The 72,089-nt window shown below is 35.7% G+C and overlaps 2 protein-coding genes across 3 annotated transcripts in view; one reads left to right on the top strand and one right to left on the bottom strand.

Annotated features, from left to right (window-relative positions):
- LOC109059662 (SH2 domain-containing protein 4A-like) overlaps positions 1 to 10,775 on the bottom strand; it is a 15,015-nt gene extending 4,240 nt beyond the window's left edge. The window contains exons 1-4 of the mRNA XM_042738032.1: positions 10,638 to 10,775; positions 8,228 to 8,608; positions 1,755 to 1,902; positions 791 to 881 (exon numbers count right to left, since the gene is read on the bottom strand). Of these exons, the coding sequence (XP_042593966.1) occupies positions 791 to 881; positions 1,755 to 1,902; positions 8,228 to 8,408 (420 nt within the window). The 5' untranslated portion in view covers positions 8,409 to 8,608; positions 10,638 to 10,775. The remainder of the gene's footprint in view (positions 1 to 790; positions 882 to 1,754; positions 1,903 to 8,227; positions 8,609 to 10,637) is intronic.
- Positions 10,776 to 26,609: 15,834 nt separating this feature from the next.
- psd2 (pleckstrin and Sec7 domain containing 2) lies at positions 26,610 to 64,901 on the top strand. Of its 2 annotated transcripts, none has more exons than XM_019086978.2 (15): positions 26,610 to 26,919; positions 36,286 to 36,749; positions 38,185 to 38,904; positions 54,714 to 54,908; positions 55,016 to 55,096; positions 56,259 to 56,371; positions 56,730 to 56,788; positions 59,215 to 59,304; positions 59,669 to 59,712; positions 59,847 to 60,037; positions 61,202 to 61,272; positions 62,492 to 62,649; positions 62,807 to 62,951; positions 63,608 to 63,751; positions 64,137 to 64,901. In XM_019086978.2, the coding sequence occupies exons 2-15, from the start codon at positions 36,370 to 36,372 to the stop codon at positions 64,341 to 64,343; spliced, it is 2,598 nt and encodes an 865-aa protein (XP_018942523.2). In that variant the 5' UTR covers positions 26,610 to 26,919; positions 36,286 to 36,369; the 3' UTR covers positions 64,344 to 64,901. The 2 variants fall into 2 exon arrangements, with proteins under 2 accessions (XP_018942523.2, XP_042593965.1); XM_042738031.1 differs by lacking the exon at positions 26,610 to 26,919 and adding an exon at positions 32,864 to 33,101 and having other exon boundaries at positions 56,730 to 56,790; positions 59,214 to 59,304.
- The last annotated feature ends 7,188 nt before the right edge of the window (positions 64,902 to 72,089 follow it).

The raw sequence follows: 72,089 nt of genomic DNA, 5'->3' as shown, positions 1-72,089 counted from the left end.
ATTATTGCTGCTCTTATTATTAAAGTTACACACTTATAAATGTGCGTCTTCTCACACATATGCACATTCATATGTCAGATCACACAAAAGCACACTCATTTAAACACGTGCACACTCACTCACACGTTCTATCATAGTGGACTTTCCATTGAGATCTGTTTTTATACCAAGCTAATGATATTCTTTATCCTCCAACCCTATGAATCTCATCTCATGCTTAGTGACCCAAAATTGTGCAACCTTTTTTTTTTTTTTAATTTAAACGCTTTGTTCTGATTTGGTCACACAATCTTTATGTACTGTAAATTCATAGAAGTGAGTCATATTATATATCAACATGCAGAAGTTATGTGACTGCCTTATCCTGAAAAAATAATAATAAATAAAACCCACCAAAGGTAAAAGGCAAATATCATTCACAAAGTTCTTACTATTCAGCCTATGCCTCCTTGATGAATTGTGTATTGTATTCCTCATTTGTAATTTGCTTTAGTTAAAAACATCTGCTAAATTAATTAATGTAAAATTAAATGTAACAATTTCATCTTTTTCTTGGGCCTATGTGCCTTCATGGCCATTTTAGTTATTTTTATTATTTTTTAATGACATTTTTGTATGATAGTTTGGAACTGTGCCAGGTTGCAACTTCTCATCTCTGAAGCAGAACCATAAGAAGAAGTGCTATAACTGTCCCAACTAACCTTCTTTCTTTCTTTCTTTCTTTCTTTCTTTCTTTCTTTTAATAGATCTTTCTTAATTTGATTAAGATATTATTTAGTACCCCACACACCTTGAGCAGTAGCTGGATCCCTGGTTCAGGGCTGGTTTGTTGTGCTTTGCTGGGTTTGGTCAGGCTGCTCTTTACAGGTTCTGCTTTTGTTCTGTGAACAAAGAAAAATGCATTAAGCTCTGTGGTTTGAGAATAGTTAGATTGCTATTAATTCCAATATTGTTTGTATTTGAGGTATAGTGTGAGTGGATCTTTCTGCTGTAAGTTAGTATGTATTTTCCTGCTGTTATTGAGATTTATTATATGACTGTCTGGAATATTTAATTCCAAGTCTATTGCACTATTCCGATATTTTAGCGCAATGACCAAAGGCAACTAGATGTTCAAGTATGCACAAAAGTTTAGGGTTGGTAATTTTTTGTAGGTTTTTAAAAGTCTTTTATGCTCACCAAAGCTGCATTTATTTGTTCAAAATAAAGAAAACCGTAATAGTATGAATATTATTACAAATTAAAATAACATTTGTCTGTTTTAAGGTATTTGAAATATAATTTATTGCTGTTTTTTTTTTTTTGAAGTAGTGATGAATATAAACTTTACAAATGTCACTTTGTCACTTTTGAGCAATCAAATATGTCCATTTTAAAAACATATAAACTTAAATCAATATTATATGTCCATAATGTGTAGCAACAATAATCCCTTCCATAGTTTTTTTGGTCACACTTTATTTTAAGGTACAATTCTTAACAATACAATTCACTACAACTTTTGCCTCGATAAACTTAATATTTAAACTAAATATATAAACTTAATAACTTAATAGTTAGGTATTAAATTTAGGTATTGGGTAGGATCAAGGATGAAGAATATGATCATGCAGAATATGTGCTTTATATTATAAGCACTAATAAAACAGCAAATATGTTAATAATAGGCATGCTGATAAGCAGCTAGTTAATAGTGAGAATTGGTCCCTATACTATATTGTTACCATGCATTTTTATTATTGAGGGTGTTGTACCTGTTGATAGTATTAGGGTTGGCCGCTGTCTTGTTTCTCAGCTCGGACAGGATGAGTTTTGGAGATCTGAGCTCATCTGATTCTCCGATAATACACACATGCACATCACCATCACTGCCCAGCAACCAGCTCACACTTTTACAAGGGCCTGAGGACAAAACAATAAACATGCCAAGAAAATCAATATCTGAGAAACAATAAATAAATGAGCAACACAGAAACAATTAAGTTACAAAGACAAAGAGGCACAACAGATGCAACAGCTTATGATTAGCCCTTTTACTTGCATTCTGAACCAAGATAATGGGTATTTTTGTAGTTTAATAGTCTGTAATTTCTTGTTATTTAAATCTTCTTTACTCAACCCAAGGGGTTGAGGTTTGGCAGTTTGGCATAAAGCATAATTTGCTAATGACAGCCTTTTAAAATTGTATTCTGCCGCATATTTTTTTGGTTACAGACCTCTTTGAGAAGTTAACCAGCCAAATCTGAATCCTTGATTTCCAATATTACGCTCTTTAATGTGTCCTTTTCACAGACAGATGGCGCTGTGACATTGAGTGAAATTGATCTTATACTGTAGGTCGCCTGTTCTGGTTTAGAAGTGTGTAAATGTCATCCAGTCTAGATGTCAATGCCAGCGTTCATCAGGTTTGTATTATCACCTTACAGACACTTGCACTGGCCCACAAAACCTGTGAATCCTTCCCAGTCACCCTCATCATTATTTCAGTGTGATTTAACCTTCTCAGATTACACCAAATATTTGAAGGCATGAAATGAAGTGTGATCAACTGATATGTGGGGCTTACGTAAGAGGCGACAAAGAGGATCCTTGTGCGGATTGTAGGGGATTGCAGTTCACCTCAGCTAAATAATCTAAAAGTACATCATAATGCCATGTGGGAATTATGGGGAAAAATGTTAAGAATTTCCCAACGTGAAACCGTTTGTTCCAGCAGGGGTTGATCTGTTTTTTCTTTTGCTTGCACGTAAGGGAAAACCTAACACCCCTCAGTTCCAGCAGAAAAGGTTACGTAAAGAACCGGTTCTCCAGGTCGACAGAAGCCACGCTACGACTAAGAGCGAGGCAGATCAAATGGCTTCATTTCCAGTCAGGAATGAATTTAGGGTTTCTGTTAGAAATCTCAGAAATGTTCAGTATGTTGCTGAAACTACAAAAGTTACATAATATAAAACTGGCACACGTCTTTATGAGGTATTTTTTCACGCTTATGGTTAGATCTGTGTGTTTGTGTAGTGCTTGTTGCCAAGGACACATGGTTCACCCACATGTGCTGCTTAAGACATGGTGTGTGTTTGAAAGGTGATATAACTGCATGGTGATGAATGTGTTTTTTAAAGAGTGTTTCTTAAAGCGTTATGACCCCACTTGAGCAGCCCAGGGCTGAATCCGGCCAGCTGCACCTTATATAGTAACACAGCTTATCAATGGTTGAGCTTCTCCCTCCTTTCATGTAATAAAACAACAAACAAAAGACAACAAGCCCTCAAAAATCTGTGTTCATACCATCCCATTGGAGACTTTTATAGCTTGGAAGTAGCTCCTTGTTTCTCCTTAAAGGTACAGTTCACCCAAAATGAAATTTCTGGCATCGTTTACTCGCCCTTATGTTGTTCCAACCCAGAATTTACATTTTTGGGTGAACTATGCATTTAAGCTCTTTAAAATAAGTACAAATGAGATGATTGTTGAGATACATTAAGAGAACAAGCCTCAGCAAACTTCTATTAGTATTCTTAAAAATCTGTTTTCTCTTGAAGAACCAGTCTTGAAAAACCTGGATGTGTAAGGAAGCCTTATTATAGAAGTGTGATTTCTACATCTGAAACAGTCGTACAAATTAATAAAATCTTGTAATCCATGAGAATTTGGATGCATTTCACGAACATACATTTTTTATATGCCAAGCTCTACAAAATAATTCAAGTATATCAGGTAGTGTAACGACTAGGACTTGAACGCAGATTGTGTTGTTGGAAGATATGAGCGCTAACCACTTTATGCTATGGAGCAGGATGAGGAAAACAAATGGTCTTAAAGTCCTTCTTGAATAAGCATAACAAATCAAGCATCAAAAGCTGGCTTGAGGAAGGTACAGATCCACAGTGAGGCAAAATGTCCAAAAACAAAGAATAGTTCCCAAATATGCAGGTCAAAAAGATCTGGGTGAAAGTCTTTCTAAATAATCCAAGCATGGGTCCCAAGAGAACATTCATTCACCAAAATTTGCCTAGACAGAAGAACTGTAAGACTGAGCAAAGACACAAACAAATGCAGGTCTTATACACTCACACTCACTCTAACAAGCCAGGCACAGGTAATAATGAGCAGGAAATCAGGAGGATGTTGTGGAAGGCCTTGTGTTATGTTGAGATCTTTGACTTTAAAGTATGTAAACGAGTTTAAGACAAGCTGCATGCTTTAATTTGTCAGTAGTGTAGATTGTAAATGTTGATATTTTAAATATAATCCATTATGTATCAAAAACTAGGGATACAGTGTTGTGCTTTAAAAAGAAAAAGATGAACGTTAGCCTATGTTATTTACATTAGATAATGCATTTGAAATCATAAATGCAGATATTTATCCAACTTGTTAAATGTCAAAAATTTTGTTCATTGTTAGTTCATAATACCTTAACAAATGTTACCAGGACTTATTGTAAAGTGTTTAATTTAGTCGGTTTAGCTCCCAGACTCATTCCTTTGGCTGAGGATTTGCTGTACTAATGTGTGCTACTAAATGATTTGCACCTTTAGAGGATGCATCCGGGAAAAATAGGATGGGTCATGCTACGAAGACAGTGAGTGTGACATCACATCCTGTTGCTCATTTTCATTGACGCATATTAGGTGTCTATAGTAATTCCCCAGGCTTATGTCTAGTCTGACCACACCTCGAAGTCTCCATTTGCTATCCATTTAATCTGATTGCTGTCAAAGAGAAACAAGTGACATATTACAAAGTTCTCATTGGTGATTTTTCTCTTCAGTGGGCAGCAAAAGAGTCTCGGGTACAAAGTTCCAGCGATAGCTCATAGTTTTGTTTGTCTGTGTACAAAAAGAACTGCCAACAGAAACTTCAACAGTATTTATCTGGACTTCCCCTGACGCAGAGCTGACACACAGTATCAGCTGAGGCGACTGAAACCGGCCACAAAGTGCTGAGCGAGAGAAAGACGGACAGCTGCGTTTCACAATGCTGCCATTGATATGAGCTGTGAACCCTGTCAGTTGTGTGTCCGTGGAGAGAAAAATCAAAAGAGATTTGACTACGTTCGTGTCAAACTGAAGTAAATGAATAAGAGTCAAACTGCATGACTGACACAGCAGCTCTCTTTTGTGCCCATTTGTGCAACAGCTAAACATACTTCACAAAGTCCCTGTGTTACATGTGGCTCATGTGACGACACTTTGATGAGAAACAGAAGCCCGGGGAGAATACCAGCACTAATGATTGGAACACTGTCCTTAAGCAAATGCTGTTGTAAACATAAATTCCTGTTCGGTTGGATTCCATCGTCATCATCACATGAACTGAATGTTTTTTCCCAGCCAGGGAACATATATTTATGCTCTGTTACACAACTCTTGTTCTCAGTTTTTTCCTCATACTGTCATTTGCAAACCACATGATAGAGTTTTTTATATATATATATATATATATATATATATATATATATATATATATAATATATATATATAATATATATATATATAGATATATATATATATATATTTTTTTTTTTTTTTTTCTATATTTTTAAAGAGCTTTCATTTTTGAAGGAATAGTTCACCCAAAATGTACTCACCTTTAGGCTATCCAAGATGAGTTTGTTTCTTCATTGGAACAGATTTGAAGAAATTTTGCATTGCATCACTTGCTTAGTCAGAATTTCAGTTGATAAAAACATCACAATAATCCATAAATAATCCATGCGACTCCAGTCCATCATTTAAGAGTGATTACTTGTGAAGAGAAAAGCTGTGTTTGTAAGAAACAAATCCATCATTAAGGCATTTTGACTTTTATCCATTGCTACTGGCCAAAATAGTTAATAATTCATAATAATGCTTTCTTCAGTAGAAAAAGTCCATCCATCTTTTCCCATCAAAATTCACAGATATGTTTACAACCATTTTGGACTGTTTTCAGTTGTAAACACTGCCTGGTCTGTGCATATTTTTCTTCTGATTTAAATGAGATATGCTTTTTCACTGGAGAAAGCAATATTATGGATAGAGGACTGTTGTTGTAACCGGAAGCAATAATTAAAGTTAAAAACATCTTAATGATGAAAACATACAGCTTTTCACTTCAAATATTTTAATTGATGGACTGGAGTCGTGTTAATTATTTGTGGATTATGGTGATGTTTTTATCAGCTGTTTGAACTCTCATTCTGACGGCACCCATTCACTGCAGAGCAAGGGATGTAATGCTAAATTTCTCCAAATCTGTTCTGATGAAGAAACTAACTCATCTACATCTTGGAAGGCCTAAGGGTGAATAAGTTTTCAGAATTTTCATTTAAAAATAAAGGCATTGATGCTTCCAGGAAGAAACTTTAAAATCAAGGCAAAACAAAATGTTTTAAATGTTTAAAATGCTGTTTACACTAAGGAACATTTAGTGTACAAAATTTCTTTTAAGGACTGTTCACTGAAAGGTTCTTTGGGCAACCAAAAATGGCTCTTTTATGGTTGTTTTGTTTTTGCATGTTGTGCTTCCTGAGAACATTCCATGCCCGAATTTCTGGCAAAGCACATCCTCAGGCATTAGTGTAAGAAAGCCCTGAAGTGTTTAGAGGAATTTACAGCAGCAGGGACCCTACGCATTACAGGGGTTAGATTTCAAACAAGGCTCAATTCCTTACAAATGCTGATGCTATGGAGATAAACAGTAATCTACTGCAAGGTGATTTGCATGTGAGTATTGGGTGGTGTTGCAAGGTCAGTGTTGAAAAGCTGGAATATGACTCTGGTTTCGCCCTTGGAGCTGTAGCATGTCACTGCAGTATTGTTATGTGACTCTTTCACACTTTCAGGTCACTTCATTTCCTTTGGCCTCAAAAATATGTGCTCACCTTGAAATGACGTTAGAACATTTCGCACAGGTATTGATTTTCTTGTTACATCAGTGAGGGCGTGTTAAAAGATTTATTTTGAGTTCCTTGTAACACGCTGCGTTCATATAGTTTGCTAGAACTGTGTAAAAGGATCTGCACAGACATTCAGTAAAAGCGAATCATTCTCTGATTGGCTACGTTCACACAGCAAGGGGTGAATTTAATTAATCAGGCTCTAAATGGGTTGAAATGGAACTAAAGGTATGTAAATTACACTACAGTTTAAAATTTGTGGTCGGTAAGATTTAGTTTTTGAAAGACATCGATATTCAGTGACAATAAAGGCATTTATAATGTTACAATGTTACATCAAATAAACACTGCTCTGTTGGACTTTCTTTTCATTATATAATCTTAAAGTATCACATTTCCACAAAAAAAAAAAAAAGTTTCTTGAGCAGGAAATCAGCATATTAGAATGATTTGTGACTTTGAAGACTGGAGTAATGATGCTGAAAATTCTGCATTATTTCACAATATTATTACTGTTTTTACTGTATTTTTTAAAATTAAATCAATGAAGCCTCTGTGAGCATAAGAGAAAAGAAAAATGTATACTGGGGTTATACTGACCCCAAAATTTGTAAGTGTAAATCGTTGTCATTCTCTTCAACTCCATTTATGTAAATTAGTCTCTATATTAACTGAAATTAAAATTTCAATATTATTGACAGAGCCTCAAGGAAACTAGATGGTAATTTTTTTCTATATAAAAAAATAAATGTTTTTTTCCAGTAGAAAAAACACTTTACATAGACTATTATACAAAATATTGAAAAATCTAAATGTACCCACATCAGTAATAAAATGGAAAAACTAAAATGCAGATGTAATTGAAACAGGAAGATTGGGAAGTTATTATTGGTATTATTTAGAACAAAAATACAAATATCTAAAAAAAAAAAAAAAAAGTGTCCTTTGAAACTTGTAGTTATTTAGATTATATTAAATGATTTTCATGCTCTTTAATGGCTGAAGTGTGTGAACACAATTTTTCTCTCTTCTAACAGAACTGAATTATATTTAGCACTGCTGCTGTGTGAATGTAGCTGACTGTATTCACTGCGCGGCTCACTACAATCACTATTCACAAGCTTCTCCATTGGGTGAACTACTGAAATGCGTCATCTGTATTCAGTTTATACCGAATGGGCCTGTGAGGTTCAATAATGATGTCCCACATTTAAGAATGTGCAAAAACACAGTGGCGTGTCAGAGACACAAAAGCATTTGACTGTTCTGTAAATAGTTTTTGTCTCCTGTTGATGCTAACAGAATGACAGACGTGGCTGTATTTTTAGAAAGGGTGTGAGTTCATACCTTTCTTTTGCCAGCGCTTTTCTTTTTTGATTCCTTCCTTGCCCTCCTTCTCTTCCCGCTCCTTCCAGCGCCTGACTTGTTCCTCTCTCATTTTGAAGAACAGGATCTTCTTCTGTTCCTCATTCAAGGCCTCTAGTACATCAGGGTCGATGTACATGTCAGCTAGGATTTGCTGCAGCATGTTGAGTCTGTTTGTGTGTTGTAGTATTTTTTTTAATTGTTGTGGTGTTAAAAAAATCTCTCTGAAGAGTCCAACTCCTTTTTTGGAATTGTTATCGTCCTTTCCTCAAACAAAAGCTTCCTCTATCTTCCAGAGATTGGCATTTTAGATCCTGCTGTTGAGTTCGTTCCTGTCCCACACTCTGGCCATGTGATTCCAGTCTGAAAGAGAGAGAAATGGGAGGAGGGAAAAAGAAAGAAAGAACCATTTAAGCATCTGTTGCCGTTTTTGTGCAGCCCCTCTTTATGGGCGGCTCCTTTATATCTCTGCATTAATTAATCCTGATTTCACTCATAAAACAACAAAACCTTCCCACTCCAATTTCCTCTTTCTGAAGAGCGCAGAGCAGTTTTATTGTTCTTTCAGAAGGCTTAATGAAGCTCTTAGATGTTTTTGAGATTTTTTTTTGTGGAATATCTAACACACACACACACACACACACACTTTCTGAAGCATATTGGGAAGAGGGTTTTTTTTTTTTGTTTTTTGAAATTTTGAATTTATTATTTTTTTATTTATTTTGTTGGTTTCTTGGATTTAACAGTCATTTTATATTTATCATATACAGTACATGTGAAAAAACATGACATGTGCCTATTCATAAAAAAGATTAAATACGTAATACGCTTTAAATAATTGTTCGGTTTTCACAAATGTTAATAGCATTTTACTTTTTAAAAAAAAACTGATTCAGAGTTTATATTATTATTATTTTTTTTGTAAATAATAAAAGGCACTTATTTTTTCAAGAATGTTTGCCTTTTAATGATACTTTGTCTCATTTTCTCTAAAGTTACACCACCTAAACATTTGTCTTTAAACATTTGCCCCCCCATTCACATTCTCCAAAAAAGATCATATAAGTAATTTTTATTGCATAATGGAATTGTAATGTACTGCCCCATTAACTTAATAGTTTTGGATCTTTAGGTGCATATACAGTATACGTGTAAAAACTTGTCCCACTGAGTCATTTTTATATATTTACCATTTCATAGGACAAGCAGAAGTCAATGAGTGTTGTGATAGAATGTCTGTTTATGAACATCATAATTGAGCTGTGAACCCATTCAGGTATAAAATGAATGCATGAAGCGAAAAAATCCCTTTTTTCCCTCAGATGACATTTCAGTAGTTGAACTGAACCCTAGGAGAGGCTTTTGAACACTGATTCAAGTAAGAAGTACAGTTTGAGATACTGTTGAGATCTTATCTGAAGCTTTTAAGGAGACACACTTGAGATAATCACACTCTCATTGCTGTCTAGAAGAAGCAGTTGTTATATTACAGTGATTCTCATTGTTATTGTCTCTCCTGTGGACAAACGTTGCTCTGAGCAGCTGTAAGTTTTGATGTTTTATGGTTTGATCCAGACTGCTGGTTTAGTTGTGTTGACAATAGCAGTCTGTTTTATTCCAGAGCTCTGTGTGTGATTTTTCCTCTCTCTGTTGACTTTGGCTAAATGAGCATCTATATTTCTCTCCCCCATTCAATTTATTTAGTTGTTTCTCATTCAGTAGCTCCATCCCTGTTGCTGTTTACACAGATTATAGCATTTCAGTTCCTAACTCTCTGTTTTTCTTATTTCTCTCCACCAGAAAATTAATCCTACTCCACTACCATTTCTCAAACAAAGAGCCTTTCTAGTCAAAACCAATCATGCACCAGGTCAGACATGTTTCTTTACCAAACAACTAACAAAGCCATTCAAAACAAACAAAGAAGCAATCAATTCATAAACATCTGTGGTTTTTAATTAGAGTTAAAAAAAGGAACAAACACAATAACTGAGTTTATCCAATGAAAACTAACAACCTGAGCATAAAACTAGTTCAAATGTAGCTGAAATAGCATGCTAAAACTGTGATGATACACTTTAGAGAAGACTTTGAATTTGGGTATGTTAAGGATGGACAATAGAGACGTTTACACAAAGACTCACAACACAAAAGACTCTGGAAGTTGGCAAAAGAGCAGCTATAAGAAACAAAGCAGCAGACAAGGCAGCCGTTGGATAGATCAGGAGCTGTAACTCTAACCAAAACAGTCTCAGTTGTTCAGCACATGAGAGAGAGAGGATACAGAGAGATCGAGAGAAAGAGAGAATGAAAAGCTGTAAAGATGAGGACAAAGACACTGCTAAGTGCTGATGAAGTGTGCTGAGAGAGAGAAGAGTGAACTAGTACTCACATTCAGAAGCTGGAGAAGTGTGCTGTGGAGTTGTGTTAGTGAAACAGGCAGCAGTGTGCGTGCGTGTGTGTATGTGTGTCTTTTTCTCAGCTGCTTTTGTATTTGAGCACACTACTGGTGTGACATCATAGCATTCTTTCTCCCTCCCTCCCTCCCTCCCCCTCCTTCTTTGTCTCCTCCCTCTTCCTCTCTGTGTTTCAATGTGTTTCATTGGCATAACAAAACAGCTACATTTGAATAACCAAATCAGCAGGTAAGACTGATGTTGATATATTGAAAATGGTAATGATTTACAATATACACTGTAAAAAATTATAAAACAAAGATTATTGTAGGATGTTTTACAATAATATTTCAGTCTTTCTCCTTCAAAATATGTAATTGTTTGTAAAATTTGCAAGTAATTTTGGAGTGAAAATTGTTTCTACACCATTTTTTTGTGTAGTTCAGCCTATGCATTTAATATCATAAACTAACTGTGAAAAACAGTCTTTAATGTTTGTAATTGTTTGTTATTGATTCACATTTGTTCATAAAGTTTAAGTTTAAATTAAGTATATTCATATAGTATAAATTATAATTAAGTATTATCATTAAATTCAAAAATAATTTATACATTTGTAATATTAACCAAAATCAACAAGTGCTGTTAAAAAGTTATTTATTTATTGTTTGTTTGTTTGTTTGTTAATGTCTGCTATAGCGTTAACTGATATTAACATAAAACTATTAAGGTAATGGTACAGTACATTAAAATTCAATTAATTATGTAATTATGCATTTTGTTGTGGGGCTATAAGACAAAAATGTCTAGGTGGTCAAACTTCAGAAAAATGAGACAAAGTATCATTCAAAGGCAGAATTTCATGAGAAAATAAGTGCCATTTAATAAAAATAAGCACTGAGTCAGTTTTAAAAAGTTAAAATGCCATTAACATTTACAAGAAACCAAACAAGTGTATCAGATATTTGGGCCTTTTTATGAATAGGCACATTTCTTCATTGACATATAAAAAGTGTCTTAATATTTATGACTTATGAATTAATTTATTTTCATTTTAAGTTCATCGTGTTTTATGTATATCTGTTTGAATTTTTTTTTTTTTTAAGAAATCTGTCATTTTGAGGTCATTAGCAGAAGTATGAGTATACCGAACAGCCAAATGCTTTTGTGTTTCTCCGACAGGTCACTGTCAGACTTGTCCTTAATTCCACATTCTTTTGTTTGTGACATCATAAATAAACTCTAAGCACACAGACCTATTCAACTATAAATTAAGCATATGACGCAAAAAAAAACAAAAAAACAAAAAAAACTTCCCCCATGACGCTTATTTCAAAGAATTGAACCCTACGGACAGGCTTTTGAACACTGACTGTCATCAGCAATGCAAACTAAGATACTGTTGAGATCTTATCTGAAGCTCTGGAGACACACTTAAGATTTACTACACTATCTATAAAATTTTACTGCTGTCTAGGAAAAATGATTCACATTATTATTTGTCTTTCCTGTTTGGATTTTGGGACAGTTTTCATTCAGTTTTGGAGAATATATATATATATATATATATATATATTAATAAAAAATCATTATATTTATAAAGAAACATTTTTAAATTCCTATTTTTAAATAATTTCATCAAAATAATAAATTATTGGTTACACTAGATACTAAAAAAAGTATAAATGTTTTTCACATATGTGTGAAATGTATCACGGTGTCTTCTATGCCAAAAACAATAGAGATGCAATAAATGAGTTGGAGAACAAAGATGTCCACACATCACAAAACCCATTGACTAGCATCTCTATAGAGCTCTGACTGAATAGAGCTGTGAAAGCCACAGGGGTTGAGCTGTGAGTGTGTGTTGGGCAGAACTGAAGTGTAAAAATGTGAATTAAAGGCTATTCAGTTAGTACAGGAGGGAATCTCCACTACAGATGCTTAAAGTGTTTGTAGGTATGTGTTTCTGCATGGATAAGAGGAAACCAGAAACAACAACAATATATACTTTGAGCTGTAGTGCAAACAGAATACATCATTACATATTTAGGCCTAGAAAATAATGGTGCTTAACAGGTGATTTTCCCAGCAAGCCTCGCAAGACAAGGTTAATTCAACAAGGAAATGAACCTGTTTTACTACAAGCCTCAGATTCAATTTAAAAGGCCCATCTCATTTGTTCTGTAAACAACCTCCTCCTTTTCTACAATCACCTGACTTTTGTTTTTTTAACAAAGTCATGACTTAAACATGTTACACACCCACTATGAAGGGAGTCATCTGGTAATGGAATGGTTCATCCAAAAAAGGAAATCTCATAATTTCCTCACCCCAGTATGTCTGGAACAAAAAAGATATCTTGAGAAACGTCTTGTTTTTTGTTCATACAGTGGAAGTCAATGGGGAACAGTGTTGTTTATTTTGCAATTTATTTTTAAAAAGTGAGTAAATGATCACAGAATTTTCATTTATGTGTGATCTATCATTTTAAACACAGATAACTTTTTGCTATGAATCTGAATAAGTACAAAATTAATTTTCACTGAGATTCAAATAGGAGTCACATGATGTTTTGTTTTCCTACAAGTGTGCTTTATAAATTTCCCTAGAAATTTCCTTTGAAATGACTTGACTCATGAAATGCGGGTGTGTCCATTCTGAAAAACAGGAAGTGTCTGATTAAGTGTTCTGACCTGCGGTCATGTGACTTTCACCACTTTTTTTAAATGGACCACATGGGTTCATGTGAGTACCGTTTTCTCCATGTGAGCCTGCATAGACAACAATGGAGCGCAGTGCAGGTTAGGGTTCATGCGGTATATGTAAACACACACACACACACACACACACACACACACACACACACACACACACACACACACACACACAATCAAACACAGCATATTTGACTTTCAAAGCAATCCTGCAGACTGGGAATGTTTGAACACAAGAGATTTCCATAGAGTCTGTGTTTGTGATCAGCTGTGTTTGTGATCAGCTTAAAAAATACACTTGAGGGGTCTCATATCAATAAAGCTATCTCTGATCAAGCTTGTTCACCCACACTGGAAAAAATGGTGTAGTCTTTTCACAGTTTCCCTTCGATTTAGTATATCACAAATGATAGCAAAGTAAAAGCAAGAAACAAATTGAATTAGACTGAGTCTGAAATAGTATTTTCTTGTATAACATACTCCAAATATCTGTATTTACAACTAAAATCTTTGTAAATCCTATGAGATTCTACAGCAGTCACTTGAACCCAGTAGTGTTAATGTAAAATGTTGCATCTCTTTTGGCATCTTCCCTGTGTATTTACATAAATGGAAATGTTTTTTAACTTTTGTCCAAATTAAACATAGTGGCCGTGCAACTCTTTTTGTTTTAAGAAAAATAATCTCACAAAACCTTCAAGGTCATATTTCACTCAAATAAAAATTAAGTAAAAAGAAATTCTATTTTGCTTTTGAAATGGTATATTTTGCTTAAAAAATTAATAATATTTTTTATTACAATTAAGCAGTGTTTTCTTTAAATATATATTGCTATAATAGAAAAAAAGTCCTCTGCACTGTAATTCTAAAAACAATTAAATATTTTATATTTATAAATATGTATAAATATTTACACTGTGAGTATTTGTTGTACTGCTTTTAATGTATGCTGATGTAGATTAAAAAAAACAACAACATTAAATTGCAGTATTTTTACTGCAGTTTAAACATGCTAATGTGAATCTAATGAGTATCACCACTGAGAATAATTACTGCAAATGATTTAGGTAATTAACATTTTAAAAAAATCCAGATTCATTATGGTATTGAAATTTTACATAGCCGCGTATCCACCGAAATTACCCGGAACAAGGAACTTTTCTTCCCAGGAACTTCCCCCACTCCAGACCTGTTGCTTTCTGCGTTTGCATCGCGCTCTAAAGTACCGAGAAGATTAGGCAAATAGTCTGATGACCAGTGGGGAGGCAGAATTTTGAGATGAAAATGGGAGGAGGACGATTTAATGTTAATAAAATTCACAGTTCATTTCAGGTCATGTCTCAGAATGTGTATTTTTGTTTGCAATTTCACAGCTGTAATACCACAACATATTACTGATGCTGGAAAGCGCTGCTTTTGTATGGCGAATGTGCCGAATCTGCTGAAGTAATTACAACCGCTAATATTAGAGAAGGGGAGGAAGAGCTGAGCTCTCGTGCCTCAGTTGGTAAAAAACATTAGCCAATCAGCATCGAGTGTTCACTTTCAGCGCTGAGGAGTGTTGAGAAAAGAAACCTTGCAAAGGAGGCTAGCTTCTCTTCTGGTACATCAACAAATCATCTTAGAGACGTAAATTACGTGATATTAGTTTGAACGTCTCGCGCTGCGCTGATAATGTACCAAGTACTTATGATGAGAAGCAATATTGAATATTTGATTGCCAGCAGATTTACCAAGCTGTCATTCAAACAGTATATATACAAATTAAAAATTATTACCTATATCTTTAAAATGTTATCTTTCTATGTTATATTTCTTATATCTCTAAAATGTTATGTTCATGAAATGGCTGCACTGTGCTAGCATTAGCCCTAAAACTGTCCCACTCAACCTGAAATGCACTGTCCCACTCAACCTAACACTGTCAGGTTGAGTGGGACAGTGCTGTGAATCTAATTTTCACAAATATTTTATACAGTTAGATGCTCATTGTTATTAATCTCTAATACACAGTATAAATGTATGTAAAAGCAAAAGTTTTATTGTTACATCATAAGTGACAGAATTATCTACCTTATTATTCTAAAATAGATTTACACATGCCGGGTGGCTTACCGTGAGGTCCCAGGAGTCAAGCAATTTGAAAAATAACAACTGGACCACATCTGTGATGTCACATCAATCTCAACCTTTATTTCATATCCAATAGACATTCAGCTACAACACAGTAACAATTGTTGTGAGTGGCTTACAAAATTAACCCTTTACAGTACCCAAAAGCTTAATTGTCCCACTCAACCTGATGTCTCACTCTACCTGAATTCACCTACTTTTAAAAAAAAAAAAAAACAGTTAAAAATGGAAACTCTGAACCTTAATAAAATTAGATACAAAATAACATTATTTTAACAATTAAACACATAAAAGCAGATGTTGTTATATGTATTTGTGACATTGACCTATGCATTAATGATACAATTAAAGGCATAATGAACTGCTGCAGTTTGTTTGAAACAACAGTGATGTGCCTGTGTGTTTTCAGGCTCTAGACTGATGTGGAATTACACTGGTGCTGGTTCAGCAGTTATAGACCGTATCTGTACAACAACAGATCACTTTGTCATGATACAGCGAGTGATATTGCTGTGAAACTGCTGCTCAGGGGTCAGAAGAAACACAGGCATGGAGGATGTTTAGAAAATGTGGTCCGTTTGATTCATTAAAGTCAACAGTATTTGTTCTTTGGTGAAGCACCCAGACCCAGATGGTTTCAGTTTCATGTAAAGGTTTAATGTCTGTCTAACTGGTATTTTCCCACAGTCAGGGAAAGTTCATTTCTTTCCATGTATTCATATTTCACTCAGATTGAGGTCCGGCCTGACCTGCAGTGACAACATGAACATGTGAGAATGTGGCATAGGGTGGTTTCTGGGTCAAATCCTTATCAGGGTTCATATCAGTGGAAATATGTCATGTGTCTAAATTCAGATTTAAATGGCTTAGTGTAGGAGTTAAAACATCTGGGCTGGCAACTACAAGATTTGAGGTTTGAAACCAACAATGGACCTTCACCATTGTCAAAAAGCACATAATCTCAGATTGCTTTCTGTAGTTAATAATAATGGGTGAAAGTGTTAAGTTAATTACTAAATAGTAATTCGATTAAAATGCAAACGTGAAATGTAGGGCAATTTATGATTAGTTGCAATAGTATTCCCACCCTATCAATAATTTATAGTTGAAGCGATATACAGTTACAGTTTATATGGCCGTAGTGTAATTCACTATTGAACAACGCCCCCTTGTGGTGCTTTAGGTGTTGTTAGGTGTTAGTTTGTAATCGAGCAAATTATATTTTTTCCTAACTACATTATTACAGATAGGCAAAAATGATGAACAACATTTAAAAAAAATAATATTTATGACCTGAAAGGGGTTGTTTGTTTAGATGGTTAGATTAATGTACAATAGATCATTTTGAGATCTGTGTGTGATACCAAACTGTAGCCATTGTTCTTTAGATGTGAACTAAACACATTTCTCTTGAAATATTGCTCTCTAACGCAAGTGTGAATAGATGTTTTCTTTTGCATCTTGCTCTGTTCTATGAGGATTTATGGTGATAATACAGAAACTGTCTATTCTCATTTCTTCTGCATTGGTCTTCTGAAGAGACTGGACAGAGATTGATTATGAATAAAATAAATGACAGTCCATCGCTGAACCATGCAGGATATTCAAGCTTCACCGTCACCTTTGTATCTCACATTGGAAGGTAGGACAATAAAATATTATTTCAAATGATCTTTTCAATATCTAACAGTGATACTAAAGTCTATAATATGTGTTGTTTTTACAGTATGTAAAACAGTCCCTATGAGAGCCGATACAGAATTGCATTTATTGATGGATATCTATATGGATGACAGTAACTTTATGAACATTATTTGATTTATTTTCTTTATAATTCAGTTTATTTTCATTAAACTAGGATATATATATATATATATATATATATATATATATATATATATATATATATATATATATATATATATATATATATATATATATATGAATGAATAAACAATTTAAAATTAAATTAATATTTGAATGATTTTAAAATTTCAAAAGGATTTAAAAAGGATTAAATATTTAATAAAATATAATAAAATATTTTTAACAATAAACAACATTTTAAGTAAAGTCGAAGTGATGTCAAAGTAACTTAAGCTCAGTGCACTTTATCTTGCCACTTTAAAAATACTTGATAAAAAAAAATAAAAAAGAAATTGTATACAAATAAAACAAATTATTGTAAAAAATTAAATGGATAAAAACAGATGTTGTTGTTATAATGATGAAAACATTTTTCACAGTGTGCATCTTTGCTGTCTGGATGAAGACCGAACAAATGTTTGAAGCAGATTTGTTGATGGAGTGTGAGATCTGCTGCTAAGTCTGGACTGACCGTATGGAGGTCATAGATCAGATGTGATTTAGGCCTGTGCCAGGCCAGTTGTGAACGGTGATGCACCCAGCCTGTGGGATTTTGGGTAAGCATGTGGAGTGTTTGTGATGGAGAGGATGTTTAGGGATTGGTATAAACTCACACCCTATGGCCCCTCCTCCACTGCATCATAGTGCCAACCTGACAGCTCGTGCACTCCAGAGAGCTATATCCGTGTGTGTGTGTGTGTGTGTGTGTGTGTGTGTGTGTGTGTGTGTGTGTGTGTGTGTGTAAGTAGCTTCTTCAACCACCAGCTGCCAAGGTCAACATTCACCAGTTAATCTCTCCCTCTGTCTTTCTTTCCGTTTGCTCTCCCTCTCTCTGTTGTTTCTCTCTGTGTATGTTTGTATTACTCTGCAGTTTCACAAGAACCAGAGTTTATGTCTTCGTTCCAGTCTGGGACCTCAGTTCTCTCTCTGAGTGTTAGGCAGGAACAGAACAAATCTTCATCACTTTTTCATGCACTGGTTTCAGGGGACTTTTTGCTGATTTCTGCACACACTCATTGGTCGCTGCTTTATCTACAAGTCAAACATTTATATATGTATGTACTGTATGTATGTGATGTCAAAAGTGAATTTTCAGCATCGTTACTCCAGTCTTCAGTGTCACATGATCCTTCAGAAATATAGAGATTGTGAATGGTGCTCACTCATAAAAGTTGCTGCTACAGTGCTGGGGCCTTGATAGGTTCCTGTTATGTGGTTACTAGGATGTTTGGGATGGTTGCTAGGTAGCTGCTTATTTGCCATGGTTATTCACCACTGAGAAATAAACTAAGAATTCCTGAATTTGAATGGAATTTGAATTGAGATGGTAGAAACTTTCAGTAGAAAATCCATTATTTTGGATTTCAAAAAGCCTTGAGGCTTGAATGTTAGTTATGTATATAGAATAAAAAATAGGTAGACAGTTTGATAGATGCTAGGAGTGCCACATATAAAAATCTAGAGTTAATTATATTTAAAGGAGTGGTCAATCAGCTATTTACAAAGGCTTCGTTGTGTTTATGGGGTGCACTTTAACATGTGTTCATGATTTGTTTTTGTTTTTTAAAAATCACATTATTTTTACTAATTATTTTCACATTTTTTCTCCTAAAAGGTCTGTTGACTTCCTAGTTTTATGAAGTCCCTCCCTTACGCACTGGGCTCAGATTGGTTTGTAGGCCCAGTGTGTTGAGATTCACTAACCGCCTAGTGCATGTTTTCTGGATACATCATGCCCGTTACGGGTAGTTGCATGTGCAACAAGGCCCCACCCCCTCTGCTGCGTGTTCCCGGGGCAGGGTTTATGTAAATTTTAGGGTTTGTGATGTCACAAACCCGGGAAGAATCTCTTTGTAGTCCCTACCAGCTGTTTGTTGTAGAGCCTCGTTCAGACTGTCAGCCCAAATCTGATTTTTGTGCAAATCCAATTGAAATCCCATCATATTTAGATAGTCTGAACAGCAACGAACTACATGAAATACAATTTGTGCAAATCCGTTTCGAGCTATATTCGTATGTGGTTCAAATCGCATTTCTGGAAATCCGTTTCAGTCTGACCAGTCAGATTTAGCTTAACTTTTTCACGTCCTCATGCCACGTACATATTATGTAAACACATCAGATGATTTTGCAGAAAACATGCTGAAAATTTGAGCAGAAACAAGCTTGTGTTGTTGTGAAGTGCAAGTCAAGCAAAAAAACACAATATACTGCTAGTATGCGTACCTCTTTGAGTTTTGAAAGTAGCGGAGACGGCAGCATGGAAAAAAGCCACACATTACAGCTTCCTGCATTTCTGCCTCTGCCTCACAAGACGAAATATAATACTACAGCATAACCACCATGGCAACATGTTGTTATGTCATAAGACAATATCTGTATTGCAAACTGTATTGCTGTTACTGTTGTTTTTAGTGTAGGCATAACAGAGCAATGGTATTACCATAGAAACCAGTGCAAATTCCGTAAAAACAAAAGATTTCATCTGGACATGCACAAAATCGGATTTGGGCTGACAGTCTGAACGAAGCTCTAGGTCTTAAAAAGCAAATTCTGTAAAAGAAAATATCTCCCTTTTGCACTGCATTTTGAGCGTCAGTGATGTTTATGATTAAAAAGCAACATTACACACTAACTAAAGTTAAAAAAATGAAATCAGAATCAAGAACCCCTTTAATGTATCAATTTAATATATGAACTTTTGTGAATCAGGGTATAAATGAACACTTCATTTCACAGAATGCATTATCTGCATTGCATTTCTTTGCACTGCTGTTCAATAAATTCCTCTTCTTGTCATTCCAGTTCAGATTCCTGTGGGGTATAGCCAATTTAATTCAAATTCAAGTCCAACTCATGAATTCAAATTGAGCCAGTTCTTCAGTTCTGAATTTTGCACAACCCCATTACTGACTCAAGTCAGAAGAGTCCACCTGCGTTTCTCTAGATATGACTTGGGTAATAGTGATGCTTGCCTTTGCAAGAGCTGCTAATTGCATTATTTCATAACCTGGACCAGCACTGTAATATCAATTCAACTCAATAATGAGTGTGTGCATTTGTGTGTGTGATAATGGACGTGTTAATAACCAAATAAACCTTCAACCATCAAACCATCTTTCTCTCTCACACATCAGGAGTGTGCTGTAATTAGATAAGTCTGCATGTCAGATTTGCTTCTTGTCCCTCTTGATGTTAACTCGTTCTGACTAGCTCATTATTAGACAGCTATAATCATGCCCAGCCGTCTGGTCGGCACTGGGAGTCACATCAACATTATTTTTATTTCTGCTTCCCACCGGGTTTTCTCTTGTTGTTCTTGTCAATTTTACACATGACAGCTGGTATCTGACATCTTTATGCGCTTTGTGTTTTGTGACAGCACGACAGCATGTTGCAATACTGTGTAAATGTCAGAATGTGAAAACCAACGTGCTTTTGCTTTCTCACATGCACACATAGGCATTGCACATGTACTGTAAACATATCTGTGGCAGAGAGCAGTTGCGCCAGTTCAACCAAGCACTAAATGTGCTAAAATATCAGTGCATTGTGTTTAAATTAAGCCATTGTTCTTTTGAGCCAAACACACCTTTCTATGTAAATTAGGTCCATTATAGAATGTACATGCTTCCAGCTACAGTATTGCCTGTGAAAAGCAAATTAGAATTTAAATTATAAGTAATGTTTGTATACATAGCTGTTCACAAATGTATGGTCAGTAAGATTTTTTTTTATGTTTTTGAAAGAAGTATCTTATGCTCACTAAGGCTACATTATTTAATCAAAACAGATTAATATATTCTGAAATATTATTACAATTTAATAGTTAATATCAAACTTTTGAATGGTTTTAAATATATATATATATATATATATATATATATATATATATATATATATATATATATATATATATATATATACACACACACACACATATATTCTATTGATCATTGCAGCAAACAAACCCAGACAGCATGTGCAAATAAAGGGTGGCAACAGTGGGCTCATGAAACATTGTAGCAGACATCCACACTGACAAAATGCCTTAGAGGTACAGTAGTTTAATCCACGTTTTTGCTGTATCTTTCTTTTGTTTTAGCATAGTCAGCAGTCAGGGTGGTGCACACATGTGCACAGAGGCATTTGTGCCATCTCAAACCCACTCTTACACAGAAGGAAATCACACAGAACAAAGCAGAACAGTGAGTGATTAGATGGTATTGTATTTGCCTAATGAAAGTGTAGAGATTGCAGCAGTGGCGGCGAGATAAACGCTTAGGCCCTTTGTTTGGTCTGTTCGCTCTATTACGACTAAACACTCTGACATTTAAGTATGACATTTCTGTCATCAGACATCCTGGCAGTAATTTGCAGCAGATCAAGGAGGTGTTTAGACCCATCGAATGCTAAATTTCTCATCCAAAACTTGTGTTTAATGAAATAAACAGCCTTAAATACCCAAGACGTAATACGTAAAAGACGTAAGGGGACACTGAGCAGATTTGTCATACTTAATGGTGCTTGCTAAGGCACTATTAACTATTGTTGATACTTTAAGGGTTAGAAGCTTTTCAAATGAAATCATGTGGATTGTTCGGTGTGCTATTACTTTTCAAAGCAACTGGATGATAAAACCATGATGACAGTGAGTTTTGCATAGGTAAGTGCCACTCATGTTTTCTTCAGATAATGTACACATTGTCTTGACTTTAACAGATTGTGTAGATGGAGATCTTGCATTAGATTATATAGCACACACACACACACACACACACACACACACACACACACACACACACACACACACACACACACACACACACACGTTCTTTGCACTGCTGCAGATATTATGGTCTTGTCAGGTTTTTCAAATGTCAAGGGATGACTGGTTCCTGTTCACTGGGCCGACCCTGTACAGCTGAACCGAAACCTTCACTCCTTGAACCAGCCAAAATGCCAGCGCACCCCAGCAACCGTTCCCCTTCAACATCTCCCATGTCCTCCTCTCCCTTAAATTCTGCAATTCCTCTGCCCAAGATTAAAGAAACTGATCATCTGTTGTTACTGTTGAGTAAATGTGCATCATATTTAACCTTGCTCTGTGAAATGTTGCATGTTATAAAAAGATAAATAAATGTCAAAAGCAAATGAACTACCATAATTAACTGCTTTTAAACAGCCTTTTATCGATCATCATTTTATGATATTGAAATGTGCAGTGTTGGGAAAGTTACTTTGGAAAAGTAATAAGGTACAAGTTACAATATATTATACGTAGTGTAACTATTTCAATTCTTTTTTTAAAGTAATGTAACTCATTATATTTAATTACTTTTTGAATACTTTTCTAAATTTCTACTATTTTCAACTATGAATCATTTTGAAACATTTAAACCAGGCAAGGTTAACCTTAGAGTAGTATTTAAAAACTGATTACAATATTTTATTTTTTTTAAAACACAGCCCCCACAAAATCAGACTTAATTTGAAATCATTCTGAGGTCAAATACAGATTGAAAATCATAAGATATAGTTTAAAAGCCATGATGCTGTTTTTGAAATTGAATCTTTGCATAGCTATTACTTATAAAAATGCTATGGGGAAAAAAAAAACAGTTAATCTTAAAATAAAGCATATACATTAACCCAAATAGGAAATAAAACAATTATAGAATAAGAATGTGTACTATTCTGTGTCCTAACCCCCTGAAACATTGTTGTCTCATATTATCAGTATTCAGTATTATTATCTCAATATTCACATGTAACCCCCTTTGTAATTGTTAACATTTTCATAAGTAACTTTAATTTAATTGCACATTTTTGTAACTGAAAACAGCGTAATGATGGGTGTGTGCTTATATATATATACAGTATGTGTGTGTGTGCGTCTGTGTGTGTGTATATATATATATATATATATATATATATATATATATATTATATTAAATAACATATTACATTCAGCAAGGATACATTAAACTGGTCAACAGTGATAGTAAAGACATTTATATTGTTACAATTATTTTTGTTTCAAATAAATTCTATTCTTTTGGATGTTCTACACATTAAAGAATCCAAAAATGTGTCAGTTTTCACAAAAAATATTAAACAGCACAACTGTTTTTAACATTGATATTAATGTATCTTGAGCAGCAAATCAGCATTAGAATGATTTCTGAAGGATCATGTTCTTGAGCAGAATGTAATTATTGGTGTTTTTTGTGAAGGATAATGTAAAAAAGAGAACTGGATTTTTTGTCATATAGAATGAAATGATAGTGAGTAAATAATTGCCGAAGTGCCATCATACTGAAACTACATTCATCATTTTGTACCTCCCAATTCCCGCTGACTCGGCTTCTTTTAACTGCCTCCCTCACCTGGTTGTCCCCATGGAGTTTACCCACAATGCCTTGCATCTACACTCCAGCTCCTCCCCCTTTCCCAAGCTACACTAACTAGTTCTCTGGATGCCCCCAGACATCTTTACATTCACCCCGCTATCTCACAGGCTATTTCTGTCCAGTGCGTGTTTCTGTTTGGACAGTCCTGCTGGCCTCCAGCCAGTGTGTATTGTGTGGTGAGAAAACAGTCCGTTGGGAGCAGTGGACAAGGGTTCAGGAGAGGCCTCTGGGAAACCGGCTGAAACCCTGGACTGAAAACCCACAAATGACCAATCAGATCCTGTCCATGCCATCCCCTGGCTCTTACTGTCTCCGCTTGCTAAGTATCCCTGGGGCTGTCACACTCTATTTTCTACCTCTGTCCATTCATCATTTATTTTTGTCCATCACACCCTCCACCCATCATACATCCATCACCAAACCCACCCACTCACCATATCTTAATTTTCTTTAAAGTAATAGTTCATAAATTATTTACATATTTATTTTGGTAACACTTTACAGTAAGGTTTCATGTGATACACTGCATTAGTTAAAATGAACGGTACTTATACAGCATTTATTAGTCTATTTTTCATTTAGTACTACTATTTTCCAAGCCTTCTGAAGCCATATGATAAGGAACAGTCCTAAAAGTTGATTTTCAATGAAAACATTCCCATCTGCTGCGACTCTCAAGTCTCACACATCATTCTACATATTTAAACTGATGCAAAAATGTTTCTTTACATCACAAACAACAGCCAATGCTGTTGTACCGTTCATGTGTAAAGCCATTTTTATAATCTGAATGATGCAGAAGTGAAAGATATTTAAGCACTATTCTGGAGCAGAATATTGTAAGTCAGATTTAAAATTTAAATCCACTGTGTATGCAAAGCTATTTTTTTAGCTACATTCAAAAGTGTTCCACATACAAAAATAAAGGCTTATGGGTAAGAAAGGGTATCAGGGTGAATAAACAATGACAGAACATTCATTTTTTTTAACACTCCTGCCTTATTATTTTCAAATTCATTTCTAACTGCTCATTTCACATCTCTCTTCCAATCTGTGTATTCACATATCCATCCATCCATGGTACAATAATTTCCATCTGTTTAAGCTCTATAACACCTTTCTTCCATTCTCACCCTTCCCCCCATAAAACACCTCTGTTTTGTCTCCTCTCATCCCCCATTTCTGTATTGGACACTCCACCTTCCTGTGACATTCCCAACACGGACACTCCTTCAGGATTCCTCCTGCTGTCGAGCCGGGATGTCCCACCCGCCCCCAACCTGCCTCCACCGGATCCCATGGGATGAAGGGATAGCCGAGGAAGAGGGTGGAAGTCTAATGAATAAATGATTAAGATTGACAGTGTCTGGGGGTCTGCTGTTGTAGTGTTCCTGATCCCACAATTTTCATTTTCTCTCACAAGCAGAGCCCATAAAACCACCCTCAGGTCCCTGAAGTATCATTAACACAGGTGAATGCTATGTTTTTATTTTTTCCCTCTCTCTTTAATACCGCTTTCCTTTACAGTTTCTCCTTGGATGAACATCAGGATGACAGTGTGGATGTTTCACTGGCTCATTTTTATACTCAAAATGCAAATTACACAAGAAGGAGAGACCTGACCATTAAATTCTAATGTATGGGTTCATCAAAAATTGACAGCTCCCAATCACTAGATTTTATTGAGTTAGTGACGTTTCAACACCATTGCTTTTCCACTGACAACAATGCAGAGATACCGCATCTTAAATTACAAATGTCACATGATCCCATTTATTGTATTTACAGGCTAGTTAGTGTAATAATATAAGAACACCTTTAGCTGGGACTCTTTCACAGTATAGCATGGCGTCTCCTTACTGCTTAAATTAAGACCATCAGAGGTCAAAGAATTCAATGTATAGATCCATTAATACTCTCTTTTCAATTGCAGAGCATCAGTGTTCCCCACTCTTACACAGATTAAATATCAGAAGTTTGCTATCCATTACAAAAGGGTTTTTGAACAACATTATATGCAAATGTCACTTTTTGTAGGAGTAGAAGGAAAGAACCGGGCTAGTAAGGGCCTTATTGGTAATGATTTTTTTACTTTCTTCCTTTTATTTTCTTTCTTTATTTCCTTTTTGATTTTTTAATTTTTATGTTTTTTGTTTGTTTTTGTTTGTCCTGGGCTTTTTGGGTAAGGTCCCAATTCAGATTCAGTAGGTATGCCTGAAATATTGCCTGTCTAAAAATCAAGACATTTTATTTGAGGAAACATTCAGGATTTTAAATTAACTACTAAATAGTTTACTACTACTAATATTACTACTTCTATTATTATTATTATTATTATTATTATTATTATTATTATTATTGTCTCAAGGTAACATAAAAGACTGTTATGATACACTTCAACATGCTTTTTTGTTGGATTTTTGCCTGTAATTTATTAATAACACATTTTTCACATAACACATTTTTAAATTGTATAAAGAAATTGATAGTAAATATCATAAATTGTGATAATTTATATTATTATTCATCAAATTCCATATAGCCTATATATATCTCTTGAGAGATATTAAAATGTTTACAAATTAAAATGTATTCATACACACACACGTATTTTGATTGGTAAACATAGAGAAAAACATGTCAGATTAACTGCTCATATACCAAAGCCCTAAATTTTGTTGAAATGTAAACCACCATTATTTGAAAATGCCTTCCCCCGTCATGTTGATTTTGAATTGTCATGATGGCTTATATAAGACGAATGAGTCTGAATATTCTCTTAGAACCCCCCAGTGCGCGTGAATTGTGCTTTATAATGTATTATTGATGTGGAAAGACTGTGAGCAACAGTCTGAAGTGCTGCTCTTCCAGCGCGTCGCGGGGGCACGAGACAGCCGCCGCAGCTCGCGCGCTCACTCACACACTCAACCGAGGTCTCTCGCGCGCAGCCGGTCGGTCTCCCTGCCGCTGTGCACTGTCCACGCGGTGGCGAGAGGAAACGGCAGGTGTCAGACTCGGTTCTGATAAGGCTTTTGCACAGCTTCCTCCTTAAACACAGCAAGTCGATCCGCTCGGATGATATAGGGAGACAAGACGCTGCCAAAATTGCTTCATTTTCCGGAGGGATTTGTTTAGCAGTTTTTTTGGTGGTGAGTATCTTATATATCATATACTCATCTAGTACTCTTATAATTGGGTTAACGCATGCAATGCATCACAAACGGACTGTTTGCTCATGTCAGTGCTTTTGCTCTTTGATGCACATTTAAAGCTTACACGTTAAGTTGCATGCGTTTGCAATGCCGGCAGATATTTTCTCTGTGGTATGCATGAAACTGCAACGTGTTTTCAGGTTATATGTGTGGCCTGGGTGGTTTTAAATGCTAGAGAGAGAGAGAGAGAGAGAGAGATACCCCTTCTGTTTTATATGGAGGACGAGGTGCTCTTGAAAAGCTTCTGGGGTCTATTTTGGAAGAAGAAAGGACCAGCCGAAGCCTTTTGAGAGAGCGCAGTTTCTCCCAGCCATCCTGTTGTCATGGTTACTGCACTGGGAGGCTGGGGATAATATGGCTGCGATTCAGGCTTTCTATGTGTATGTGTGTTTTACTCCACGATGCCTTAAACACAAGGACCCACTGTATGTGTTAGACACAGGCTGTATTTAAGGCAAAACCTGAGCTGTGATGCTTTGAACAGCTGCAGAGTATCTTGCTTTAATCGCAGCCTCATGAATACTCTGTAGTTGCAAATGATGATGCATCTTCAATGCATGCAGTTTTATGTCTGACGATGCAATGCAATGCAATAGCAATGCTTATTGATCTATTGTTTGCCCAACTATCATAATGAAACAGTGGGGATATAGGCGTCAGACAACCAGACATCTCAGTGCCAGACGAGACACAAGACGCCCTAAAGGATCACTCCTTCTCTCTCTCTACCTGTTAAAAAGGTGTGTGTGTGTGTGTGTGTGTGTGTGTGTGTGTGTGTGAGTGTGTGTGTGTGTAAGCCTGGATGCGTTTAATGAGATTTATATCCCTGGGATGATTTAAGTGAAGACATTGTAAGTGATATGGTGACATGATACAATAGGACGTCTGACCTTGACATCAGTGGAAGTGACAGAACGAGGTGATTTAAATCACATTTACGCACGACTCAGTTGTTCACACTCGTTTACTCAGCGGTGGTCTCCTTCACAGGACCCCTGACGTGTCAGGAAAAAACCCAGCACTTACTCAGTCATCTTGAAGCCTCTTTTTTTTGATGTCCCGTAACCCGTTACGCACGGAAAAGCAGCATTACGCAGCCGGCTGTATGTGGGTAAGGTAGACAGCATTGATATATTTAGCGCACTGCAGCTCCCGAGAGAGTTAAATAGCCGCGTGCTGATCGTTTGTAACGGTCAGTCTTTGTGTGTCTGCGTCCGCGGTATGCGTGTGCGGTGGTGTCATCTTGCGTCTGAAGAGGGTTAGTGGGTCACACAGACATCCGGTATAGAGACTGCATAGAGATGAAGAAGGGGATAAAGCGTTTGTTTGTTATATAGTGGCCCTCTTTTGTGTTAATGGTCCCAGACAGGTAGTTGTAGAGAGTAGGCTATATATATATATATATATATATATAATATATATATATATATATATATATATATATATATATATAAATTTATTTATATTTTTTTTTTTTATTTATATATTTATATAATTTGTAATTAATATAATACAAATAATATAATTATAAAATGCAATTCTAACAATTATAATTGTAATTGTGTAAAATATTGTATTTAATGCAAATATATAAAAATATATTATATTTATAAAAATATATATTTAATATATTTAAATGTAATTACTATATCTAAATATCTTAAATATATTCATATATAATATATATAATATGAAATATTTATAATTATATATGTATATTTATTAAGCAATATATTGTATACATATTATTGTATTATTTATTCATTTGTGACAACACAGGATTCACAATGATTAGTGAAAGGCAAATACAGGTGCATCTCAATAAATTAGAATGTTGTGGAAAAGTTCATTTATTTCAGTAATTCAACTCAAATTGTGAAACTCGTGTATTAAATAAATTCAGTGCACACACTGAAGTAGTTTAAATCTTTGGTTCTTTTAATTGTGATGATTTTGGCTCACATTTAACAAAAATCTCAACAACTTAAAATACTTCATAAGACCAATAAAAAAAAAAAAACATTTTTAGTGAATTGTTGTCCTTCTGGAAAGTACGTTCATTTACAGTACATTTACTCAATACTTGGTAGGGGCTCCGTTTGCTTTAATTACTGCCTCAATTCGGCGTGGCATGGAGGTGATCAGTTTCTGGCACTGCTGAGGTGGTATGGGAGCCCAGGTTTCTTTGACAGTGGCCTTCAGCTCATCTGCATTTTTTGGTCTCTTGTTTCTCATTTTCCTCTTGACAATACCTCATAGATTCACTATGGGGTTCAGGTCTGGTGAGTTTGCTGGCCAGTCAAGCACACCAACAGCATGGTCATTTAACCAGCTTTTGGTGCTTTTGGCAGTGTGGGCAGGTGCCAAATCCTGCTGGAGAATGAAATCAGCATCTTCAAAAAGCTGGTCAGCAGAAGGAAGCATGAAGTGCTCCAAAATTGGTAAACGGGTGCAGTGACTTTGGTTTTCAAAAAACACAATGGACCAACACAAGCAGATGACATTGCACCCCAAATCATCACAGACTGTGGAAACTTAACACTGGACTTCAAGCAACTTGGGCTATGAGCTTCTCCACCCCTTCCTCCAGACTCTAGGACCTTGGTTTCCAAATGAAATACAAAACTTGCTCTCATCTGAAAAGAGGACTTTGGACCACTGGGCAACAGTCCAGTCCTTCTTCTCCTTAGGCCAGGTAAGACGCCTCTGACGTTGTCTGTGGTTCAGGAATGGCTTAACAAAAGGAATACAACAACTGTAGCCAAATTCCTTGACACGTCTGTGTGTGGTGGCTCTTGATGCCTTGACCCCAACCTCAGTCCATTCTTTGTGAAGTTCACTCAAATTCTTGAATCGGTTTTGCTTGACAATCCTCATAAGGCTGCGGTTCTCTCGGTTGGTTGTGCATCTTTTTCTTCCACACTTTTTCCTTCCACTTAACTTTCTGTTAACATGCTTGGATACAGCACTCTATGAACAGCCAGCTTCTTTGGCAATAAATGTTTGTGGCTTACTCTCCTTGTGAAGGGTGTCAATGATTGTCTTCTGGACCACTGTCAGATCAGCATTCTTCCCCGTGATTGTGTAGCCTAGTGAACCAAACTGAGAGACCATTTTGAAGGCTCAGGAAACATTTGCAGGTGTTTTGAGTTGATTAGCTGTCACCATATTCTAATTTGTTGAGTGAATTGGTGCGTTTTTGTTAAATGTGAGCCAAAACCATCACAATTAAAAGAACCAAAGATTTAAACTACTTCAGTGTGTGCACTGAATTTATTTAATACACGAGTTTCACAATTTGAGTTGAATTACTGAAATAAATGAACTTTTCCATGACATTCTAATTTATTGAGATGCACCTGTATTTGCCTTTCACTAATCATTGTGAATCCTGTGTTGTCACAAATGAATAAATGATTAATTGTGAATCTATGTTGCTATATAATATATTGCTTATTAATTACATAATTATACATAATTATTTTTTATATATATTACATAATATATATTATATATATATAAGAGATATTTATATATAGTATTATAGATTAATATATAGAGATAGAATATATATATATATATATATATATATATATAATATATATATATATATAGCCTACACTCTACAGTCAGACCTATACAAACTACCTGTCTGGGACCATTAACACAAAAGAGGGCCACTATATCACAAACAAACACTTTATCCCCTTCTTCATCTCTAGGTAGATCACCTGTAGATTATTAGATTAATATTGAAGAAATGGTGAGATTGTAAAATTGAGAAATGGTTGTAGGCCTAAACCCTTCCATGTATGTGTGTGTGTGTCTATCTATGCATGTGAATTATATTTAAGACAATAACTGCTAATTATGCAGGAGTTTCTGTGAAACGCTGTGGGTTTGTGATTCTTTTTATTGCACTAGAAAAGTGTTTTGTAAGATCCCTCAAAATGTACCTTATATGGTAACCTGTGAATTACCTGCTTTCTTCTAGTCAAAATGTCATGAATCAGTTGGATTACATGAGGCTACACCATTGCCTGTCATTTTTAAGCATCAAAATAGCTGTCTATGGCAATAACTGCAGATTTTCACATTTTTTCAAGAGTGCAGCTCTCTGTTCTCCTCTCTGCATCTTTGCACATTTTGTCAGGCCCCTGCTGCGTGGCCAACCCACGATCCTAGAAGAAATACTGCCTTATTTCAATCCAATCAATAAAGATGTGAGATTAACCCGAAGCTGTCGGAAGGAACTTGCAGAAAAACCAACACACATAAAATGAACAAATTTCACCTCAAAATATCACAGGACAGCCAAAAGGTGGAGGCAGATCTCTCTGAAAGCATGCTGAAATTTTTGGGTGGCAGTGACTGAGCAGAAGATTGTTGATTTGAAGATAAGGCCGTTCTTTGAGTTAATTTTTTTGAGTTTGAGTGACGGGGTGTGTGTGTGTGTGTGTGTGTGTGTGTGTGTGTGTGTGTGTGTGTTTGTTAAGAGGCCAGTAGTCACATGAGTGCCAGTGTGTGTGGTGTTAAGAGTGAAGGTGATGGACAAGTCTGGGGAAAGTAATTAAACAGAATTGATCACCCTGAAGACCCTACTGTTCTGCTGACAATACTGGAAGTCTCTCAGTCAGTCAGTCATGTGTACACACAAATGCATCTAAATGAGACACACTGTAGACTTCTGGTATTTTATATAAAGCTAATAATGATGACCAAACCTCTAACTCCAAAGGAAATATTTGTGTTTTTGGAATAAAGGTCATTATTTACTTTATTTATGAATCATTATGCACTTGAGGACATCAGTTATTGTTAGATATAGTGAACTTGTCCCCAGACTACTAGATGGCCTTTACAATATAGATGATTTTAGTTTTTAGTATCATATTCTGGGCTCAACAATAAGTTGAACAGAACATTTTTACATTTATTTATCTTTAACATCCATGTAATTGGTTTTCTGCTCTGTATTTGACATTGTGATGCAAATTCTGTCGATTTGCATTTGCAAAAAAAATTCATTGAGATTAGAAACATTTGTAGGAACTGACAAATTATAAATTGTTATTGTTTCCAGCTAAGGTGCGAATTTTAATATTTTCTTTTGTAAAGAAAAAAAATACAATGCTAATAATAATAACGATAATAAAATTGCACATATATTGTTTTAGGGTGTGTGAATAGATACTGTGTGCACTGAATGGGTTCACATTAAGATTCAGAATAAAAGGTCTGATAATAATACATATACTGCCTAATTTTGAGATTTATGTTATATTTATGTTTTTAAAAAAAGTATCTTATGCTCAACAAGGCTGCATTTATTTGATCAAAAATACAGTAAGAAACAGTAATATTGTAAAATATTATTGCAATTTAAAATATGTTTTCTATTTGAATATATTTTAAAAATGTAATTTATTCCTGTGATGCAAAGATGATTTTTCAGCATCATTACTCCAGTCTCCAGTGTCACACGATCCTTCAGAAATCATTCTAATATATAGATTCAAGAAACATTTCTTATTATTATCAATTTTGAAAACAGTTAAAACAACTTAATATTTTTGCGAAAAGCATTTGTCATGTTTTGTAGCACGAAAAAGCACCTTTTTCAGTGTGCAGGTAGTATTTATTTATTTGTATAGATTTTTTTTATTATTTTTTATGTTTTTTGTGGGTACGTAAAAATCAGCCTAATTGCCCTGCAAAAAAAAAACTAAAAAAAAACAAACTTATTGTTGATTCCTATTGTTGTTCCTACCAATACAGGCATATCTTGACACATTCATACGTCACACTAATACACCCTCAGTGAGTTATCTGTCATGTTGTTTATTGGGCGTGTGCTGCTGCTGTAGGAATTATGGGTATCTGGCAGTTACAGAGCACAGAGGCTATCAGGAATAGCCAACATGACAACAGGGTACTGCACAGCAGCTGAGCCTGAGTGTGTGTTTGTGTTTGTGTGTGATGGAATCATGCATGTGAGTCTAGATGTGCTTTCCATGTGAAAAGATCATCTGCAGCTGGGATGGACTTTGGGTACTGAGTACCCATGCAGAATGTCAAACATTAACCATGTGAGTTTGAATGAAGAGCCGAGGTCAAAGGTAACTTTCTGAGAGCGTCTTTTGCTAAATGTCACATCAAAATGTTCTGTGTGGTGTGAGGCAGTGTGTGTTTTTAAAATTCCCATGTCGCTAGCAATTGGGGGGAATAGCAGGGGTAAATGGTACAATAATATAGGAAACTACACACAATTTACACACCATTGACCTAATTCAATTGAAATAATGTGTAACTTGTATGATTAAGATGAGTTGGTGTGTATTCTGTCAAACAGCACTGAATATAGACATGAAAAGATTTGATTTGTTGCCTAATGTAATGGCAGTTTGGGGCATAGAGCTTTAATGTAATGGAAACTTGGGTTATACTGCGGTTGGATTCAATCAGATGTTCGGCATTAGAAAGCTTTAAACAGTGCCGTCTGAGTCAGAGCTGCAGAAAAAAAAGCGGTTGAGCTTCAGATTTAACTCATTGTTAAACTGTTTCTCTGCCAGAGAGAGGGATTTTCTGTACATGTGTGCTGTTTATATTCCAGCCTGTGTTTGTGTGCCTGTCCATTTGGTTTTATAAATGAGTATTAAACATGTCGTGCCATGATGTGCCACTAAGCATCTGTCCTGTTCACTGGGTTTAATGAAGAGCCCAAGAGAAAATGCTCTGAATATGAATTTTAAAGTCACACTTCAGTGTACTTCTCAGTTTAATATGCAGAGATAACTGTACGCTATACTGTTGTTCGAATTACTGAGATTTGATTTTTTTTTTTTTATTAAAATAATACCTTTATATGGTAAGGATGCATTAAATTGATCGAAAGTTACACTAAAAACATGTTACAAAAATTTAAATAAATGTTTTTGAGCTTTCTATTTATCAGAGAATCATGGAATATATGAATCTCAGTTTCCACGAAAATATTAATCAGCTCAACTGTTTTCAACATTGTTAATAATAAATAATTCTTGAGCAGCAAATCATCATTTCAGAATGATTTCTGAAGGATCATGTGACACTGAAGACTGGAGTAATGATGCTGAAAATTCAGCTTTGCATCACAGGAATAAATTACATTTTAAAATATATTCAAATAGATATTTTAAATTATAATAACATTTCAAAATATTGCTGTTTTTACTGTATTTTTTATCAAATAAATGTAGCCTTGGTGAGTGTACAAGACTTATTTCAAAAGTTTAGAGGTAGTGTTCTGGAAATCTGTGTGAATTATTTTTGTCATTATTTTGCTATTTCTTTTGGTGATGCTAGCAGCAGATTTCAGCTTCAAAGTCGATGTGAAATTAAAATAGACCAGATTTCTTTTCTAACAACACATTCCTGATCCTATTATGCCAGATTCCTTAAGGCACATTATTCTAAATGAAGATTGTCCAAAAAGTTTGTTTTTTGTAATCTTTCATTAAAATGTAATAACTTTCTCCACTTGTGAAATTAATTTCCTTTTAGGCTGTGCTAGTGATGGATTGCTCATGAACTTTTCATTTTTGCATCTGTCAAGTGAAAAACGAGTGAAAGATTTGGATCAGAAAAAAACACTAGGGACTGGGAGATCATTTCAGTTTTTTGTAATTAGTCTTCGGATACATTATCTAATTGGAGTATCTCAGGGAATTTGGATATTAAAAATAAAATATTTGAATTTAACTCTGCTCAAATGAATAAATGACTTGAATAAAGATTAGTCTATTTTGCTAAATGAGATTCAAAGATCCAAGTGAGTAAAATGGTCCGGTCTTCCCATCGCTAGTGCGGACTATTGATTAATGTTCGGCAGATGCTATTCTGCACACTTTTCACAATGCAATTAACATCTAATGGATAAAGTGAAGTCTTGTCTATTTGTATTCACTGAATATCCTGTTACACTCGGAAATATGTAACATTACAGAAGTAAAATAGGCTGGCGAAAGTTGCTGTAATGTGGCACTGAACATCTGTCCTGTCCGGTGCAGTTTAGGGAAGATTCCCCAGAGCAGATGTTAGAAATCAGAGCAGCATTTAAAATTAGACTCAGACTGACCCTTAAATTCACCATCAGTCGATCGTTCTGGTCTGTGTGTTGTATTGTAAGTGTGTGTGTAGCTTGAGGTTTGCTGAGTCTATAATGCATTCTCACCAGCCAGTATTTCTGGAGGGCTGATAAAACACAAGGATGACAGCAGATAATCACTGTTTAAACTGTTTAAAGACACCTGTAATCACACATGAGTCTCTTCTACACTAAACTAAAGGTTCTTTATTGGCATCTATAGTTCCATGAAGAACCTTTAAGATCCATGGAACTTTTCGATTCCACAAAACAAAATAGTTCTTTTATGGCATCACTGTGAAAGCCACCTACAGGAACCTTTATTTTTAAGAGCGTTTCAGAAGAGATCTCTACTTTGTTCTCATATTTGTCAAGATATCAAAATGTGCAATCAAATGTCGTTCAAAGACTTATTAAATATTTCTCATCAAATTCTTCCTATGACTAAAATTATTTATACATTTTAATTGTTCATTGTATTTTTCCTAACCAGGCGTGATGCACTAAATTGACAATCAGTTTGTTTGTCCTTAGCCTTGAACATTTGACTGAAAGAAAATATTTGATGTTTAATACACAGGGGTGGGATTTTGAACCAATGAGATTTCACAACGGGCGTGGCTACCAAGAGTGACATCACATAAATAAAAGCCAAGCGATTGACAGAATGTCCTGTCACTTTATGGCATCAAGTCTGCTTAAAGGACAGTTTTATTTTGTATGGTGAACAGTCTTGCTCTGCCTGCTTTTTGCATTCTTATTCAGAATCTCTACTTCTGTTAATGGCCGTTTACTGGTTTGTTTGCCCAGTTAAAGAATTAGTTGTAGGTTATTAATAGTTTTCCAACCATTAGTCAGAAGTGTATGCAGTTAAGAGGGATCTTTTTTCAATTCACAATGCTGTCTATGTCGCTTAGTCACTTATACCACTATGCTGGTTTTTTAAAAAACCTCACATAACTTTGAGTTATGAACTATTTAAGCAATATTTCCTCTGGAAACAAATAGTCTTTTATGCATCCTTTGCCATGGTCGTTTTTAATACATGCAGTTTTATCCATACTAATGAGAGTGGATTATGAATGGACAGTTTTTCTCAGTAGGTCCTTATCCTTTAATATTCAGGGCTCACCTTTACCCGAAATCTCATTGCTCTGTCTCACCTTCTTTCTTAATAGGTGTGAACTCTACCCCCCTCCCTTGTTCCTGACCCTGACCTTGTGACCCCAGGCTGCCAGGACACCGTGATTGAGGAGGCCACCATGAGTCAGGAGGGGCAGCATGACCCCCTCCGCACTGACACCCCACCTCCAGATACACCCCAGGCACCTGAGGGAGAGGAGGAGGCTGATGGCTCTATGGTGAGAGATTTGGAGCCCTGTAATGGGACAAAGACAGAGGAGGAGCAGCAAGGTGAAACAGAAGACGGAGATATAGAGAATAACAGAAACACACAGTCCAGTGCAAAGGAGGATGAGAAGGTGACATTAGAAGAGGGAGGTAGAAACGGTGAGATTGAGGGCAGCTGCTTGGATCCTGTAACAGAAAATGGTAATAGGGACATCCGTGAAGGTGAAGACACACAGTTGCTGCCGCCTCAGAGCCCAGAAAAGGACTCAACCAAGCCCCTGTGCTCTCTAAGGTTAGTTAAATAAGATATACTGAACATTTACATACACTTTAAAAGTTTGATTTTTGTCAGACTGAAGCGATAATTCTTCCTTTGATCCCTTTTTTTTACATTCTCTGAAAGATACTTTTATTAAGCCAGGATGCATTAAATTGATTAAAAGTGACATTAAATATTTTTATAATGTTACAAAAAAATCACATAAATGCTGTTATTCTATACTTTCTGTTCATCAAAGAATACTGAAAAATGTTATAAAAAAATAGAAAAAAATATTAAGCTGCATGACTGTTCAACATTGAAGACTGGTGTAATGATGCTGAAAATTCAGCTTTGTCATCATAGGAATTAATTACATTTTTAAATATATTAAAATAGAAATCAGTTATTTTAATATTTCAAAATATTACTGTTTCTTACTGTATTTTTGGTCAAATAAATGCAGCCTTAGTAAGAATAACATACTTCTTTCAAAAACATTTAAAACTCCTACTAACCCCAAACCTTTGAATGGTAATGTATTTAAACCTTCAAGTATTCACCTGTGCATCACATTTACTTGAACAGACAGATGAGGACTGTAGTACGACTCTAAGTGCTCTGGTAAACATACTTAATAATACATATCAGCCTCTGAATCAACATTTTAGTCAAAAGTAGGGTTGCATGCTATCCTGAATGGAACTGAGAATCCTGAATTTGAGTTGAATTTAAATTGAGGAAGCAAACTGTATGCAAAATTGCAGTTTGAATGTAAGAAAGTAAAATTCAAATGTATTTAAATTAAAAGAAATTTAAATGACTCTAGTATTTAAATAAAACCTCAATGTTGATACATTCAGTGTGTTTGACACTTTATTTCGTTATTATTTCTGTGACACTTGATGTCAAACACTTTATGTTTGCACTGGTCAAAAGTGCTAAACAAATAAAATTGACTTCAAAAACACACATCCTAGTGATCTTCCAAAAAAGGATCAAGATATAGTCTGAACTGACCCTGAAAAGATCAATAAACCACCTTGAAAGGCTTCCATCTTTTCACAGTGAAATTCACAGTTTCTGGCTTGTCATGTCTTACAAAATATTTTGAATATGAAACACATGTATTATAGAGTTTAGATGTGCAATTTTCAATGTCAGGCTTGACAAATGATGTGGCACACATGTTACAATGAGGTTGGGGAGATATTTTGGGCACCATACGTGGCAGGGGACCTGTCCTGAATGATGCTCCTCTCTGCTGGGACTCCTCCACTGCAGTCGTGCTGAAGAACTGTGACAGCAGCCTGACTAAAGATAGGAACACGCACAGCGCATGCCAGCCAGGCTAAGAGCCTTTGTGAATAGTCTAAAGCAAGACCTCTTTAGCCAGTTGTGTCTCTGTGATGTGTTTTTTTACTGTATAGGTTTGGGAATGCATTAACTGGCATCTTTGTTACTGCAGGTTTGAGAACGGGACTGAAGATGACAGCGAAGGGCAGGAGGATGAGGAGGGAGTCCTGGAAGAGCCTTCAGCCCAGGGGAACCTAGACGCCTTCAGCTCCACATTTGAGCTCTCTGTAGAAGAAGCAGATGCTGAGGTAGAGGACGAGGAAGAGAAGGAGGACGGCGGAGAGGAAAGGGTGACCCAAAATCAGGACAGTTTCAGCTCTACATTTGAGAGCATAGTCGAGCAGGTCGCCAAGACCACAGCTGTGGATGAGGAAGAGGACGACGGAGAGGAAGAGTACGACAGAACGAAAGAGAGCCAGGACGGCTTCAGCTCCACTTTTGAACGCATCGTCGAGTCGGAGCTTCTGAGAGGCGGGACTTGCTACAGCAGTCTGGATTCACTGGATGTGCTGTCGCTCACTGACGAGACGGACAGCTGCGTCAGCTTCGAGGCGCCGCTCACCCCTCTCATCCAGCAGAGGGCCCTGATGGGCCCTGAACCTCCAGAGCTGGAGCTGGAGACCGTGCAGGAAGGGGCAGAGGGCGAGGCTGAGCTGGGGACGGAGACGACAAGGGATGAAGCCAGCTCTGCAAGTCCGCTACGGACCACTATTCCAGGAAGCAGGTCGGAAAATGTCTTGAGCCAGCCGGCACAATGGAGCATCTCTAATGGATTCCACATTGAGCAGCCTGGGAATGGAGAGAGTGGAGGAACGATACCAAACTCTATCAGGTAAGGATGCTAAATTTCCTTCTTGATCTGCCCAGTAGATGGCATGCAGCACAAGTTAATAACATGGTCTTAAACTAGTGAGCAACAAGTTTCCTGCTTCGTGCTTTCATCCCAGCACAGACAATGGCTCATCTGGAATGGAGTCAAGATTAAGTCCACAGGCAATGACTATTTGCTATTTGTTACTCTGATCCAAACTGCATAGAAATGAGCGACCTTGGCTCATTGGATAAACATGCCTGTACATAAATTTTTACAAAAATGTACCAACACATACAAATCCAAATGAAATGAACTGTAGCAGGAGTAGTAGCACCAAAAACCTTCTTTTTTTCACACAAATCATAATTATGGGGGGAGATCATTGATTAATAAATAGTTATTTTCACATACTGTCTTGCACAATACTATGTTACGAGCTCAGAACACTTGCGCCATAGTTCATGATTTCTAAATTAATACATTATGAATGTTGGATCACATAACTATCTTAAAATGTATGGCTTTTCTAATGTAGTAAACTTGCTTGGAAGCTCACCTGGTACTCACTTGTAGAAGTAAGCAAAATAGCATAGTTGCTTCAACAGATGCGTTTTCAAACACAATAGAGCATTGACCCAATAGAGCCACTCACCAGAAGTTTCATTTCCGAATTTACACGATACAATCAACAACAAACATAGCCAGAATTCATAAATGGAAAGTGCTTTTAGAGCCACTCACTGGACATTTCACTTTAAAATTGCAATTTCAATTAAAAATGTGCAAGAAGCATGGTAATATCGTTTTGCATGTCTCCATGTGCACATATTCTAACGAGCCTGGGTTGAATATGAGAGTCTATTGTGTCTGTTTTGAAGAGAGTATCACACTGCAACCTAGCCGACTGGAAACTTTTTTTATATTGCATGGATCTGAGCAAGTATCCAAGAGAAAAGATTTCCACTTCTGGGAGCCAGTAAAGGAGAGGTCTTATATTGCTGCCATCTCTCTTCCTCTCTCTCTGCATCCATCTGGACTGGACGCAGCAGCAGATGTTGTCGTTTTTTTCCTCCCCAGTTTTAAATGACTAGCAGCTTCCTGCCCCCTAGTCTGCCTGAATGAGGCATTGTTTTAAGGGAGTGACATCATCGCCTTTGGCTTTCCTCTTTCACGACGGGAGCCTTGCTCTAGTTTTCAATCACACTGTGCTTTATCCAAGTGCCCCTCGTCTATGCCTCCATTAGCATCCTTCTGTATTAATGCAGTTAGTTTTTAGTCACTGACAGGGTCTAAACTACATTTGGTCATGTCCAGTTGACCTGCATATTGCACACTATTCATTAAAACTACTGTCTTTTAGCATCAGAGGCTAACTTTATTAGCTTGTGGTGTACCAGAGGATGGTAACGCTACACTAGCCGCATGTGTTTTTCATTAGCAGTTCTTTGGAGATGCATGGTGGTTGAATGTGGTTGATAAACTCATCACAGAGAACAAAATGAGTGCTGCACAGTGTCTACAACCGCTAACAGAAGGAAAAGAGCATATGCTGGTAATTATCAAATCCTCAGAGCCTCACAAGCATCATGATTGCTAGGGAGTTCCTTAAAACATAGTCTGTTTGCACGAGTTGTGCTGCATACAGAATTGATTTGAAAATGCATTTAACATTTCAGTTCAGTTTCTGAATTTGCATTGAAGCAGCAAAAAGGATGCAGCATTTCAAATTTTAGTTAAAATTATTTGAAATTCACAATTCAAAAACTCATATATATAATTCATATAATGTTTTTTTAACTACAAAAGTGTGAATGTTGCCTGGACAAAAAAAAAAAAAACCCTAAAAGGTTTATATATAATAACTAAATATAGATTTTTATAAACATACGTAAACATAAAAAATTCATCATATATTTCAGTGTGTATGTAATATAATCATATTTACCACACAAACACACACAGAGATGTGTGTGTGTGTGTGTATTTTTGTGTGTTTGTATTTACGATGTGTGTGTGTGTGTGTAGTATAATAATGTATATATGAGAACTAAAAATGAATGCAAACTCTGTTGATCTATATCCTAAACCTTTTGGTTTTATACATATGATTACATTTTTAACATTGTAATTTGTAGACCAGATGCATATGCATTTGAAACAGGAAGTTGGTTTGGACATATAGAAGGCATCCTTCTTTAAATAGCCAACAGCCTTTAGCTTACATTGCAGCTATAAACCTTGGTTTGCTACTTGCTATTGCTAGTTAAAGGCAAAGGATGTTTGCATTTAAAGGGGCATTTTATTGGACAAGAATGAAAAAAAAAGAATGCTAGCATTTCGAGGCCTCACTACACCATAACCACCGTAGACATTGAAGGGTTACGTCCCCTTCAGGATTCACATTTTCAGTTAACTGAGTTGCCAGCTCTTGAATTATTATATTTAGTCAGTCCTAATCCTGAATACAGCCTATCGTTGACTAAAAGCCATAAAACTTTGATTTTGACTTGTATTTAAAATATATTCATGTTAGATTAGTGTTTAATGAAAATCCCTCTTCACCCCCAAAACTAGGATATAGCTGTGCATTGGAGAGGAAATGCAAGCAAATCCCAAACTGTTCATCAACAAATCCCTCAGTTGTTCAAAGCGTTCTTTGCTGTGCATGAGTGAGTGAGCGAGTGAATGCACGCTTTTATGTACGATAGCAATGATTTTCTATTAGGAATTCACACTGCTAAAACATATAACACTCTCTCCTGCCATCTCAAGAGCAATCTGTTCATTTTCAGAAGGTCCATGCTTCATTACCTCTCCACTGAGACTGACCTGAGTTTAGACACGATTAAGTGATTGATCTGTCTGCTCTGACTGCCTTACAAAGGTCAATATGTGACATGAAATGTGATGCATTTTTATGTATTGCACCACAGGCGGTCGCTAATTTGTGGGGGGGTTTTCACCCGTTTCGTGACATAGGCACAGAAACAATAATCTCAACCACGACCCCACCTCCTATACCACCCCCACGCCTTTCTGAAGCATGCACCTATCCACACAAAAGAACACACTCATTTATTCTGTCTTTATCAGACACTCATAATCTCCTTCTTTATCTTTCACTGTCACACACATACTCACAAATCCACACTCATATGCACCCCCATCACTCACACAGACACACACACACACATGCAAACTTCCTGTCTGGTTCCGCTCCATCCTGGTTGTGTGTAGGAGCAGCGGGTGAGTGCTGTCTAGCTGATGATTATCCCCACAGGATGCAGGAGAGCTGCACACACACACACACACACACACACACACACACACACACACACACACACACACACATACATACACAATCTCTCTTACTGACATCTACACACTGTAATAAACATTGCACACACACACACTTGCATACTTCCATACAACAAAGAGAAAGGATTACTATTGTAATCCTTTGTTTTTCTCCAAAAACACAGGCCTTTTATTTTTCAAAGGCATCTTGGTTGTGTGAAATCAATATTATTTACTCAATTAATCTTGCAGGTATTGACGCTCACATCTTTTGATAACAGCGTTTGTAGTCTATTAGTGTTATACACTTACTGAAATATGTCTTTAACCCGTGTAGAATGAAATATAGATCCTCTAGTTATGAAAAATCAAGGTTTTAATCCATACATTGCAAAAAAAAAAAAAAAAAACAATTCAATCACTATCTTTGTTTTGTTTTCCAGTAAATATATCTAAAACTCTTTTAAACAAAAAACAAATTAGCTAAGAATTTAAAGTGCATATATATTTATTCATTTAATTTTATGTAATTCTTTGTCAATATGTACCTTTCAATATGTATCTCAAATGATTGCATTTAGATTCCATTTAAAAAAAATAATTTCAATTTATCAATCAGTAATGTATTTATTAATATACTTTTATATAATAAAATTTGCTATATATTTTATTATAATTTTTAACATCTATTTTTGTTTTGTGAATATTTTCATGAGAAAAGTATATATATTTCTAATTTTTATATAAAATGTATTAACGTGTGTGCATGTGTGTGTATGTACACACACACACTCACACACATAATACATATACACAATAACATAATTAATTAAAATGCAGTAATTTGATCCTCCTTTGAAAAAAAGAGGTTTTGAGGTTTCATGTGGACTTAAAACATAATCCTCATAAAATTTAATATTTTATTGCATATTTCCATAGGTAACAAACTTTTCAATACTCAGTTACCATTTAGGCTGTAGCAGAATATCAATCTATTACTTTTCTTAGCTGCACACCTTATGGAGCATAAGCCGTAAAACATACACAAGTCAGTTAGTTTGCTAGATTCAGGAAAATGCCGGCTAGAGCAGAAAGCCTCTTTAGAGATGAAAGTGAGCTATTAGAAGTGCAGAAGTGAAGAGTGAGAATAATCTCTTGTCGCTGTGGAGACAACACCAAAAGATGATAGGGAGAGAGAGAAAAGTTATTACTATAGTAAGTGTGTGTGCATGTGTCAGAGTAAATCATGATGGGTCTTTGTCATTCGCACTGTGCCGTGCTGTTAAATCCTCGTAGGTCCATATCACAGAGAAGTCTGTCTTTACTGGGTTTAGACCCAGTCTATAATTAGCTCTATCCTGTCTCTGTCTGACACTTCAGTACTGCTGTGAGTTGCTAGGTTGCTTAGAGTGATTGAAAGTGTGTGGAAGAATGGAGAAGAAAGGTTTAAAGGAATAGTTCAGCCAAATTTAAACATTTTGTCATTATTTACTCACCCACATGTCGTTCCATATGACTTCCGTAGATGACTTACTTTCTTCTGTGCAACACAAAAGGTGATTTTTTTTAAAGACTATCCTAACTTCTATTCATTATAATGAAAGTAAATGAGGATTAGAGCCGTCAAGCTTCAAAAAACTATTTAAGAAAAGCACCATAAAGATAGTCTTTTCCTTACGCAAAGCTGCTGTGCACAAGTCACATGAATGACTTTTATGACACGTTTATGGTGCCTTTTTGTAATTTTGGAAATGAAATCTCAGGTCAAGGGGATTCCAGTGAAGATTCAAGAGGTCCATTCTCTTGATTTCCTTTCCATTAAAGGTCCATAGAATCATAACTGTTTCTGATGCCATTATGTTGTATGGCTATGAAATATAAAAAGCCATGTCATGTCATATTACACAATTCTGTAATATTCATGTCATGAATATTTACTGTTCATTTTCAAGTTGGCAGCCATAATATCTTGTGACAGAAGGAAATAATTAACCCCAAATAGTCTAAATAGTCTCCAGACAGTGTTGTTTTTGTAAACTAAACCAAAATTAAAACTAAAATAAAATAAAATGTAAATGTTAGATTAAGAAAACTTCAAAATTAAAATAAATGAGTTTTTAAAAATGAATAAAAAAATAATTGGTGAAATTTTACCTAGGCAACTAACTAAGTGTGTGCTAAAAAGTGCTAAAATTCTGTAACTAAATAAATAAATAAATGTAATCTCTCTCTCTCTCTCTCTCTCTACATTTAAATAAAACAAATCTTATGAAAATGTAACAGAATTATTAAAATGGAAACTAAAATAAAAATGAAAACCAAAAATAAAAAATAATTAATAAAAAAATCATTAAACTAATTAAAAATCTTAATAAATAATTTAATAGTTTATAAATAATACTAAAATAGCACTGTCTCTAAGAAGAGAGCCATGTAGTGCTGCCAAGTTTCAAAAGGTAAGATGGAGTAGTAAAGTAGAAATGTACACAAATTAAAATACAGTTAAAATACAGTTTGTTCATAGAAAGTGCTTTTTGTGCAGATCAGTTTTTGCATCTGGAGCTGATCTGTGAACTCTAGCTGAGGTGATACTGAGATGGTCAAGTACAGAGAGAGAGAAGGATGATCATTAGTTTGGATGGTAGAGCAGCATCAGCTGTGATTATCATTGTAACCAATTATGACGGTCATCCAGCTGAATGATCTGATGTTTGTTGATGAAGGTACAAACATGTTGTGACTGCAGGTTACTGAAGCATGCAGATACTACAGATAGCAGACTACACTCACACACACTAACAAGGCACTTTACTGTATCATACGTCATAGCAGCTTGGCCCCACATCTTGATCTTGAAGTGATAACTGAACATTTTTAAATATAAGGTGTTACGGGTGGATGAATTAAGAAGGATAAAGCTGTATCCAGTATGGAGGCGAGTCACTGCTGCATGGAAATATTGTAGCATCACATGTTCCAGTTTGTTGTGAGCTCACATATTTTAGACTTGAAATAATCCATGTTTTTCGCATACTCAAGTTAGTCTCTGGAGTACATTCATAATTTAGTTTCCAAGTAAACAGAGACCTCTGAGAATGCAGAACTCTTTTAACATTTATTTTTCAAAGCTGTTTTAAGTTTCTTTAAATTTTAATAGTTTAACTACTTTAAGGATACTTATTTTGAGTATTTTATTTTATTTTAGTACTTATTTCAGTGTTACTGGTATAACAAATTGCACATTTTGAAACTGAATTTTGGGCTCTTTTGATTCTCAACTAGGCTTCTGACTATTTGTTGTTAGAAACAGTTTAAAACTTTACTAGTCAGATTCCTTTAACAATCATGTTGGTATTTTATTGTATGATAAACCACTAGTCAAAGTAGAAATGGTCCTAATATTGTTCCTTGTGATAATGACTTCTATCTGCTTTTACCAAAAAAATAAAATGCATAATAGTAAATTGGATTGGAATAGTTGACCTCCAATAGATCTGATTTCTGAATCCGATTTCTATCATAACAATATTCATTAATTTATTTACTTTTTTTTTTTTTTTCATGTGTTTTCCATATTGTTTTAAAGTGTATAATTTTTTTGTGATATTTTACTATAAAGGTCTCTTGTCTGATGCCATGATGAATGGCTCCCATTTTTGATAGAGTTTCCATTAGCCTTTTTTTTTATTTTTTTTTGTTTTTATGGTGTTATTTTACTGTGTTGTGTAAGGGCGTGATGGTGGTAATAAAATAACTATTTTATTTTATTAGCCATTCATCATTCATCATTGTTGCTATTAGTTATGTTTTAATGAATAAATGTGTTATGTTTTTTTGGATTGAGGGTTGTAGGTTTTTGGCGCGTGAGGGATGAAGAGGTCGGCGCGAGTTGGAGCCTAACGGCCTGACGCTCCCGGGCTCGCGGTCCCAGATCGCTGATTCAACATCGAAATATGCAGCGAAATGTGGCGATCGGGCAGTGACTCACTGAAAGTAATCCAATCCCCTGTTGAGCGCTCGAGTCTCATCCGCCCCCTCTTCCCTCGTTATCTGTCCGACTTTGTTGAGGAACTTAACACTTGGGAAGCTCCTGCATGACCGTTTTCGCGCCAAACGCGCGCCTGTGAGGGATGAAGAGGTCGGCGCCGCGCCCTGAATTAGTCGCATCCAAACTTTTATTTGTCGAAGAACATAAACGGGATGCGGTGACACACACCGCCAGAGCGCCCCTTTTAGCCGCAGCAGTGTCGAAAACTTATACCATTTGGGAAAAACCTGATTATTCAATGGGCAAAGCGCCTGAAGGCGAATGGAGCTGAAGGAATTTTTCTCGCTCCGCGCGGGACTGATGCCTCATCTCCAGTGAAAGATGTGGAAAGATGAATATGAGGTGCATTTCGACTTTCTTCTGGGACTTCTGTAAGTTTTTCTTTAGCTTTTGTTGCTTCTACATAATGTATGGCACTTTAAAAGTCCTGCAAATGACGCAATAGACTTTAAAATGTAGAAACTTGTCTTAATTTCTATCATTATCAAGTATAAGTTTTATTGTTTTTATGTTTAAAGCATTTATTTATTGACCTTACTGAAGTTAAAAGTCTTGGGTTTTCTGTAATTATGTAATATATACAGGCAGGGACTTTGGAACGTCGTTTGTTTGAACTTTTTTTTTTTTTTTTTTTTTTGGGGACATCTTGCCCTTTGGTCTTTTGTGGACACATCTGTTGGTTGATTTTTCTCCGTCTATGGGACACTGTACTAATATTATGGAGGTGACCAAGGCCATTCATTATTTCTCTGTGTAGACTTATTTTTAAAGTCTATTCCTATAGATGCAGTCCTTGAAGTCTTCAAGTACGCTTTTGAATTTTTCAACCATTATTAACACATTGACTTTTTGTGCCAACATGCCCCACTTGTGGGACCAGCTATTAGCCTGTTATTCAACTCCAATTTTAAAGCAGTTACAAAAATAAAATAAAACTGTAAAAGTATACCACCAAACAAATACATCAAACAATTGCTTTTACCAGCAAATATTTTAATGATGATTTGCATAAAATTACAACCTGTAAAACACATGAGACAACTTGTCGGAATAAAAATGCAACAACCTGCCCTGACCTGAGATTTATGATGGGGGAAAAAAGCTTTGTGCAAAAACATCAATCTTTCAGTTATCTGCCTCTGTTATATATTTGCCCTGAATGTATGCCAGTGTAGTTTTATTTTATTCACTGTTTGCAATTTTTTTGTACCATTTTTAAACTTAGTTTTAAGGAAAGAATTTATGTGCATTATTGTACTTTAAAACTGTTTTGAGCTAGATACCAGCATACAAAACCACTGATTAAAAACACATTCCCCATGTGACAACTTGCCCCAGTCTCCTCCAAAGTTAGATTGTAAAGGGACAGTGCAGCCAAAAATGAAAATTCTGTCATTATTTTCAAACCTGTATGACTTTCTTTCTTCTTTCAAATACAAAATAAGTTATTTTGAAGAATATTGGTCGCCAAGTGGATTTGGGTTCCATTGACTTCCATAGTATTTTTACTCATTCAATGGAAGTCAATGGAACCCAAATCCACTTGGCGACTAATATTCTTCATAATAACTTATTTTGTATTTTGTAATTAGTTTTAGGACCCACAATTATTTGTTTACCAACAGACTTCAAAACATCATCTTTTGTCTTCCACAGAAGAAAGAATGCAAACAGGTTTGGAATTACATGAAGGACGAGTAAATGATGACAGGATTGTAATTTTTGGATGAACTGTCATCTCTTCTATAATCAAATGGTTTTGGATAAATACATAGCCTGAGGTTCTATATATTGTGAGTGTGTGTTTGGTTACCTAAACCAGTTGTAACCAAAATGTTTTCATTGCACATTCTGATGTGTAATGCATTTCTGTCCGACCCTGCTGGTTTGATGTATTCCAGTAAGAGAACACACAAAGAAGGATTTGTGTTTTTGGCTAATTGACAAGGCCACAGCAACTCCTTCACACCTCGCTCTATTCCTCCAACACACCCTCTCCGACGGCATCAGAATGGGCAGAGAGAGACGCTGGCATGTGAGTCATAGACAAGCAGTCTCATGTTTAATCTCCTGCCTGGCTCAGCAGTAGCGCAGGTCCATACAGAGACACGGCTGCTGGCTTCTTGTAGGATCACTGTATATCAGTGCTGCCATAGTCACTTATAATGTTTATCTACCCTCTAGAGCAGGACATCAGGCTGTGATTTATTTTTAACTAATGAAGTCTGTGGAAGTTTGTGTGTGTGTGTGTGTGTTTGTGTGTGTGTTATCTAGAAATTAAAAAAAAACTTACAAAGAGTACACTGGTGGTACTATGGTACAGTGATGGTATCGGATGGTAATATTGTGGTACTCTGACATATACAGTGATACTAAATAATTACCATAGTCATATACCATGGTACAAAAATGTATATATATAAACATTAAAATAAAAAACACAAATAGTCAATAAATAAATATAATACGTAAAATATAATAAAAATATTTTACAATTAAAAATATGTAAAAATGTGTGTCTGTTTGTTAATTTATTTAATAAAATTAACAAAGAAAAAATGTAAATAAAATAAAATATGCCAGAATGGGGCATCGATAAGATGTTTTAATGTTTTGAAAGAAGTCTCTTATGGTCACCATTTATTTGGTTGAAAATACAGGGAAAAGCAGTGCTATTGTGAAATATCATTTCAGTTATAAGTTATATAAAAAATGTTTTTTCCATTTTAAAATATAAAAAAATCTATCTATCTATCTATCTATCTATCTATCTATCTATCTATCTATCTATCTATCTATCTATCTATCTATCTATCTATCTATCCCTGTTGTGGATCTTGGGGAAAAATGTATAAAAAATTAATAAAATGATAAAAAGGATTATTTACTTAAATGTCGTACAAACATAGCTCATTTGGCTCCTGTAATCTTATATGTTCATGGCAATGTCTTACTTAGTTTCCTTTAGGAATCGATAATGCTATAACTGTGCAATCTATCATTATTATTGATCACAGCAGTCTGGTGGCAGATGGAGAAGTATTGCTTTCCGATCAGGTTTATTCAGTCATTATGTACACAGGACTAAAATACAAACGGCCAGCTGCTGTTTTGACACCTGAGTGCTGAAAGATTATGTCAGGGGCGCTGAACCAGTCAGAGTCTGGCAATCTAATTCACACCTGTCTCTGTGCAGACACATGTGCTCACATATTGTAGATGTGAGTCATATTTGTGATGATTCAGTGACTGCTTCGCTTGACAGAAAGAGGGAAAGAGACGGTTGTAAAACCTAAACTCAGATGATATTTCGTCATACCTTTATGTATTATTGATGGATCATGTTATCAGTAATTTAGCAGATACCAGATCATATGTAGTGTATATGACACCTTTTCTTATTCTGCAAAATTTTGAAAATGTATTCCTCATAACTTAGTAGTAACTAAAAACGATCTATTTCAGATGTTACCATCCAATATGTACAGTATATGGATCCTCTGTAGTGAATGGGTGCCGTCAGAATGAGAGTCCTAACAGCTGTTAAAAACATCACAATAATCCACAAGTAATCCACACGACTCCTGTCCATCAATTATCATCTTGTGAAGTGAAAAGCTGTGCATTTGTAAGAAACAAATCCATCAAGGTGTTTTAAACCATCGCTTTTGGTCAAAATACCAGTCGATAATCCATAATAACGCTTCCTCTAGTGGAAAAGTCCATCCGCTACTGTCCTCTCACATCAAAATTCACAGACGTATTAGTTAAGAATAGTTTGGGACTGTTTTCATTAACAAACAGTGCTTGGTGTGTGCATACTTCTCTTTTCTGATTCAGACGAGATTACTTTTTCACTGGAGCAAGCAACATTTTGAATAGAGGATTTTAGCCATAATCAATAATTTGAAGTTTAAAGCACCTTGATGATGGATTTACAAACAGCTTTTTGCTTCACAAGACGTTAAAAGGTTAGTTCACCCAAAAATGAAAATTATGTCATTAATGACTCACCCTCATGTCATTCCAAACCCGTGAGACCTCCGTTCATCTTCGGAACACAGTTTAAGATATTTTAGATTTAGTCCGAGAAGCTTTCTGTCCCGCCATTGAGAATGTATGTACGGTATACTGTCCATGTCCAGAAAGGTAATAAAAAACATCTTCAAAGTAGTCCATGTGACATCCGAGGGTCAGTTAGAATTTTTTGAGCATCGAAAATACATTTTGGTCCAAAAATATCAAAAACTCTCTACGACTTTATCAGCATTGACTTCTCTCCCGGGTCTGTTAGGAGCGCGTTCACAGCACTGCAGTGTGGTCTTGATATCCGGTTCGCGACAATGAATGCCATAGTAAACTCGATGTAACCGGATTCTTCTTGAACCAGTTCACCAAATTGAACTGAATCGTTTGAAACGGGTTCGCATCTCCAATAAGCATTAATCCACAAATGACTTAAGCTGCTAACTTTTTTGATGTGGCTGACACTCCCTCTGAGTTCAAATAAACCAATATCTGTGCTGATGCTATGAGCGCGGGGAAACCGAAGGCTTGAATCAAGGGCAATCATCATCGAGCGCAAAAGAACCGGTGAACTGTTTTTCTTCAACCGGTTTATTGAATCGAACTGTCCGAAAGAACCGGCTCGCGGAAAAGAACCGAATTTCCCATCACTACTGGTGAATCCGAAAACGATGCAACCGGTTTCTTGACTCGAGAACGAGTCAATCTTTCGTTCGTTATCTGGGTCAGCCTGGTATTCATCTTCAGTTCTCTCTTCACAGCAGTTCAGTCGTTTCCCGTGTACTGTTTGAGTAAATGAATTACTCCGGGATATTGGTTTATTTCTAACTCAGAGGGAGTGTCAGCCATGTTAAAAAGTTAACAGTTTAAGTATTTGTGGATTAATGCTTATTGTTGACGCGAAACAGTGGCGATTTTCTTTAAGACTGCAAGGGAAGCTCGGCTGTCCCTTATAATGTCACAAAATTAATGGTCAAATATGTACTATTGTATTAACATTTTTATTTGACTAAAAATGCATTAGAAAACGGTTCATCTCAAAGACACGTTCGTTCAGAATCATTACATATAGCAGGTCGGCTGACTCGATTTCCTTCTCGGATACATTCCCGCAGCGTCACAGTGCATTTCCCTATTGAAGCCCAGCGTCCATTGACTTCAATGGGGCTGCTTTGAACCGTTTTTTTTCAGCGCTTCGAAACTAGACGGTCATTGTGATAAACGCTGCGATTATGTACACCCGCCCACGGACGCTCAGCGTCTCTGGGGGTGAATGGGGAGTGGGCTGGCCCCGGACTCCGAGCTTCTGCGTGATGATTTGGAGGGTCTGTCGAAAGTGACTGCATCTCCTTTTGACTGACAGAGCGATTCGGTACTATAAGGAATCACTGAAGCTATTCGCGCTCAAGTCCCATCGCGGATTTCTCAAGTTCAGTCGAAATAAAAACTGCTGCAACCTATTTCTTTGATATTTGCTTGGCGAAATTGCTTGAGTATTCATCATACATTTCACACAATTATACACCACATTCCTTGTTTTCATTCAGTTTTACAGAGTTTAATATTTTTTTTTTAGATCGGTAATTCATTCATTCCTTCATTCATTCATTCATTCATATAACGTTAGTAGGCTAGGCTAGCATTATGATGTAGGCTGAAAATGAGCTTCCCCTCTCTGACAGACCAGTAGCCGGCACTGGACGCGAACCGTTTCAAACGATTCAGTTTGATTTGGTGACCTGGTTCAAGAAGATCCGGTTACATCGAGTGATTCGTTCGTGAACCGGATATCACTACACTGCAGTGTTGTGAACGCGCTCCTAACAGACCGGGGAGAGAAGTCAATGCTGAATAAAGTCTTAGTTTTTTGCTACTTTTTTGGACCGAAATGTATTTTCGATGCTTCAAAAAATTCTAACGGACCCTCTGATGTCACATGGACTACTTTGAAGATGTTTTTTATTTACCTTTCTGGACTGGACAGTATACCGTACATACATTTTCAAATGGAGGGACAGAAAGCTCTCGGACTAAATCTAAAATATCTTAAACTGTGTTCCGAAGATGAATGGAGGTCTCACGGGTTTGGAACGACATGAGGGTGAGTCATTAATGACATAATTTTCATTTTTGGGTGAACTAACCCTTTAACTGGTAGTTTGTTGATTATCGTGATGTTTTTATCAGCTGTTTGGACTCGGCACCCATTCACTGCAGGGATCCATTGGTAAACAAGTGATGTAATGCTAAATTTCTCCAAATCTGTTCTAACAAAGAAACAAATGTATCTACATCTTGAATGGCCTGAGGGTGTGTACATTTTCAGCAGATTCTGAAATAATTTTTTGGTCTCTAGTTGAAATCAGGAATCATTTATCACCTTGAACTACTGCTCATCATGTACTGTAGCATTCCTGTTACTTTGTTCTTTACCTAGAATTACAGTATGTACCCTGTGCAATCCTGCCTGCTTAACTGCTCGCTCTGTGCCGTGTGAGATTTGTCGGGGCTTTTCTAGGGCATTGTGGGTAATGGTGATGAAGGGGCCATCTGCTTGGGAGGGACACAAATTACACCCTCTTTCTCTCTCCCGGAACACCAGGTTCTACTGGCGCCATGACAACCAACACGTTACCGTTCCTTATCGAGTTTGGAGCTAATGCAATTGTGCTAATCAAATTATGCAAAAAAATTGACAAAATGAAAATGACAGTCATAATTTATTCAGAAGGCTGTGGACACGCATCAAGACTAAACTGTTGACCAGTAAGCAGATGCCATCTGTATTCGCAGTGTTTCTCTTCATGTCTGCTCGTAGAGTGATGACAGCATCCTTTTAATTTGTCCTTTGAAATTCATTTGGCCATGGCTGCATTTATTTGATCAAAATACAGTAAAAAAAATATATGTGAAATATTGTAATTTAAATTAAGTGTTTTCTATGTTAATATATTTTAAAATGTAATTTATTCTTGTGATGCAAAGCTAAATTTTCATCATTACTCCAGTCTTCTGTGTCACATGATCCTTCAGAATTATTCTAATATGCTGATTTGCTGCTTAAGATACATTTCTTATTAATAATGTTGAAAAAAGTTGTGATGGAATTTTTTTTTTTTTTAAGTATTCCTTGATGAATAGAAAGTTAAAAAAAGATATTAAAAATAAAAATATTAATTTACTTTTCTTTTAACCCCAAACCTTTAAATAGCAGTGTATATAGTCACAATTGGTGACTAGTTGTCCAAAAATATTTATTGTGCTTTAAACAAGAAGCTTGGCATGGTAAAACTCTCTCAGAGAAGTGTTTTAAAGTCAAAGTGTCGAGTTATCTTGCTTTCAAAAACAAATCTCAAGACATATTACATTGCACATATTTTTGAACACAACACATCTTGTATAAACGTCTTGTGAGAAACGTATCCGATCAGGGTCAGGTTTCTCAAAAGCCTTAATTAATAGTTATTCAGGCAACCCCATTGAAAATATGAAGTTCTGTACATTCCTAATATGTTTATGATTACAATGAAACACCACAGGCACATTAGTTTATGCGCAGTTAGCTGTGTACTATAACCAGACAGAAGTTCATAAATAAATCATATAAAGCTTGGCGTCTGTCACTTCAGTAATGGTCTGCCTGACTCACGCAGGTTTTGTCCTCTCTGGGGATCAGCAGCCGATGCAAAAACTCCTCATCCCAAATTATAACTTCATTTAAAGAACATCCTAATGAGCCACTTGCCTCCATCGCAGTAATTGTACACATCGAGATTTTAATTAGTTGAATTAGATTTGCTGTTTCTTGGCTGAAAAAAAAAGATTGTGTTTCTCTCAAGATGCTCTTTGCTATACCCATGAGCTATATTATATTATATTATATTATATTATATTATATTATATTATATTATATTATATTATATTATATTATATTATATTATATTATATTATATCAAACAGCAAACAGCGAAAATGCTGATAAAAAGAAAAAAAAAATTCACTGTCCTCATCTGAAAAACTTTGAGATATTTTGAAAATCACTTTTTGTTTATTGCTTGTAATGTGTTTCTTTGTTCCCTTTTTAATGTGTTCCCTTTATTACATTATATTTGCTTATATATTTTAAAGCCATATTTAGTTAGTTAATCATACTTAACAATAACATACAATTGTGTTGATGTATTATTATGTAATTATTTAAAAATGTACTTAAAAATGAACAAATACATTTGATATTAGAAGTTAGTTATCTCATTAATTCTCATCAAGAGTATATTGTGTCTTTATATAGTGTTCTTTGAATATTATGTTAGACAGTGGGGGTCTTTAAGTCAAAAAGTTTGAGAAACACTGATCTTAAACCATCCATCATCTACTGTACCATCTTGGTTCTGGCCGTATTTTCCATCTGGCCAATGATGTTTTTTCTTTTCCTTGTTTGTTTCCGCCAACCTAGTGATGCCAACCTCACAGATGTGCTGTGCGACTCGGACTCTGAGTTGGGCAGCGTGGACACGTTGGAGAGGGGCAGCACGGATACTCTCGCCAACGGCTGCCGCGTCGACACAGATGCTGCCAAACGACTGGCTAAGCGACTCTTCTATCTGGAGGGCTTCAAGCGCTGTGACGTGGCACGACACCTGGGCAAGAAGTGAGCGTTTGTGTGTGAACGAGCATACTGTATAGGAAAGGTAGTGGAATGAAACACTTTTCATTTATACCCACAATCCCTCTCTTCCTTGTCTCTTTCCCCTGCAGTAATGAATTCAGCCAGTTGGTGGCATCGGAGTACCTGAGCTTCTTTGATTTCACGGGGTTGTCATTAGACAGAGCGCTAAGGTGAGAACATTTCAACCACAAAATACAACCAAGATTGTTAGTGTCCTGAACAGTGCAAATACTAATCCTAACCGAAAGCAAAATTGCAAATGTACCAACAAAATCACATTCAGACTGAACATATTTGATGTGTAATGCACAGTTATGCTAAGGAGGTATTTGGACCAATAAGATTACAGTGTGGGCAGGTCAGAAATGTAATATAACATTGCTTTTTCATGCTGAGCTTGAGTAGGACATAGTTGCTGTTGAACGGTTTTTAAAAGCATGTCACATATGTAGCTGCTTCATTGTTTCTTTGTATTATTACAATGGTTAAGCTGCAATAAGAGGAAGAAGCTTATTTTAGATTAATACTCATGCATGTCACATATTAATGTCTCAGTTCCACAAATACCCATGAAACTGGAAGAAGTTAAGCATGCCATTACTTAAATACATGAATTGCAAGAAGAGGAGGAAGTGCAGTTGCACAACATGGTTAAGAATATTTCATTCCTGAACAATAGTTCTCTGGATAGAACAATAATTATCACAGCTCTGATTCAGTCTAGACTAAAGTTACTGGCCCGAAACACACTCTGTGCAAGTACATGAAGTACAAGATTTGGGAACACAACATGTGCCAATCATTATTTTGTAATGAGAAGAGCTTATAAAGAGATGCTTTAAGGGCTTCTTGCTGTTTTCCATCAAAATAAATGCTTTACTAATGATTATTTTAATAATTGTTATAGTTTATTGTCATATTGATATATATTAACACAATTTTGGGGCCAAATTGTGCAGCCCTACAAACAATCACAGCAAACCTGGAGCTTAAAAAAAATGCATTTTAAAATTGCAATCACGATTTACATCAGAAAAATAAAAATTTGATTTTTTTTTCATAAATCATGCAGTCCTAAAATGAACATAAGTTCTTCTGCTGTAGCCATGCAAGCTCAAATTCATCTGTTGTTGCTTTCTTGAATGTCACACTGCACTAAATAACACAATGCAAGTATATTAAATTACAATGGGTGCTTATTAGTGATTAAGTAGCATAAAGAATATACATATATTCTGTCTGTGGTATATATTGTATTTAGTAGTACTAGCATACAGTATCTGCTCCTTCTTAGCACAGCACCATGATTGTCTTCATGTACTCTGGTTGCAGGAACTTCCTGAAGGCATTTCCTCTGATGGGAGAGACGCAGGAGAGAGAACGTGTGCTGGTGCACTTCTCCAAACGCTTCTGTCACTGTAACCCAGAAGCCCTCACCTCAGAGGGCAAGTGCCTTCCTCTAGATTTAGCTTCTGCTGCGTAGCTCAAATTTTATGATGGCAGCTCATAATGTATTTCAATTAACTTTTATGAGTGAATTTACATGTACAAGCTCTGTTCCAAACTCTAGTAAGACGGCCTTCTAAGACGACATCTTCACTGAAATGTAACCTCATGAGTGATTATTGGAACATTTGTTTTATGTTAGCATGTTGCTAGCGTAGCAAATGTTGCTTATGGTGCTTTAAATCTCCTGTGATGTGTGGCTATCCAGCTGGTTTGGTTTTGAAACAGTGTTTTAGTTTTAAATATGTATGATTTCTTATTCTCTAATTCTGTTTTTCTAACTCTTTTTTTTAATAGATGGCGCTCACACACTGACCTGTGCACTTATGCTTCTTAACACAGACCTGCATGGACACGTATGTATTCAGCTCTTCTTTGGGTCCTTACAATAATTCCAAACACTAACAAGTTTATTAGCCACATAATTTTAGTAACTGCATTAACTGAATCTACTAGTAATTACACTCCAATCTAATTGCAGAAGCAAATATTAGATTCATCTGGAAACAAACCATCTTCAGTCCCGTCTCATATTTCTATAATTCTGTATTCACACTAAAATGTTGATCAGTACCCTGATGTTAAGTATTGATTTTGCATTAATATCCAGTTGACTGTATGCCATCTAACATATTAAATGTTTAGAGGTCATTATACAATAATAATTTTTTGTTTTTGCATTAGTATTATGTATTATTATGCATTAGTATTATGTTTTATATATATGTGTGTGTGTGTGTGTGTGTGTGTGTGTGTGTGTGTGTGTGTGTGTGTGTGTGTGTGTGTGTGCAAAAAAATATATCATATTTAAAGAGGCTGCAAATGAAATGTTATCAGCAACTTAACTGAAAACCTCATCATATGCACTTCATAGTGCCATTTTCCTTAACAAGCTTCTTCTTGTTGTGTTTTTCTTAGTAATATTACAGTTCTCTCAGACTTTGGCCTAAACATGTCTCTCTTTCTCTCCATTTCTTCTCTAACTCATTTTGCGGCAGGTGGTAAGTGCTTCTCTCTCCTCCTCTGTTCTTCTTTGTGTTTTTCTTCTCTTTTAATGGCTTCAGCTTTAATGTGTTTTCAGAAGGTTTTCATCCATCATTCGTGGAATATTACTCATCTAAAGTAGATCTCTGTGGTAGGAGGGAGACAGACAGACTGAGATATTGATGTGTGTTGGTTGTGATGTTAGAATGGTTGGTCTGGTTTGATACTGCCATCTGCTGACAGCTTTGTCAACTGCATGGAGTTTAGAAAAAAAACTGGTGTGGTTCTGCATATAGTTAGTTTTTTATCTCTATGGTTTGATTTCTGTATTGTTACACTTACATTTTGCAGTCATTCAGTTTTCGATATGGTAATGTATATTTACAAAAGATTGCCATGGGACTGTACATTCTGCCAAAAGACTATACTACAGTAAATGCTAAAATACAGTTATTGTTACTGCTGTAAACCGTAATAAATTAATATGGTATCTGCTTCAAACTGTGCAAGAAGCTTTCACAATCTTCCTGTCATAAGTCTAAGGATCACTGTTAATATAGTTCATGTATCTGAAAAGCATCATTTGTGCTACAGACATGAGTGATGCCTCAAATCATGCAGTTTGTTGAGGAGAGGTTTATTATTACTTTTCTAAGTAAGCAGGCGTATTTTCTTTCTGGCAGATGATAAACGGGGTGAAAAATGTACACAGATTTACACTGAAGTAGATCTCGAGTCATATTAGTTCTAGTCATTAGTTCTTGAAGATTTTTTTTTTGTTTATGGCAGATGATTTTTTGTGTGTAGATTGTTAGGATAGATGTACTGTAGACATACATAGGTATATGAATAGATATAGATAGATCAATACACACACACACACACACATTTTCCCTCTATAAAAATAAGTTGAAAAATGTGAACAGATGGCTTCATCAAAAGGATGTACCATTGATTAACAACCTTGAAACTCACAGTAGGTATTTCTTTAAAGGTTTAGAAGTTATTGTTAAAAATCTGTTTCCCTGTGGAGAAAATGAATTCAATTTTTTACTTCCAGAACCCGCCTGTTGCACTCTATACAACATCCTGGCAACCACATGCAACAGTTAAATATTGTGGTGGTGACTTGCATGTACAAGCATAACATAATACAATAAAAAAAAATGCAGTTATGTTTAATACTTTGTCCTGATGGCAGTTGTGGCTAATGTTAGTTTACCTCCGGTGACATGTGTTTTTTTTTTTTTAATAAGTTGACCCTTTAATTTGAGCCTTTTTCTTAAATACTTATTGACAAATCTGCTGCTGGTTTCTTTGCAATTGTTATTGTTTGGTATTTTTTGGCTTTTGCTTTTTTCTAATGTAAGTAAATTTAAGGATATCATGCGTTTGGAGAGGTTTTACAGGAACTGAACAAAATATAATATAATATTGACACTGAGAGGTTATAAGTGACATCTTGCCGCTTTTTCCAAATCTTTAAATAAATCTTGAGAAGTGGATGCTGTGTATTAAACAGCCCACAAGCAATTTCCTCAATTGTGATTCACAGTCACAGTTTTTAATCATGTCACTGAATAATTAATCAATTAAGTTTAAAGAAAAATGTCACAATGCATTCTTTCCCTTTTTAGAAGAATAATATTCAATCAATCTGTATACACTTGTCTTAGATGGCAACAGTTTTGAAGGATAGCTTAGCAGAGGGTCAGTTGTTTCCGTCATTGATAAGATGATACTAACTGACATATATGTCATTATTGTTGTAACATGGTATTGTGTTATTGTATTGCAGAATATTGGGAAGAAGATGTCTTGCCAGCAGTTCATTAGCAATCTGGACGGCCTCAACGACGGCAAAGATTTTCCCAAAGAATTGCTCAAGGTAATTACAATATGCAGACATGCATATGCTTCCTTTATTTCTATTATATTATTATTATTGACAACCAGTGGTATGAAAAAGAAACATCGCTTCAGAAAAACACATGCATATTTACTGATACAGTGTGATTTCTCACCAAACCTGACTGATTTCATAAAAACACACTTGAAACGCAGTAACCGCATAATGCGCATATTATAATTGCATTTTTGAATGCAACAAAAGACGCATTCATTTTTAAATTAGATTCAAAAGAGTATTATTTCATATGCTTGGTCCCATAAGCCTGTCTGACTGTATTGGTGCAGTTGTGGTGTTTCAGACGTACAGTATAACAGTCTCATATGTCTCTGTCCTGGTTTAGGTGCTCTATAACTCAATAAAGAACGAGAAGCTGGAGTGGGCGATGTGAGTATCCAATATCATCCCCAGGAGTCAAGTGCGCTCGCATTATCATGTGACTTCTGGGGCTAATCTGCGTGTAATGTGCGCAGTACCTGCACATGTGCATTAATGCTGGTTAATCTGCTCTGTTTCTGCAGTGAGGAAGAGGAGCTGAGGAAGAGTCTGTCGGAGCTGGTGGAGGATCAGTGTGAGGTGGGAGGGAAGAGGGTTGTCAGGGTAACGGACGGCAGTAACCCTTTCATCGCCATTCCACTTTTACTCAATGCTGTGACGTACAAACACGGCATTCTGACACGCAAAAGCCACGCAGACATGGACGGCAAACGCAGTACGTGTCTTTTTTTGTTCTGCAAAATCATGCTTTTGGTATTAATTTCCCAGTGCTCTTTCCACATCATTTCTTAACCTTTTTTTACTTTGTATCAATATAAGAGGCAAAATATAACAGACACATATATGAATAAACACAAAGGTAAATCATGTCTCTGTTCCAGCTTCCAAAACCTAGTGTGCTGCCTATTAAGACAACATTTTAAGGCATCAGAGATGTGCTTCCATTTTAATTAGACTAAGATGCCTTCATTTGGCCAATAATTTGCTTCCTCACTTTAGCCAAAATTAATGAAAAGTTATCTTAAAGTTATCTATAGTTTTTATTTCACTATTATTTTTAGTAATTTTAGTGCTTCAACTTAAACTTCTATTTTTTTATTCTTTTTTATGTTTTCATCTTATATTTATATTTTGTTTATTTCAGCTTTATTTCAGTAACTTGAAAATTATTTTTAATAACTGTAGTTTTAGTTTCACTTGACAATAACAATAAACAACCTCAGTGAAAAATGAAGATAAAAGAGCAGTTGAATATAAATAAACTTATTTTATTAAAAGTTCAAAAAGTTAAATGACAAAATATGAAATTTGTTTTAAAAAATTATATATTTATTTACATATACATTTATTAAATTATCAGATGCTTTTATCCAAATTGACTTACAAATGAGGAACACTGCATATATACTTGAGTGCTGTGTATTTTTATGTTGATTAGTTTCACACCAATAACAGCATTCTAAAGTTAAAATCTATTAAAAACAAGTCAAATTCTCAGCCCTGTTTGTGTTGTGTGTGGCAGCTCTTCTGATGCAGAACACTCGGTCACTTATGAGATTCCATGATGGTTAGGATGTTGTCTTTCAAGGTAGCTGGCTATGTAGGCAGTAAACAGCAAGTTTTGGAATGCAATAAATCAGCATTATTTAGGACCCGCCAAGATTTCTTTCTGTTTAATAATTCAGCTGCTTTAATTAAAAAATTAGGTTGTATCTTCCATTGTGGTGGAGTTTATTTTTGAGCAGTGAAGTTTGTTCTAGAGATCTTCTTTCCTCGACTTGTGTTGCAGCAAACAACAGCGGAGCTCATTAGTGAAGTGTGTCGTTATTCTGTCTCTCTCTCACACACACTTTTTCTCTTTTATTTTGTCTCTCTGCAGCCCCGAGAGGACGTAGAGGCTGGAAGAAGTTTTATGCCGTGCTGAAGGGGATGATTCTCTACCTGCAGAAAGTAATTTAAATCTACTTCCCACACACTCACACACACCACACACAGTCATACTATATTTTGCAGTATGTGTACTATAATGTGTAAGGAATAGTCTGCCAAAATGTCCATCAAGGGCCCACTACACTGATTACTGTTTTCCACAACGTGCAATGCATTTGAATTTGACTGTGTTCTTTTACAGTTTACAAGCTTATAATAACCTTCTAAACACATTATTTGAAATACTTCCAAGAGTTAAGACATTTATTACACAAAATTATATTCAGAATGCAAAATAATTGATACATTTCCAAGATTATCACTTGACATCACTCATTGAATTATGTAACCTATAGAATTAAGTCATGTGACAACAGTGAAGTTTAAATTTTACATAGTGCACTGTTTAAAATACATTAGGCCATATATATTATGACATACAACATCCTAACAGTGTCTACTCTAGTATTCCAGTCATAGACTCTTTTCCAAAACATAACAGCTTTCTTCTAAAGTGACATGCTAAATGCAATCAAACCTCACAAGTGACTAATTTAATTTTATTACTCTTTTATACTAGTATTATACTAGTTTTAAATATTATTTTATTAATATTTATATTTTGAGTTTTTGTTTTAAATAGTTTAACTAGTAATTTAGTTTATAATTTATATATATATATAATAATAATATATATATATATATTATATATATATAGATATATATATATATATATATATATATATTTTTTTTTTTTTTTTTTTTTTTTTTTACTGTTCACGTTGAATTTATTTTTATTTCAGTTGTAGTTTTACATTACAGTTCATTTAGGTAACATTTCTCATTTTCATTTAGTTTAGGTTTTTAGAATTATTATTTCAATAAGTAATGTTAATTCAATTTATGAATAAACAAACACAAATTGTGGGTAACCAAACCTGTTTTATTAGTACTTTTCAGTATTGAATGAAATAAATGCATTCTTCTAATTTACATTTTGCTTACTTTTTCACATTGAAGGATACATTCTGTACTTTTTTACAATTTGACAAAAAGCAGATTTCTTGTAAAACAGCGTAATTATCGAATCTAGTTCTGCTGCTTGCTTTTGGAACTGCCTTTGTGGTGCCTTAAAGTGCTGCAGCTCAGTAGGGTTTCGGAATGCAGCCATTGTCTCTCTATAATTTATTTTCATTTTTGCTTTCACTCATTCTTCTCTCTGTCCCCCCCGTATGGTCAGGATGAGTATAAGCCTGATAAAGATCTGTCAGAGGTGGACCTGAAGAATGCAGTACGGGTTCACCACGCTCTTGCTACTAGGGCCTGTGACTACAGCAAAAGACAGAACGTCCTGAAACTCAAGACTTCGGACTGGAGAGTCTTCCTCCTGCAGGCCCCGTAAGAATCAAACCTCTTCAGCTGCTCCGAGAATCTTTTTCTTGTTGCTTTTACTGTAGCTGGCTACTTAACCATCCACTATGTCACAGAGTAATAGGGGCAGATTGCTTTCATTGTTTTCTTGTTTGACTTTCCCTTTAAATGTGTGTGTGTGTAGGAGTGAAGAGGAGATGATGTCATGGATTTTCAGGATTAATCTGGTCACTGCTCTTTTCTCGGCTCCTGCTTTTCCCGCCGCCATCGGCTCCATGAAGAAATTCTGCAGACCACTGCTGCCTTCATCCACAACGAGACTTAACCAGGTGCAAAATATAACTGTAAACAGTCTACAGACTAATGAACTTCATTACGTAGTGGAATAATTTAGAAATTCGATTATTATTAATGATGTATTAAACTGTTTATTGGTGTCAACGTAAACACTGGTGTTAAAGTATTGCACAATACTCTGTGAGAATACTGTATCCCATGATGCAGTGGGGTCGTATTGACCTTCCTTTTCCAGTTTGACAAATGTACTTGGAGCAATAACAACACATGATTTTTATTTACTTTTTCTTATTTACTCATTCCTCATTTTGTTTATAAACAATAGATTAAAAATGCAACAACAAAAAAAAAGATGCTTCTCGCACGCATTTTGTTCCAGACCTGTTTTTATATAATTATAAAATATAATATAGTCATTCTATAATTAAAAAAATAAAATTATTAATTATATAATTATTAATTATATATTTTTAAAATAATTTTTAATTTGTAATACATTTTTCATAATTATTTTTTATAATTATTTTCCTACTGAATTTAGTAATGTAATGATTGAAAGTTTCTGTCAATGGTATAGTAATCTAATACTAATGAAATTTATAGCGATTTATAAGCCTATTGTTGACTGTTCAAAAAAAATTGTAGGTGTTGTACAGTATTTACATAATGGTGGTTCTAATTTATACAGGAGGAGCAACTGAAGTCCCATGAGAACAAACTGAAGCAGATTTCTCTGGAGTTGGAGGAACACAAGAGGAGCCCACCAGATCTGACGCCCAAGAGCAAAGAATCAGAAGAGTATCGAATCAAAGAGCACTATTTAACCTATGAGGTCAGAACAATACAAAGTCACCTGTCTCAGAGCTCATATGAATGCTTTTTAGATGTTACAATTATGCTTTAGCTCTTGTATAGGCCTGATGGAGAAGAACATATAGGTTTGAGTCAAACTCATTTTAACCTTTGTTTTAGTTATCAAATGATTGGTTTAAAGTGATTAAGTACTCATTGGTCATAAAGTAGCATCTGTAAAACATCTATATCAGTGGTTCCCAATTGGTGGGTCGTGACCAAAAAACATGTCACAAGTCTGTTCTGATCATGGTCCTGGTCAACAGGAAAAATAATGCAAATTACAAACAGTAAAATGCTACTAACCAAAACCAATAATTTTAATTTAAAGCCATTTTAATCTTTATTTTTTTCTCTGTCTGCAGAAATGTCGCTATGAGACGTACATCAGCCTCCTGCAGGCCAAGTTTCGCGCAGGAAGTGATGATTTGGATAAGATTGAAGCCAGTATGTTCAGTGGGGAGGCAAAAGAAAGTTACCTGCGGAAAACTCAGTCCAGCCCCTCAATCAGCCAAGGTCAGGGGGTCAATGGACGGGCCGGTCATAAACACGCCCCAGAGCACAATAGCTGAAGAGCCTTCTTTGAACTCTGAACTCATGTGACACACTCACGTCTGAGCCTGACTGCAGTGGGTTCGAATACGTGAGACAGAGTCGAGAGAAATACAAACGTAGCATTATAATGTCCTTATTATTTCAATGTACAGTAAATTTATTATGACCATTATATGTATTATTAGTATTATTACTACAACAATAAACATTGTTAATAATGCTATGAACGTTATGTGCCAAAAACGAAAAATGAGGAGACCAAGACTGTATAAGTGGGAAGAAATGACAACACTGCATATAAAGTCAAGAGAAAGTGAACTGCGGCATCACAGATGTGTTGCAGAGGATGCACTGTGACATGGTCACGTTGTGATGTCATTTAGAATTTTACTGTGACGTTACAGTGACACAACAAAGAAATTCATTTAGATTCCATTAAAGCGCCAGTTCAGCCAAAAATGAAAAAACTGATATCGTTCCAAATCTGTATGATTTTCTTCTGAGGAACATAGAAGATATTTTGAAGAACAACATCAGACCCCATTTACTTCCACTGTAGGAAAAAAAAAGAGATTTCTCAAAATATCTTCTTTTGTGTTATACCATCGATGGAGAGCCATACAGGTTTGGAATGACTTGAAGACAACATTTTTATTTTTTGGGTGAACTGTCGCTTTAAGAAGTGTTATGAAGGCACAAAGACACATTGACATCACAAAGCAACAATGTGATGCTTTGGGATACTAGGTGAAATGTATGTTGTAAATTGTTTTTTTTTGTTTTTTTAGGTGAAATGTATGTTGTTTTTATTTCAATGTGGAGATGACAAAGTATTTTGTCAAAGTATGATTCTTACATGCATTGTTCAACATAATAATCTTCACAAATGGACAAACTTTTTAGAATTTTGAAACCTAAATACAGTCACTAAAAGTAAAGAGCTAAACATAGTCTATGAACAAATTACACCACAGTCACTGGACTTCAACTTCTCCACCATTAACCTTCCAACAACAACAAAAAACATTTTCCCTGAAAGTTAGAATAGTTTGCTATAATAATAATAATAAACACAACAAGGCTGTTAAAGCGACTAGTGAGTAGATAAGCTTTCCTCTTCATCATGATGATGATTAAAGGCATAATTTACCCAAAAATGAAAAAATTGTCATTAATTACCCTGTTGTTGTTTGTTGTTCGTTAGAAATTCGTTAGTCTTTAGTTCATATTTAGAGATAATTTTGATGTATTTTGATGAAATCCGAAAGCTTTCTGACCCTGCACAGACAGCAATGTAACTACCAATTTTAAGGCCCAGAAAGGTAGTAAGGACATTGTTAAAATAGTCCATGTGACATCGGTGGTTCAACCACAATGTTATGAAGCTACGAGAATACTTTTTGTGTGCGAAGACACAAAAATAACTTTATTCAACAATTTCATCTCCTCCGTGTCAGTCTTAGATGCACATTCACAAGAAAACCACGACGCATGCGTGTGTTGAATTGTTGAATAAAGTCGTTATCTTTGTCACATTTGCAATTCCGTCGTGGCACAGAAATGACACATTTCACCTTTAAATAAATCATGACATCACTTTTCAGTGTTTGACATTCTTTACGACATCATGACGTGTGTCTATCTCAAGGCTGTGCACGTTAAAGGCTTCCTGATTGACAGGTCTGGTGTAGATGTAGCATTTGATGTAATTGTGAGACGCTCACAGTATCGGCCTCATGAAGCAGCCAGTTTAAGGGCTTAGCCACACGTTGGGGTGCATGTAAAGATTCACGTGGGCTGTCTGTAGTGTTATACAACTACCCCCTTGTAATTATTTATTATGTAATATTTATTAATTGTAAATTTTTTTCTCCTTTTGGAGCCAATATAGCGGGAAGACGCTTGTAAAGATGACTACGTTTGACCCTCGATTAGTTTAACCCACACTGTTGTTTTTTAACTCTCTTAACTGAAGAGATGCCGGCTGATTAATGGATCCAGGGATATGTTGGATGTTGGAAAATACAGTGTCTTAACACGGGACAGGGTATGGGACATTGTAATTGTATGCGCACAAGCGAGGAAGGAAGATTGCAAGTTGAGTCTGAGTATGCAAAACAGTGACGAAGAGGAAAAACATTTCAGACTGAAAGCGACGCCCTCATTTTCTCTATTCAATGGACCACAAAGCCTCTATGTGTCTCTATGTGCCTGCAGAAAATTCAACCTGGACTGAATATTGAGCAGCAGGACTGCAAACAACACACCATGAACCTCCCTGCCTCTTCATCTGAATCACTGTAGCGAATCGAAACGTCTCAATCCTGGAAACGTGTCATTTTGAGGAAGATAATTGTTCTTGAGCCACCAAATAGGACTCTGAAACTTAACGGTACAAACTTTGAGCAAGTGCAAGTAGATTTTTATAGTCCTGTTGTAAAGCATGAGGACACTGAAAGTGAGAGAATGAGCTTTTGGCTCTTTTATGCTTTATGGATGTGGAATGACGTAAGAGCTGCAATTTTATACATTCTTAGTAATGGCTTTCTTAAAGGGACCTCTATAGCCTACTTTTCGCTTTGGCTGTTGTGCTAACATGATTTTCCCGTTTAGGGTAGAACTCAGACGCTGTTGTAATAAAAGATTGTGATGATTATTTCACCATCTCTGCCTGTATGGAAGGAGTCTGTGTGTTTCATCTAATTTAAAGTCCTTATTTCTGCCACACAGGTTAGTAGGAGCTCATTTGCCAAGTCCTGCATTAATCATTTCTTACAGAACAGCACTGGTACATCTTTCTTCTCATATATAATGTCTTTATTGTAATGCAAAATCATAGATTTTCTTGGGAAATTCTATTACATTATTATCAAGCAGGTATTACCAATTACCATATCTAAGGCAGCAATTTTTCAAGTCAACATGAAACGGCAACCCATTTTACTTCCGCTTGGTGACACTGGTTGAAAAGAAAGTCACTTTAGTGGGAGCAAGTCTGAATAATCACCCACAATAATACAATGTGTTCTCAAAGAGTTTTCTTTTTCTGTTGACTTAAGTTTAAAATGTCAGTTAAACTACAGAGCACTGAAAGAATGAGTCCTAAAACCTACAGACAATTCAGTATTTTTGCACCTTTATTTCCATCGTCCCAATGTCAGCTGGGTTTTTTGAATGAGTTTTTGGTTAAACGTCTGAAATATTGTATGTCGTATATAATATTGTATCACAAGCTCAAGATATTTCACTTTTTATTCGGCAATTTAAAATACATAATACTTCATTTATGATATTTGTTAAAGCTTTTTCTTGTCTTGAAAAAGGCATTTGCTAACAAGTACTACTACAGAGGTTGTTGGGGACATTAAACATCACCACACCAAACAGATAAATGCATCTACTCACAATCTTTATTTTAAATAAAGTTTGAAAGAGTTTACCTCTGCCAACAGTATTTAGGCTTCAAAGTTCCTGAAATTTGTGAAGCTTTATCTTGATGATTGTTATTTCAGATATTTCTAGAAAATGTAACCTCAGATGTAGGCCAGACCTGATAACACTTCTACAATTTCTATAGCCAAGCACTTTCAGATTATACAATTGTTTTCTAATTATATATTAAGTACATTGCCTGTAATAGCCTTTAGAAACTGCAGTGAGAACATTGCCATTGATGGCTTTCAGTAGTTTTTTAGTATTTAAAGTTTGTTGGGCAGCTCGTTAAAGGGATAGGTCACCCAAAAATGAAAATTCTGTCATTAATTACTCACCCTCTTGTCGTTCTAAACTCATCAGACCTTTGTTCATCTTCGGAATACAAATTACGACATTTTAGATTAAATCCAAGAGCTCTCTGGACCTCCATAGACAGCAATGATATTACCAATCAATGCACAAAAACATAGCAAGGACATCGGTAAAACAGTCCATGGGACGTCAGGGGTTCAATCGCAATTTTAACGAAGCTACGTGAATACTTTTTGTGTGCAAAGAAAACAAAAATAGTGACTTTAGCAATTACAGTTGAACCCCTAAACCCCTGATGAAATTTGGACTATTTTACCGATGTCTTTGCGTTGATTGTGGTAATATCTTTGCTGTCTATGGAGGTCCAGAGAGCTCTCGGATTTCATCAAAAATATCTGAATTTGTGTTCCGAAGATGAATGACCGTCTTACAGGTTTGGAATGACACGAGGGAACAAACTAAATTGAAATATTGAAATAAAGGTCCCACTTCATATTACGTGGCCTTAACTACTATGTACTTACTTTAATTATTTATTACATTGTACTTATATTTTTAAAATACCCGCATGTAATTACATTTCATAATTAATTTCTAACTACATTTATAATTACACTGTTGACCCATCCCACCCACACCACAAAACCTGTCCCTAACCATACCCGTATTCCACCTCAATAGCAGCAAAAGTGTTTTGTAAAACAATAAGAACAAAATAATTATTATTTTTTTGAAGTATAGTAGTCAACATTTGAAAGAGTTTATAAAAATTGTCATAAGACAAGAACGCAATTTTGTTATATGACAACTTTGATGAAACGTTTTGATCCACTTCAAATGTTGACCAGTGTACATGGCCATTTAATATAAAGTGGGACCAAAAAAAAATCATTCTGCACAGTCCAATCAAATGCTCTCTGTGAAAAAAATCCTTCTTGCTAATACGACCTAGCTCTGACTAGCAACAGGAAATAGCATGTCCCTTGGTTCTCAACTGTGGTATAAACAATAGAAAAAAGATTGTTCTGCTCTGCATGAAACTCCTGTTTCAATTGAAAGCACATGGGTTAAAGTAGGTTATTTTGATGCTTTGAACAGGCAATTTACCTAAAAATGAAAATTGTCAATTTACTCACCTTCATGTGGTTTTAAACCTGTTTGACTTTCTTTTGTCGTTCACAAAATAATATATTTTAAGAGTCAATGGAGTCCAAACAACTTTGATGATAGAATTGTAAGTTTTGGGTCAACTATTCTTCTAAAGCACCACTGAAAGTGGACGTAAGAATTCAAGAAGACAAAAACCAATCATTGCCAGGGAGGAATGGATGATTTATTGCAATTAGTCATTTTCAGACACAAAGGCTTTCCAACTCAAGAACAACATACGTACCTGTACAAAAACACACTTGTTACCAAGAAACGTAAATCTGAATAAAATTGTGAGAACACGCAAACAGCCAAGGGAACAAACAGAGGATGCAGAGGAGGAGGAGGATGGTTGTGGCAATGATGAAGAGTAGAACACAATGGATCTCTAAGCCAATTTAAGCACCATATTCATGTTATAGGAAAGGCTGAACTGAATACCTTCGAATGTATGACTTAAGTTTAACATGGGTACACACATGAGAATAATCATCACAGTATTTTTTCATTAGACATTTTTAACCAACTAAAGAAAATTAACAGTTGGTGCAATACTTAGTCATCATGCAATTTACTTTAGTAAACCTTCTGTAACACAGACAAAATAGACTTCAATATGTAGAAGAACTTCATAGATTTCTGCCAAACAGCAATTGTCACAAAGCCTGGAAAGTAATTATAGAATCTTTGAATGTGAGGTCACCTATCAAAAATAATATGCTGATTTTTTATTTTCTTTATATATTTAAAGTGCAAGTATTTTATCCATTTGATTCAATGCTTTCTGTAAGTATAAAATACAAAGGAAAAAAACAGCAATATGCTTTTTCCTACATACATTTCCTATGCATATAGGAACACATATATAGGAATCATATACATATTTATGTATTTTTTATATATATATGCTATGTTTTTTAATAAAGAGGAGCATCATATGTAACAAACTATATATACACACACATCACAGGTCATATATATATTTTTAAGTACAACACATTTGATAGGGAATAAAAAGGAAATGGTTGGTGGGATATGTGAATACCCTCCTTGTGCATTGACCTTCGATGCAGGACCCCTCCCAGACAGTCTGCTTAATACGCAAAATGCTCACAGTTACATGCCAAGCAGGTCAAAGCCTTGAGCTTGTGAGACCGAAGGAACGTGAAGTATGAGAACTAACCCAAGTTGGTGACTGGCCGTGGTTTAACGGGGGAAGGGGAACCGGATAATCGCACACACACACACACACGCTTCATGAGATTAACACATAGATCAAGTTAAAAGGTTGCGCTTCGCTCTTCGTATTGGAAACTGCACATACGTGAGGGCTTTAAGGTGTATGTGCAGCTCCGTTAGTTCAGTTATGCTCATTAAGTACAGGTGACGTTCGAATCAGCACCTGGAATTGGAGAAAAGACTGAAATTGCTCTTCCAGTCTAGCATGCAGTCAGAGTACCGTCTAATTTTTTGTCCCCACATGCTGTTGTGCATCAAACCAATACTGGTCTTAGCTGATGGAGAGCTCGAACACTATTACATGAGAAAGTCTGGCTGTACGATGCCACCCGGACAGGTCTGAGCCATTTAGTAGCCAATAGCACCTTCAAGATTGACTTAAAACCTGTGCGTATTCGATCGATGGTGTATTTTTGCATCGTTTTGCTCTAGAAAACACCTTTAAATGTGACTTCCAGTTTAAATTTCGTACTGTGGCACGCATCGAGCAGTTTTCGTAATTGGATCCGGGCAGTGATAGGAAAAAGATTTGCTTACTGGTCTCAAGAGGAAAAGAAATATAACAGTGTACAAATAGACCTAAAATAGCCCCTACAAAAGAAGCATGCCATTTCAGATTCAGTCTTGAAGAGATGCAAGGGCATATCGAGCGAGACAAAGTGCGTATGTATGCTTTAATATTGTGCAGTGGTAAACAAGAGACCAAACGCTCCACAGGAATAATGTCAGCCTTGATCCCCTATAGACTTCCTCATGTGCTTAGCACAAAATGGGCCTTTAGCATGGGAGTCTGTGGCTAGAAACCCCCAAACTGTCCGTAGGCTGGTGGTTTTAGTACATATAAAGGTCTCGTTTTTACAAAACCCTATATAACCATGTATTTATGACGTTTGGGTCTGACAGCAACAGGCTTTTCACTGCAACACTAGTGAGCTGGCTTATGTCAAGAGAGGGTCTGATAAAAATAGCCTTTATCTTTTTTCCAAACAACATTCATAAGATATATTTTATCAAATAAATAGTTATGAATATCTCTGACTGAAGCATTTGCATTTAACATTGCCTAAAATAAAAAAATACATATATATTAGTAACCGAGTATTAAACTACTCCAACCACCGAGAAGCTTTTAAAGTGACTACATCACTATATTTTTAGGTCACACAGGATTGCATCTGATTGGCGGAGAGCAGATTTGCCGCCATATGCAGGTGCTTTCAGATGGTCCCTGTTTGTGGTGACTGGTTTAGTTAGTAGAATAAACCCTCAACTTTTAAAAAAGGTTAGTTTAATACGCAGAGACATGTTTCGATTAGAGTGAGCCTCAAGCGTACATTTTTTGTCGTTGCAGGGGACAAATATCCACACACACAAAATGCCGACCTCACGCAAGATTCATTCGTCTCGCAGAATCCAATCCCCCCTCGGACCCCAAGAGGTAGCCATCAGTAATGCCTTTTCAAAAACATTGCATTATTGTCTTCTAGATACTCAAAAGTAGTTTTTTTGTTAATGCTTTTGTAGCGTTAACATTCATAGTTCGAATCATCTGGAATATATGACTGGATTAACAAAAACAGAATGGCAAATGTTTAATTTGACTGTGTGTAGTTTGATTATTTTTTTAT

This window comes from Cyprinus carpio, chromosome B14 (genome assembly GCF_018340385.1).
Source record: "Cyprinus carpio isolate SPL01 chromosome B14, ASM1834038v1, whole genome shotgun sequence".
Taxonomy (NCBI): Eukaryota; Metazoa; Chordata; class Actinopteri; order Cypriniformes; family Cyprinidae; genus Cyprinus; species Cyprinus carpio.
This window is presented reverse-complemented; position numbering and strand designations above follow the sequence as displayed.

What these genes read in the sequence shown, in the direction of transcription:
- psd2 (XM_042738031.1), top strand. Translation starts at nt 36,370, where the DNA reads ATGAGTCAGGAGGGGCAGCATGACCCCCTCCGCACTGACACCCCACCT. An exon ending in GCACGACACCTGGGCAAGAA is followed by an intron (nt 54,909 to 55,015) that starts GTGAGCGTTTGT and finishes TTTCCCCTGCAG; the next exon opens with TAATGAATTCAGCCAGTTGG. An exon ending in GTCTTCCTCCTGCAGGCCCC is followed by an intron (nt 62,650 to 62,806) that starts GTAAGAATCAAA and finishes GTGTGTGTGTAG; the next exon opens with GAGTGAAGAGGAGATGATGT.